The following is a 60,948-nucleotide window of genomic DNA, read 5'->3' as shown; positions in this document are numbered from 1 at the left end:
AATGCAAGCAGTTTTCTTATTTGAGTTCAAAATGGGCTGTAAAGCAGCAGAGACAACTTGCAACATCAAGAATGCATTTGGCCCAGGAACTGCTAGCGAACATACAGTGCAGTGGTGGTTCAGGTTTTCCAAAGGATGGCCAGGCGTGGCAGCTCACACCTGCAATCCCAGCACTTTGGGAGGCCAAGGCATCCAGATCACTTGAGGTCAGGAGTTTGAGACCAGCTAGGCCAACATGGTGAAACCCCTTCTCTACTAAAAATACAAAAATTAGTTGGGCATGGTGGCACGTACCTATAATCCCAGCTACTCAGGAGGCTGAGGTGGGAGAATCGCTTGAACCTGGGAGGCAGAGGTTGCAGTGAGCAGAGATCATGCCACTGTACTCCAGTGACAGAACAAGACTCTGTCTCAATTTAAAAAGAAAGAAAGAAAGTTTTGCAAAGGAAATGAGAGCCTTGAAGATGATGAGCGTAGTGTCTGGCCATCGGAAGTTGACAGTGACTAATTGAGAGCAATCATTGAAGCTGATCCTCTCATAGCTACAGGAGAAGTTACCTAAGAACTCAGTGTTGACCATTCTATGGCCACTTGGCATTTGAAGCAAACTGGAAAGGTGAAAAAGTTCGATAAGTGAGTGCCTCATGAGCCAACCGAAAATCAAAAAATTATCATTTTGAAATGTTGTCTTCTCTTGTTCTACACAACAATGAACCATTTCTCCATTTGGATTGAGACGTGCTATGAAAAGTAGATTTTATACAAAGCTGACAACGTCCAGCTCAGTGGTTGGACCCAGAAGAAGCTCCACAGCACTTCCCAGAGCACCAAAAACAAGTCATGGTCACCGTTTGGTGGTCTGCGGCCAGTCTGATCCACTGTGGCTTTCTGAATCCTGGTGAAACCATTACATCTGAGAAGTATGCTTAGCAAATCAATGAGCCACTGAAAAGTGCAACACCTGCAGCTGACAGTGGTCAACAGAAAGGACCCAGTTCTTCTCCACAACAACAACAATGCATGACTACTTGTCGCACAACCAACCCTTCAAAAGTTGAACAAATTGGTCTATGAAGTTTTGCCTCATCCGCCATATTCATCTGACCTGTGTGGCCAAACCAACTACCACTTCTTCAAGCATCTCAACAACTTTTTGCAGGGAAAACACTTCTACAACCAGCAGGATGCAGAAAATGCTTTTTAAGAGTTCAGCGAATCCCAAAGCACAGCTTCTTACACTACAGGAATAAACGAACTTATTTCTCATTGGCAAAAAGGTATTGATTGTAATGGTTCTATTTTGATTAATAAAAATGTGTTTGAGCCTAGTTATAATCACTTAAAATTCATGGTCCAAGACTGCAATTAGTTTTTTTTTTTTTTTAAATTATACTTCAAGTTCTGGGATACACGTGCAGAACATGCAGGTTTGTTACATAGGTATACACGTGCCACAGCGGTTTGCTGCAACCATCAACCCATCATCAGTCTATTTTGTTAATCTTTTCAAAAAACAAGCTCCTGTATTCATGGATTTTTTGAAGGGTTTTTCGTGTCTCTATCCCCTTCGGTTCGGCTCTGATCTTAGTTATTTCTTGTCTTCTGCTATTTGCTCTTGCTTCTCTAGCTCTTTTCATTGTGATGTTAGGGTGTCGATTTTACATCTTTCCTGCTTTCTCCTGTGGGCATTTAAGTGCTATAAATTTCCCTCTAAACACTGCTTTAGCTGTGTCCCAGAGATTCTGGTACATTGTGTCTTTGTTCTCATTGGTTTCAAATAACTTATTTCTCTCTTAATTTCATTATTTACCCAGTAGTCATTCAGGAGCAGGTTGTTCAGTTTCCATGTAGTTGTGTGGTTTTGAGTGAATTTCTTAATCCTGAGTTCTAATTTGATTGCACTGTGGTCTGAAAGACTGTTATAATGTCTGTTCTTTTGCATTTGCTGAGGAGTGTTTCACTACCAATTATGTGGTCAGTTTTAGAATAAGTGCAATGTGGTGCTAAGAAGAAGGCGTATTCTGTTGATTTGGGGTGGAGAGTTCTGTAGATATCTGTTAAGTGTGCCTGATCCAGAGCTGAGTTAAAGTCCTGAATATCCTTGTTAATTTTCTGTCTCATTGATCTAATATTGATAGTGGAGTGTTAAAGTCTCCCGACTATTATTGTGTGGGAGTCTAAGTCTCTTTGTAGGTCTCTAAGAACTTGCTTTATGAATCTAGGTGCTCCTGTATTGGGTGCATATATATTTAGGATAGTTAGCTCTTTTTGGTGCATTGATCCCTTTACCATTATGTAATACCCTTGTCTCTTTTGATCTTTGTTGGTTTAAAATCTATTTTATCAGAGACTAGGATTGTAACTCCTGCTTTTTTTTTTTTTTTGCTTTACCATTTGCTTGGTAAATATTCTCCTGTTCCTTTATTTTGAGCCTATGTGTGTCTTTGCAAATGAGATGGGTCTCCTTAGTACAGCACACTGATGGGTCTTGACTCTCTATCCAATTTGCCAGTCTGTGTCTTTCAATTGGGGCATTTAGCCCATTTACATTTAAGGTTGATATTGTTATGTGTGAATTTGATCCTGTCATTATGATGCTAGCTGGTTATTTTGCCCGTTAGTTGATGCAGTTTCTTCATAGTGTTTATGGTGTTTACATTTTGGTATGTTTTTGCAGTGGCTGGTACCAAAACCCCAATTACTTTTGCACCAACCTAATACTTGAGAAGGCAACAGAGAGGTTGAATTGCACACCTCCATACACAGACACATACATGCACACCAACACTTGGGAAGAAGTGTTGTTAGGTATCTCCTTGCTTTCTTCAACTCTCCACCTCAAGGTCTGTGCCTCCCACTAGCAACTGGGCCAGTGGTTTCATAATAATCTACATTCTTCTTTTTTGAGACAGAGTTTTGCTCTGTCACCCAGGCTGGAGTGCAGTGGCACGATCTTGGCTCACTGCAACCTCCACCTTCTGAGTTCAAGCGATTCTTCTGCCTCAGCCTCTCCAGTAGCTGGGATTACAGGCACCCGCCACCATGCCCAGCTAATTTTTGTATTTTTAGTAGAGACGGGGTTTCACCACGTTGGCCAGGCTGGTCTTGAACTCCTGACCTCCGGTGATCTGCCTATCTCGGCCTCCCAAAGTGCTGGGATTACAACTGTGAGCCACCACACCCAGTCAATAATCTACATTCTTGGTATGTCCAGAGAATTCACATCTAAGGCCCTGTTCCCCTTTTCTGACCTCTTCAGGAACACTTATATTGTATATAACCAGTGTTGGTTTCTCATCAAGGAAACTGTTTGCTTCGAAATATCTATCTTCCTCAGGAACTTAAAAGGATGCTGCTGGCACCAAAGTGTTGAGGCCCTGCTCCAGAGCACTCCTCATCAGAGTTGGATATAATCCCTTTTCTGTGTCTGGGGGATCCCTGGACATGTCTGCACAAAGCCCCGAGTCATTGGGTCCTTGGCAGCGGTCCACCCCATACAGAACTGATTGTTTCATGAGCATGAGGGAGCAATTTGCATTTTTGGTCACTACTTTCCTATTTGTTGCTGGCTGACCCACACCTGTAACACGTTAGAAAACTTGGTCACGTGTCAGTTCTCAGGGCATAGCCTGAGGAGAACATCTATAGAAGTGAGAAACCTGCCTATCTCTACTCTCAGGGGAACTGGATTTTGGGGAATGAAGCCTCAGGCAGCTGAGTCATGCCCACTTTCAGCCCCTCTCCCAAGTTTCAGCAGGGTGTTCAAGGGCTAACTGATATTCTGAGCCATTTCCTGAAAATGAACCATAGCACTGTCCTTTTTCTTCCTCCTCCTTATTCACCTCTCAAAATAACCTTTTTAACTAGGATAACTAGAGGAGTCCTTCTGCTTGCCTGTGCAGACCAGGTCTCTGCAGTAGCATTTCACTGTAAATGGCACCAATAGCAGATTGCTCCAGTTAAGCCCAGTTTTCTCAACAGCATCTGCTGTATACTTTTTGCAAAAGATTCTCTAATTTTACTACGGATGCAGAAGTCTTTTTCTCTTTACTCTTGGGTGTGTGATTAAAAGAAAATTAACAGGGATTTCAGCATCTCTCTATATTGCCAAATATTCATCTAGGATAGTTGACAGATGCACTATCCAGATCTTCCAAGGAAGGGTTTGTTGGCTGTCTGCTCCCTCTGCGACAGAGCAAGACTCTATCTTAGAAATAAATAAATACATAAATATATAAAGTCCTTCTTTCTATTCCCTGTTGACACTGTTGAGCCTCTGAATTACCTCAATGCTACCCCATCTCTAGTCTTTCTAAATACATGAGCCAATAAAGTTATTTATTATTAATGCCAATTTGCATTAGGTTTTACATGATTCGTAACGTAGACCATAGACGAGCTCTGAGATGAGTCCACTGGTAAATATTGGAGACTAAAAGAGACAAACAGAATGAATCAGAGCTACCTACAAAAACTGGTTCCTGGAGTGGCCTCAAAACTGAGCCCTCCAATTCCAGATCCAGGTCTTATGTATTCATGCAATATGCCCCTCGTCTGATGGTACTTCACTGGGATATCTATTCTTTAAAGCCAAAGAAGCTTGACTAAGGTAGGAGACTTTTCCTTTTTTTGTTTTTTGAGACAAATTCTCTGTCGCCCAGGCTGGAGTGCAGTGATGCAACCTTGACTCACTGCAACCTCTGCCTCCAAGTTCAAGAGATTCTCCTGCCTCAGCCTCCCAAGTAGCTGAGATTACAGGCGTGTGCCACCACACCCAGCTAATTTTTTGTGTTAAGTAGATCAGGGTTTCGCCATGTTGGTCAGGAGAGACTTTTCCTTTGAAGCTAGTTTTAGCCAACATTATTTTATCTATCCTTGTTTACTTACATTATTCACTCTATGCTTGACTTTTTAAAAAAAAAAAATCTCTTGAAGTATAAAAATTCAAATCATTAAAGATACTTTAAAAATAGGTTGCAGGGCCGGGCATGGTGGCTTACGCCTGTAATCCCAGCACTTTGGGAGGTCGAGGCGGGCGGGTCACAAGGTCGGGAGATTGAGATCATCCTGGCTAACATAGTGAAACCCCGTCTCTACTAAAAATACAAAAAATTAGCTGGGCATGGTGGCGGGCGCCTGTAGACCCAGCTACTAGGGAGGCTGAGGCAGGAGAATGGCGTGAACCCGGAGGCGGAGCTTGCAGTGAGCCGAGACTGCGCTACTGCACTCCAGAGTGAGATTCCGTGTCAAAAAAAAAAAATAGCTTGCCAGCTCTAAAAGCAGTTTTTGAAAAGGAATTTTTAAAATGTAACCCCTAAAAGGTGTAAGACATGAGGCCTTAAAAGAGAAAATAAGAGGAAAACGTTCTGGAGAAGATAGTGTGATGGCTGCACAGCAATGTGAAAGTACTAAATCCCACTGAAATGTATACCTTAAAAAGTTAAAATGATAAACTGTATATTTTGTATATTTTACCACAATAAAAATAAATGAAATAGAATTTTATTTTTTAAAAAAAGCAGTAAGGCTCTCTAGATAACTATTTGGAGAAAGCCAAGTTATTCATTTGTGTGTGTTCTGCTGTAATGGTTTAAATTATCTACTATTAAGAGTCACATTTTCTATATCCCAAATCTTTGGGGATAGCATATTACAGTGGGGAAAGGGGTTTTAAAGACAAACTTGGGCTTATGTTCCAGTTCTGCAATTTACTGTCTGTGGTCAAGTCACATTATCTGAGTCTTTATTTCTAGATATGTAACATATTATGTAATAATAATTGACCCTTCAGGGTTTGTTTGTGTTTTGTGAGAAGTAACATTACATATGTAAAATATATCATACATAATAGACTTTCAGTAAATGCTTGCTAATATATCTTTTAGGAAGCAAGATAGAAGTCATAAAACCTTAGAAGATTTTGATTTGTCTTCCCAGCATCTCTTCTCCTACTTTTTCTAGCAATGGCCCCACCTGTGACTGTGGGGTTAAGTACATGGCCCAGCCTGGGATAGTGTTCTAGTCTCCTTGCTACAGTGATTGATCCAGAGCTGTGCATATGACCTAAGCCACAGCCCTTTGCCAAGATTATTTTTTAACTAGCTCCATCAAGAGTCTTCTTCTCCTGCCTGCATGACAAGCTGCACTGTCCAATATGTTAACCACTAGATACGTGTGTTAAGTTTAATTACAATTAAATGAAATTTATAATGTATTTCCTCAGTCCACTAGCCACATGGGCTAATTAATGGCTACTATATTTGGCAGTACAGATACAGCATACTGCCTTATTTCCAATTATTCCTGCTCCCTGAAAAATTTTCTTACATAATGCAAGAAATTCTTCTCTGTTTGTTTCAGATAGCTCCAGTTGAACTTCAGGCACTTACAACCAGATGATCTTGACAAATCACATTCCTTAGTTTGCCGGACAACAAACCAGATGCAGAATCTTGGAGGCCTGACTTTGGCAAGAATCTTTAAACTATACAAAGCCAAATCCTGTAAGTACTGCAACAAGGGGAAAAATTGGGGGCTGTCTTCAAGCCACCTCTGCTAACAACTTAGCTAGGGCCTTCTTTGAAGAAATGTGGTTCCTCCCCATGTTGAATCCTATGTATCACAAATCTATCTTCTTAGTGTCCCTGGCCTAACCAGTGCGGGCTCTGTTTCCCTTGCTAAGCTTTGTTTTTTACAGTCCTGTCACCTGCCTGATCCCTTTTCTCACATCTTGTTTCAGAACTCTCCTTTCCCTACTTACTTTTTACTTCTGGGCCTGGCTGAAGGCAACCTCTTTCAGGGGTACAGCATTATGAACACTAGACAGGAAGCACAGTTAAGTCTAGGCTGTGCCAACTTGTAAAATGTGTGACTTGGAGCAGGTTATTTAACCTCTCTAAGCTTCATGATTCTCCTGGAAAAAATGAAGGAAAAAAAAAATCCCACTGCACAGCGTTGTTAGAAGGTTAAATAAAATAATACTCTAAAAGATAATTTGTAAAGAGCAATGCAAATATTTTATCAATTATACTTGCTTATAGATGTAGGCACAGCCTTCCCAGCTATAATATATTTCAGCTCCTAGACAGGGATCCAGGGATCGTGTCGTCTATTACTTTTGAATGTGCCGCCTTCCTCCTCTTCCATATCCCACCACTCTTACTAATGTTTGGAACATAGAGTGTTCTTCACACAGTAGGCAATTATCAGATGCTAGCCAGCTGATTCCCATTTCTGAGGCCCCCTCTTTGGTAGGAGGGTGAACAACCACAGAGGGTGGCGAATCCTTCCCCTGACACGGTTGGTGGGTCGACACCATCTGAGGATCTCGGAGAAGAGAAACAATGAAGCCTTTCATGAGTTGGGGTGTAATTTGTGGCTTCCCCATGATTTTTCAACCTGTTTGTATTTGAGCACTGAAGTTTTACAAGAACAGAACTCCAGAGACGTTCTCCAGAATGTCCTTGCTGCATCTTAAGTAGGTCAGCAAAAGCTGGATCTTTCCAGCCCTGTAATGCCAATTAATTTCTCCTCTTTGTTCCTCTGGAGAGTGGCTGAATAGAGCACGTTTAGCAACCATGGACACAAGCCTGAGTCCCTCTCAGTTTCTGAGGGGGCCGGAATTCTATTCAAAAATCAAATATTTACTCTCAGTATAAAAGACTTTGATATTCTCCTGTTTTCAGTAGAGAAATGGGAGCATCTCCTTGCTGCCCTTCCAAAATTTACCCAGGACCCCATGCCACCCCCGGGATCATGTATTTCTCCCAACAAACTCCACATCTTGTGGAGACACCATATCTCTGCAGAACCCTTTTCATCTGAGTAACTCTTCGTGTTTACAGAAATCTGCAGCCAGCAAAACCAATGTTCAGGATGAAGGTGCTTTTGACTCCATTTCTACTTTCTATTTGATGTTTTTCAGAGGCCCCCAGAATAGGACCACCTAGGAGAACTTTAGAAAGAAAACGAATAGAAAAAAAAGGTTCTTGGAGGGGGGCCATTCCTCACTGTCCAGGCATACAGAAAGCTTGTTTTGTTCTGAAGGGAGCTGGCTAATCTGTCTCTTATTCAGAGGTTGCTGTAGGAGCTGGGGCCTGCCTCCTCTCAACACAAAGCCTCATACAAACTCGTTGTTTCCCAGGCAATGTGCTGCAGCTCTACAAATTCTCTGACTGGTGTTTGCCTCCTGAGTCTTCTGTCCTTTAGGAGAAATCAAACTTATGGTAGAGACAACACCAGTACCATTTGCAGATAGATTTATACAACAAAAAATAAAAATGAAAATACCTTCATCACTAAGCCAGGTGCGGTGGCTCACACCTGTAATTCCAGCACTTTGGGAGGCCCAGGTGGGTGGATCACGAGGTCAGGAGTTCAAGACCAGCCTGGCCAAGATGGTGAAACCCCATCTCTACTAAAAATATGAAAAAATTGGCCAGGCGTGGTGGTGGGCACCTGTAGTCCCGGCTACTCAGGAGGCTGAGGCAGATAAGTGCTCGAACCCGGGAGGTGGAGGCTGCAGTGAGCAGAGATCATGCCACTGCATCCATTCCAGCCTGGGTGACAGAGCAAGACTCTATCTCAAAAAAAAGAAGAAAAAGAAAAAGAAAATACCTTCACCAATACCAGCAGGTCCAAGGAGTGGGGAGAGAGGGCTGATTCATATCCAGAGCTTAGTCAGGGAGTAGGTCCTGGACGGTAAAAGCTTATACCAGGAGGAGGACTTCCTACTGGTGCATTAGGGGTTGGTCAAAAGCCTAAGCTTTTTTGGTGATCAGTCTGGGATCTAATCCAAATTCTGCCATGTAACAGCTATGTGACCTCAACAAGCTGCTGACCTCTCAGAAGTTTGTTTTCTTGTTTGTAAGATAAGGTTGGAAGAAATAAATAAGCAAATATATATGTGTGTGTGTGTGTGTGTGTGTGTGTATAGTGGTTAACAGTGTCAAATGCAGAGTAGCACTCTCTCTGTCTCTCTCACACACACACACACACACACACACACACAGAGAGAGAGAGAGAAAGAGAAAAAGAGAGAGATAAAAACAGAACAGGGAGGTAAGAAGCCTCAGAAATTAACCTCTCCTTACCCCTCAGAAGCAGCCCCTTAGCTCATATCTGATGGCAGTTGGTGGATAAATACCCCAGCTCCCTATCCCCTAGGAGGCATATTCTTTACTACCACGCAGGGCTCCCAGGAATAAGCTCTAGCTGCCCACAATAGTGATTTGCTTTATATGCAGCCTTTACTGGCTTCCTTTCCTTCCAGTTTCATTCCCCCAATATATTACCTGGTTCTGCTGTAATTACCTTTTGGATAAACTATTTGACTTCTTGACTTAGGATTTGCCTGTGAGGAAACCCAAATTAAGATACCAATATTTCTTCAAATTTTTGAAGGCCTAGGTTTTCAAGACCATCCCTGACTCCATTCTCCTGCTTCACCTGAATTAGTCACTTTAGAACTCATTTCACAGTTCTACATATGCCGTCCTTTTTCCATACCATGTTGTGCCAAACCTAGAACTCAGTCCTCTTTGTCAGTATAAATGCACACATGCTAATTGTATTCATTTTCTATGCTACATAACAAATACTGCACATTTAGCAGCTTAAAACAGCATACATGAATTATTATTATTTGAGACAGGTTCTGGCTCTGTCACCCAGGCTGGAGTATAGTGGTACAATCTCAGCTCACTGGAGCCTCAACCTCCTGGGCTCAAAGGATCCTCTCACCTCAGCCTCCAGAGTCACTGGGCACACACCATCATGCCCAGCTAATTTTTTGTATTTTTTGTGGAGACAGGGTTTTGCACGTTACCCAGGCTGGTCTCCAACTCCTGGGCTCCAGCCATCTACCCGCCTCAGCCTCTCAAAGTGCTGGGATTACAGGCATGAACCACCATGCCTGGCAGAATACATTTATTTTCTTACAGTTTCTCTGGGTCAGGAGTTCATGCACAGCTTAGGTAGGTCTGTTGCTCAGGGTCTCTCACCAGACTTCAATTAGGTGTCAGCTGTCCAAGTTCCTTTCTGAAGCCTGGCAGTGGGGGGCCTCTTCCAAGCTCATATGGCTGTGGAAGAATTCAGTTCCTTGTGGTTGTAGCACTGAGGTTCCTTTTTTTGTTTTGTTTTTTGTTTTTTTCCTTTGCTGGCTGTTGACTGACAGTTGCTCTCAGCTCCTAGAGGAGGCCAGCAGTTCCTTGCCACAGGGGCCTCTCAGCCATGGTAGTACACTAGTCAATCTCTCTCTGTCTATGTCTTCCATGGTTTATGTCTTCCATGTTGTAACCTAATCAAGAGAGTGCCTATCCCATCACCTTTGCCATATTTTATTAGCTAGAAGCACACATACATACTGCATTTGAGTGTAGTAAAGTTTTGAAGAAGAAGTTTTCTTCAAGTTGAAGTTTTGAAGAAGACAAAGGAGAGGAGGTATACCGTGTAACAATGCAAGCTGCTCTTAAATTTTCTTCAATTCCCCACCATCCCCTCTTCCTGTCTTCATCTCTCTTCTCTTTGTACTTTCCTTTCCCCCAAATTCCTCTTTATTTCTGACAAGGAGCAATTTATCTTTGTGTTCCTTGACTCTTAATGCTCAAGGTCTTACCTTCTACTTCATGTGGCATATCAAGGTAACTTTCTCGCTAAAGAAAATTTCCTCACTCACAGGAGTTTTGGTGCCATTAGTTGGAAGGCTTTTTCTCATTCTGCTACCAATAATGATTCAGGATTTAGTGGAGGAGACAGATATGACTCAATTAATAGCAGGAAGTGAATGAAGGGGAGGAGGAGGCATGCTAAACATAAAAGTCACCACTGATGGGATATTATTAGTAAGCATGATTTCTAAACCTCTCTTGTAGTATTACCATTATTCTCTGGAGACAGAGGAACAGGCCAGGTGGGTGGGGACACTCTTACTTCTAATAGTAGAATTACTGAAAATGGTACTTCTTCACATGTCATTCATGTGTGTGTGATTTTTTCTTGCCTTTACTATTAAGGAATTTTTAAATGATTTTTGCTTGTTCATTTGTTTTTAAGTAATATTGGGAGTCCAGGGTCCATCAGTAGATAGCCATTTACCTTTGGGCAAATTACTTAACCCCACTACTCCTTGGTTTCCTCATCTGAAAAAATGGAGAAGTGAGACAAGGTTATCGTTAAGTGTCTCTTGCTGCACAGCGAGTCCGCTGCTCTGTGACTGTTACAAGACCTTCAGTTCTCGGAAGATAGAGTTCAGTTTTACAATTTCTTAGCCTCCTTTTTTGTCTGTTTATTTGGTGTTTTGGCCTCCTCTCACAGAGGTTTGCAACAGATGGTGATTCGGTTAAAATCACTAGCTTCCTCCTTCCTCCCATTCTAGAGACAGATACTTCTGAGTTTCTGCTGGTGGATGCATTTGTGTTGAGGTGCTCCATCTTGAGCTGCAGGGGCTCTGTCTGGGCGCTCAGTGCAGAGGTGTGAGGACCAGCAGCCAGGGCTGCCGCTGTTGCAGGGGAGAGAAGTCCAGATTCCAGAGCCCCAGAGGGGTTTCCAAATAAGGAGTATTCTGAAGCAACTGTGTGCAGCGAAGGGGCCAAGAGAACTGGGCTACGCTGCTCAGAAGAGGACAGTGCCCTCAGAAATGAATCTGTCAGAGTGCTCAGGAAAGGCAGGTCCGTGGGCCTTGGCTGAGCAAGGGATGACTGCCTTCAGTCAAGCAGTTTGTCGACACCATTGTTGGAGCAGCCTCGTTATGCAGAGCTCAGAATTGGGCCCCATGGGGAGACCCAGAGGAATGAAGAATTACGTTCCCTGCTCCAGAAAGACTTGCAGGCTCATGAGGAAATGGCCACAATAACCACACTTTCTGATCCAGAAATTGGACATGTGGACTAACAAATATAAATATATTTTTGACATTAAAGAAATGTGACATTAATAGTCAGAATATCCCTTAAAAAAATAAAACAGCCAGCATCATCAACAATTACATGAGACAGACACACCCAGAGGAAAAACTCAAAGAACACAAGGAAGGATAACATAAGGCGAGCCAAGACAGCTGAGATAAACACTCTGCGTCATGTGTGAGGCTGTTATTTATGTTTCTGTAAGTCAATTGCCTATTGGATCAGTGTCCCCACGCAAAGTGAGCCCCGGTTATTTCTGGGAATTCCCAAGGGGTGCTTCATATGTGTCCACAAACTGTAGCCTCACTCCTTTGCTCATCCCCCCCAACCCCCAGTTGTCCAGCTGCTTGAGAAGCCCCTCTAAAGGAACTAAGGCAAGGGCTTATCCATTCAATATTTGGCAACTGCCTGTTGAGCACCTACTATGTGCCTGCCCTGTATTCGGTACTATGGACAGAGAGACAAATAAGACAGCTCTTAAATCAAAGAACTCTTTGTTAGGAGAGAAAGGCACATAAGTAGATGATTATAAGTTTCTAAAGGCCTACTCATTCACTGGAAGCAAGATTGCAAAATTGCTCCTTGTACATTCAGACGTACAAAGGAAAGGGAATGCCTTTATGTCTTTGTAGTTGCTGTGATCTTCCACATGAGCCTCTCACCCCCCAGAGTAGCAGAGGAAAATATCACTCCATCTCAGTAAGCCCAGTCTGATCCAACCATTTTCACACTGTCTTTAGGTAGCTCAGTCTCTGCTTGGACAGCTCAGGCAATTGTTCAAGCAGTCTTTCCAATGTCCTCTCCCAATACCAGCTCCTCTCTAAAAAGAGTTGGGGTAAATATAGGTGGTGTGGCTGAAGTAACCTTGTGGCAACAGAGGGAGACGGTGTCTATGGACCTGCGTGGTATTCTCAGGTTTCCCACCAGTCTCTACTCGGAGTCAACATTTTTTCCTGGCCTGGTGAGCTACCTGAGGCTCCCACCACAGCAGTAGGTGGCCCCAGCTGTTGCCTCTGGCCTCAGAATCCCCATACATGGCAGTGCCTTTGCTCAGTCTTCTGCTTCCTGCCAGTTCTTTATCCTCTCGGCACTTCTGAGTCTCCTCAAGGGCTTCTGGAAACCTAGAAACCCTTGCAAATTCTGTGCAGGTATAAAGAGCCAACTCTGGGGCAGGGAAGTGGGGATATTGAGAACTTAGATCCTCTTAGTCTCCCTCTAGCACATTTTTCTTTTCACAGTGCTTCAGGATAACAAGGGCAGACTTCAGGCTTTCTATTTTCCAAACACCGCATCCTCCTTTTACTCCCTTCCATAAGCCTCAAGGCCCAACTATCACAGGCAAAGGGGCCATTTATCTATACTCCAGAAGGACTCTGACATCTAGTCCACAGGCTGATCTATGATATGTCAAGGGGTAGATAAAAGAAATTAGAATACTCCTTTGTCACTTACAAAGACTGGCGAAGCCTTTCATCTTACTATGGACTTTGAAATGCTATTTTAAATGTTAGAAGCCGAATATTGACTCTCTCTTTTTATGTACTGCTATAATAACATTAGCTCTTCCAGTGGAAGAAAGGTGCCTTGAGTTGTCTAGGGAAAAGTCATAAACACCGAAATGCAAAAGGAAAAAAGAATCCCCTTTATATATTTCAGAATGTTTTCGGAGAGTTCTGTGAAGTTCAGTGCCTCCCAACTGTTCTCCCTCTGCCGAGGCTCAGAAGGGCTATGTAATAATGCTTCAGTTCTGGAAAGTTGACCTACTCAGGCTTTCTCCAGTATGTAAAAAGAATATTTAGAGAGATAATTGCTGCATTTACAAAACCAAGACCAGGGTTTAGGGATGATCAAGAAGGAAGTTGTGAAGTTTGGTCTCCCAAAAATATAAAGATCCCAGCATGAATGAAAAAAGAAACAAGAAAAGGCGATTTTTAAAAAGTTTAAAATGTCATCTCTGTAACAAAAGATTTGCTAGGTACTCTTCTGTACCAAATCTTTGTCAATCCTCCCAACAATTCCCCTCAAGAAAGCTATTATTTTCCCCATTTTACAGATGAGAAATTGGAGGCTCAAAGAGGTTGCAAGCCCATCCCAAGATCACAGTTACTAGGCATCCATTCCCTTGGCCGCCCTCATGAAAAGGTGTGAACACGTGAATGGGGGTCAGAGTAGAGCTGGGGTGTTTCTCCTCTTCACAGCCTCCAGCCAGGAGCTCACAGCTAGGCTGTTAAGCTGATAACAGAACCCTAAGATGCTGGCTATTAGGACATTACCTTCATTTTGCTCTGACATGTTCTAGAAAATTGGCTGAAAGCAGGGGAATGAACAGAGTGGCTTCTGGAAAGAGGTCTCCAGCATCTATGTGGTTCTATGATAGAAGAGAAAATTCCAAGCCAGAGAAAGACAAGTGTAAAAATAACAGAATTCAAGCTGTTTTCCAGTCTTCTTCCTTTGGGATGGAACAGGGGTTTTCCATTTCTTCAGCAATTCTCTGGAGTCTTTCACTTCCTAGCTTTTTAAAAGCTCTTCTCCCTCCCTTTCAGAGCTTATTGGAGGTCTGTCCTGGCATGTACCCTCCTCCTCAGGGAGAAGGACTGTGAGGTGGAGACAGGGAAGGTTGGGACACAAAGTCCAGTTAAGTGTGTGTCCCAGCTCAGTGCTCTGAGCCCAGATCCTCATCTCCCCAGGTAGTGGGACTCAGCACCGACAAGCAACCAACTGCTGGGCTGCCAGTGCCCCCCATGGTGGAACCTGAGTTGGAGATTATCTCCTAAGCAGATACCCGCTTCCAAACTGGGGATGTAGGGCTAGGAAACTAGAAAATGCCAGGTCTGAGGGAGAGGAAAGAACAAGTCCAGCAATACACAGAGCTCTGTGTATTCAGAGGGAAGTTGGCAGGGTTGTGTTCGGGCAGAGAAACTCCGAGTGGTACAAAGGGGACGTGCCCAGAGTGGAGAAATCATGCTAATTGTCTCCACTAGAGCTGGAGAACGCCATCCAAAATGAAGAGAGAAAGGGGAGCCCTGTCCAGAGCCTCCAGGGCCCTGCACCTCGCTCCTTTTGTCTACCTTCTTCTGATCCAGACAGGTAGGAGGCCAGAGGGTAAGAAAGGGTCTGAAGAAAGGACCCGGGGCTTTTGCAGCAGAGGGAGGAGAGAGTGGAGGGCCTGAATGCCTTTGGGGCGGGAGTGGGGGAGAGCTCAGCTGCCGTGGGAAGCATCTCAGGGAATTCAGGCATTAGTGTTGAACATATTTCTTTATTCCGTGTGCCTCCCGCGCGGCCCCTGCCCCCTTCCCCGAAAAGGCTGCATGACTTTGGAGCTCCCACGGCATTCAGTACATTAGATGGCGGGCACTGGGCCATTTCGTATGGGATGACTTGTTGGCGTGGGCCAGTCCGGCATTCTTTCCAAGGGATTGTGGTGGGGCTTGAGGGGCGGGGGTAGGGGAAATCTTCTTTTTGTACCTCCCCAGTCCCCGACTCTGGCCTCCCCGAGTGTGAAAGAATAAGGCAGATGAAAGAATCTTTGGAGATAATGAGCCTCCTACTGTGGGATAGCCATACCCACCTATCCATAATTCACTCCACTCCATAGCTGCTTACCTCCTCTACCGCCCCCTACCAATCCTTCGAGAAGTGATCTTATTTTGATCTTATTTAAGTATACCTATTTATGAGTACATACACATATGCACGCACACACACACACACACACAGTTACAGAGTGCCGAGGAATTCACAACTTAGTGGGGCAAACAGATGCAGAGATCTTTTTACTAAACTGCAGGAACTATCATAAGTCAATTATGCAGAGAATGCATAGCAATCAGAGAAAGGTCACCTACCCCATCCGGGAAGGTGGTGCTGGTGGAGGAGGGGTTGATAGGGTAGGACACAGGGTGTGGGAATATCAGGGGGAGGTTTTCTGGTAGAAGGAATGTATGCACTGAATTTTAAAAGATGGGGGAAAAAGGTAGGAGTATAAGTCGGTGTTAGGGTTGGGAAATGAGCAAAGGTCAACAGCTTGAAATAACATCAAGTGTTTAGTTGGAGCCTGGCAGTTCATCACTGCTGGAGAGAAAAGCATGAATTGAGTTAGGCAAGAGCTTTGTAAACCAGACTCATAACCTGGGGGTTGAGAGGTGGGGGAGTGAGTGGTTTTTAATTTGGGGACTGTCAGGGTTACACATACCTTTCAGATAGCTTACTCAGTCTGCAGGGGGCCATTGCAGGGGAAACTGGAGGCAAATAAAATAAGAAAGGAAGTTTGCATTCATTTTCTAGGGTTCCTGTAACAAAATACCACAAACCAAGTGGCTTAAACAACAGAAATGCATTATCTCAAAGTCCTGGAAGCCAGAAGTGGGAGATCGAGGTGTCAGCAGGGCCATGCTCTCTCTGAAGCTTCTAGGGAGGGTTCTGCCTTAGGGTTCTCTCCTAGCTTCTGGTAATTCCTTGACTTGTGGCAGTATCACTCCAGTCTTGGTATGGCATTCTCCGTGTTTGCATGTCTGTGTCCACATTTCCCCTTTTTATAAGGACACATACTAGATTAGGTCCACCCTACTCCATTATGATCCCTTCTTATTAGATCTGCAGTAACCCCATTGACAAATAAGATCACATTCTGAAGTACTTGGGGGTTAGGACTTCAACGTATGAATTTGAGGGGAACACAGGTCAAAAAGCTATTGCAATAGATCAGGAGAGAAATAAGAGAAATAACATGGACTGAAATTATAATAAAGATAGAGGGAATGAGGCACGCTGAGAAAATGTTTTAGAGGTAAAGTCAGGAGCTAGTGACCTGTAGGAAGTAGGAGGATTTAGGGAGGGAGGATTGCTGTGTGAAACCTTAAACAAAAAAATGAGTATCATACATATTTAGACTGAAATACCTATGAGGCTTCTGTGTGAAGATGTTATATAGCCTGGAGTTGAGTGGCAGAGAGGTCAGGGTTGGAGAGAGGTATTTGGCAGCTGTCAGCCCATAGGTGAGAGTTAAAACAATAAAAATAGATAATATTACTTAGGAGGGGAAAAACATGGGATGAAAATGAAACATCATGTAACCTCAAGATTTGTAGAGGAAGGCAGAGGAAGAAATGCCTATTAAGGAGACAAAGAGGGAGCAGTCAGAGAGACAGAAGGACTAGAAGCCTGTGGTACTGTCCAGAAAATCAAGGAAGTTGAGAGTTTTCAAGAGTAAATCAACACCATTGAATATGTCAAAGAGATCCAATGTGACAAAGACCTGAAAGAGCCCATTGGATAAGGCAATTAAGAAGTTACTGTTGGCTTTGATGAAATGACAATGAGCTGAAGAAATAACGAGAGCTGAAGGTATGGAGATAGTCGGTTGAGAATAGGAACGACACAAATATACAAAGCAGAGATGACCCTAAACTCTTTCTGGTCATCAAATGGTAAGGAAAAAAATTACAGAAAGATCACGTCAGTCAGTAAGACTGGGACAAAACAAAAGGTGAACAAGGATATTGTATGTGGAAAAATGTAACTTAGTAAATACACCAAAACATTCTAAATCTGGCCAGGAGTGGTGGCTCATGCTTGTAATCTCGGAACTTTGGGAGACCTAGGCAGGTGGATGGCTTGAGCCCAGGAGTTCGAGACCAGCCTGGGCACCATGGCGAAACCCCATCTCTACAAAAATGTAAAAATTAGCCAGACCTAGTGGTGCACGCTTGTAATTCCAGCTACTCAGGAGGCTGAGGTGGGAGGATTGCTTGAACCAGGGAGGTCAAGGCCGCAGTGAGCCATGATCATGTCACTGCACTTCAGCCTGGGTGACAGAGCGAGAACCTTTCTCAAAAAAAAAAAAAAAAAAATTATAATGTAAGTTATGCTAATAGGATATTAGTTAATGACCTATGATAGATAAGAGGTAAGTGCTGGGAAAGGCCATTGTACTGCTGTGGACTAAAGAATAATAAGAGCTGAGATTCTAGAAGGAATCCCTCCCATCCCTAATATATTATTTAGGAAAATGTCTGCTTCTGGGAACAATAAATTCAAAATTTTAAGTTCCCGGCATTAACTATGTGATAGTCCATTGTAGTTTCAGACTAGGCCTGGGAAGAGGAAGGACTCTACTCCATGAAGTTTTTCAGGGACCAAGCCAATCAACTTTGACATGTGCTTCCAAAGATCACCATGAGGTTTATCTTCTTTTCTTCCAGGTAGAGAATTTTGTTTTATTTTTTTGATGGAGAGACATACAAGGAAGACTTTGCTAAACAAGGTCTGTAAGTGATATGTATCACTTGCACTAGTTCTCTTTGCTACAACTCAGTCAAATGGCCATACTTCACAGCAAGGGAAGCTGGCTAGGAAATGTAGTTTTTAAGATTGGCACTAAAAGAGAGACTGGACCATGTGGCCCTGGCTCCCCAAGATTTACCTTAATCTTGTACTATGGCAGACACTACCAAGCTAGCCCTGAGGTGTCACGGAGCACACAGTCTTTAACACTCTGGCCCTGACGTGGACAAATGAAGCTTTTCTAAATTCATCATTTTTATTTCCCAATTTTTAAATTCCAATTTATGAAACGTTCAAATAAGAATTTTCTAGAGACCAGGACATTAACTGACAGACACAGGCACAGCATGCCATAAATCTAGGTAATCTGATTTCCATGGTTTTATTGTCTGGAATACAAGAGATTCCATCCTCTAGGCACCCAATAGAAACAAGTCTCTTACCTGGGTTCCATGCTCTTTAGCCCCAAGTTCACTCCCACATTGCAGGTGCTGTCATTTTTTAAATTGTTTATTAAAAATTACATAGAAGAAAGTACATTTAGCATAAAGATACAGTTTGGTGAGCCTTTAAAAAGTTAACAAACCCATGTAATCAACCCCCAGATCAAGAAACAACATTTTGGCACCTCAGAATCACCCTCATACTATCTCAGTTACTACTGTCTTCCCTCTGGGATTATAGTGGTATCCTAACTTCTAATGCAAATTAATTTTGCATGTCTTTCTATAAGTGGTATCATATGTATACAATCTTCTATGTCTGAACATCAAGTTTGTAGGATTCATCTATGTTGTTGTCTTAGTTTGTTTGGTCTCACTGCTGTATAGTATTCCATTGTATGAATATGCCACAATTTATTTCTCTATTCAACTTTGATAGACACTTTGGTTGTTTCCAAACCAGCCCAACCAACTTAGCCCCGTTGGGGCTTTATGAATAGAGTTGTTACTATTATACATCCTATAATGGTACGTGTCTTTTGGAGAACAGATATGGGCATTTCTTTCGGGGATACACCTAGGAGTAGAATTGCTTAATTATAGGATATTTGTGTGTTTAGCTTTCATAGATATGGCCAAACGGTTTTCAAAAATGAATGTATCAGTTTACGCTCCTATCAACATGTATGAGAGTTTCAGGTGATCCATATCTTCCCAATAATTGTATTTTCTTTTTCTCCTTTTGGCCATCCTAGTGGGTATGAACTAGTATCAAATTCTAGTTTAAGATTGGTATGATGGCTCACATCTGTAATCCCAGCACTTTAAGAGGCCAAAGCATAAAGATTGCTTGAGGCCAGGAGTTCAAGACCAGCCTGGGCAATGTAGTAAGACCTCTTCCCTATAAAATTTTTTTTAATTAGCTGAATGTGGTGGTGTGTTCCTGTAGTCCCAGTTACTTGGGAGGTTGAGACAAGAGAATATCTTGAGCCCAGGAGTTTGAGGCTGCAGTGAGGTATGGTCACGCCACTGCAGTCCAGCCTGGGAAACAGGGTGACACCTTGTTGCTGGAAAAAAAAAATTTTTTTTTAAATTGTATTTCTATTAAAACTAATGTGCCAATTTTCCTATTGTGTTGTTTGAATTTCTTTAAAATTGTGAACTTGTGAGAGTTTAAATTATATATTTTGCTTATGAGCCTTTTTTAGGATATATGTATTGCAAATATCTCCTCCCACTTTATGGTTTGCCTTTCATTTTCACAATAGTATCTTTTGATGAATAGAAGCTCTTAATTTTATTGAGTCTAATGTATCATTTTCTTCTTTGATGGTTACCACTTTTGTGTCCTTTATATGAGATCTGTGTCTGCCCTCAAGTCAAGGACATAGTCTGTTTTCTTTTTCAAACATTGTTGTTTTACCTTTCATATTTAGATCTGCAATCCATCCAAAGGTAATGTTTGTGTAAGGTGTGAGGTAAGGGTCAATTCATTTTTATCCTACATGGCCCAGCACTATTTTGTGAAAAGAACTTTTCTCCGTGCACTGCAGTATCACCTTTGTCATCATTTGAGCAATAATATCTAAGTCTGTTTTCAGACTTTCTGTTGATCTATTTGTCTATCTTTGTGTCAAGATCACAAAGTAAACCTCCTGGGATCTTGATTGGCATTGTATTAAACTATAAATCAGTTTAGGAGAATTGACAGCTTAACAAGAGTGACTGTTCCAGTCCACACACATGGTAAATCTCTGTGTGCCATCTTGATACCTATTAACTAGGTACACATTCCTGAACATCTACACTCCTTAGATTGTAGATAAAAAGCTACCAGCTCCTTTCCTCCTGGATCCCAAAAGCCTTCTCACAGCTTCTGTTTCCTGGTTTTCTCTCACACCCCTGAATAATTGGCGCTTCAAATGACTTGTAGGCCTCAACAGGATAACAATATAAGAATACAACACAGCAGCCCCAACATCCACACAGTAAGTGAGGCACCTATACAGTAACAGCAGAGGAAGGGGGTAGTTTTCTCAGATCCTCATTAATTAGGAATAATATTAAAAACCAAAAGCAGAAACAATATGTTTTCCTTTTAGGAAACCGAGGTGTTCTGCCCTTGGATTATTAGATGCAGTTCTGGCTACCACACCATAAAAGGAAATAATACAGTTGGAGAAAGCCCAAGGAAGGGTATCTATGGCAGCCAAAAGGATGAAGAGACTTCTTTGTGGAGACAGACCCAAACTAAACCAAAAACTTTTCAGATGAAAAGGGACATGGCAGCAGCCTTTGGTGTTAGGAATATGGATAAGGTGTGTATAGACCAAGTCCTAGAACACATATTTGGCACTACCCACATTGGCACTTTTAAAAGGTAAATTTAAGACAAATACTGGCGAAAGGAAACTTTGGCTCAGGAAAGGGAACACATAAAAATGAGTGGATGGTGATTTCTCTAAGGGACTACCCTATTAAGAAAAGCCAAGGCTATTTGCAGATGCATTCTTATACCTTAAAGTTTGACATTCCCCAGCATCACAGCAGCTCAAAATCCTACTTGAGGAGTGCCCACTGACCTACTCCAGTACTGCATTGTTGAGGTTGATAAGGTACAACTTGCTGAGCTCTCATTTCCTTTTCTTCAGCATCTGGTGGGAACAGAAACTTTCTACATTATGATGCCTTGGAGACAATGATTAAGTTAATCGATTCTCAAGGTTGAGCAGTCCTAGTCCTTTTATTTCCACTCTGGACCTCAGTTGTGAGCTATTTCCTCATTTCTGTGTCATGCTTTGGCCCCTGTCCCAGTTCTCTGTGTCCCTTGAAAGTTGTGGAACCCTGAACTTAATACAGAGCATGATTTTGGCTACAGTTTTTGGGAAACAGTGTTTGCTCAGCAAACTGCTCTGTCAGCTTTCAAGAAACACTCCTTCATTCACTTATGAACACATGTGATACATCCTTTTGACCCACGGACATGCCCATGTTCACAGGCATGATGAGGGGACTTATCTAAAGGAGGGTAAGGCCTCAGGCAATCTGTAGGCCATAACTCCTCCAATATTTTTATCCAGAATAAATCAACTTTAAATTGGCAGAAAGGCTTCAGGGAGAAACACATAGTGAAAAGGCTCCTAGGACTTTGGATGGGACAGGAGAGCATGGAAGCCAGGAAAGTTCCAGGAGGCCACAGAAGATAGAAGCGAAAGGGGAAATGCCTTCCACTTGTTTTTGAGGTTGTCGCTGTCCAGACTCTAGAAAAAGGAAATGAGAATCCTCAAAGTTTGGTGCTTGGGGTCATTATACCTGTGAACCCCGAATATCTGAGACAGGTCTCAGTTAATTTACAAAGTTTATTTGCCAAAGTTGAGGACGTACGCCTGTGACACAGCATCAGGGAGTCCTGATGACATGTGCCCAAGGTGGTCAGAGCACAGTTTGGTTTCATGCATTTTAGGAAGACATTAGACATGAATCAACATATGTAAGACGAACGTTGGTTCGGTCCAGAAAGGTGGGACAACTCTTAAGTGGGGAGAGGGCTTCCAGGTCATAGGCAGATAAGAGACAAATGGTTGCATTATTTTGAGTTTCTTTTTTTGATTAGTCTTTCCAAAGGAGGCAATCAGATATGCATTTATCTCAGTGAGCAGAGGGGTGACTTTGAATAGAATGGGAGGCAGGTTTGCTATAAGCAGTTCCCAGCTTGACTTTTCCCTTTAGCTTAGTGATTTTGGAGCCCCAAGATTTATTTTCCTTTCACACACCAATTTACTAAACTCCAGGATGCCTCTGCATATGTAACCCTCAGGTACATAGCATACTACTGCACACTGGGTCCCGAGAAAGGAGGTAGATGTTCCCTAGCTATTTGATCATCACCCCAGTGGCCTTTAATAAAGCTCATGACTTCTTTCAGGACCACCTCTTGTTATACATACCAAAGCCTATTTGCCTACTCAGGGAAATTTGAAAGTTTGCTTTTCTAAATCAAGCCTTGCCTTGGACCTAACTTCTTAATCACAAAAATTAAGAATTGGAAGAAACCTTATGGATCATGTGGTCAAATGGACTTTAGTCTGATGCATAGAGCCAGTAGGGATTCCTAGCTGCTCCTTGGGTTATTGAGGGGGACAGGACTCATCCCCACCCCCTCTTCTACCAAAGCAGGTGAGATGGAACCATATTTCATTTGTCCATTTTTATTTAAGATTTTGTGGGAAGAAAGTATCATTAATTTTTAGAAGTCTGAAAATAGTTTATGTTGTTCATTTTGCTTGCCCCAAATTAAGATTTTCATTCAACAGCAAGCATATGATATTCACACATTCAGCTTTAATCAGTAGAACTGTCTCTTCTGCTTTATTTATTTATTTGTTTGTTTATTTATTTATTTTGAGATGGAGTCTGGCTCTGTCGCCCAGCCTGGAGTGCAGTGGTGCAATCTTAGCTCACTGCAACCTCCACTTCCTGGGTTCAAGTGATTTTCCTGTCTCAGCCTCCCAAGTAGCTAGGATTACAGGCGTGTGCCACCACGTCCAGCCTGTTTCTTCCACTTTTAAGGTTTTATCATTCTAACATTCCTGGCAGGTAGCGGATCATAGACTATCAGAGCTAGGGCCAGATGCGGTGGCCCACGCCTGTAATCCCAGCACTTTGGGAGGCCGACATAGGTGGATTGCCTGAGCTCAGGAGTTCAAGACCAGCCACCTGGGCAACATGGTGAAATCCCATTTCTACAAAACACACACACACACACAGAAAAAATTAGCCAGGCATAGTGGCACATGCCTGTGGTCCCAGCTACTTGGAAGGCTGAGGTGGGAGGTTCACTGGATCCTGGGAGGCAGAGGTTGCAGTGAGCCAAGGTTGTGCCACTGCACTCCAGTCTGGGTGACAGAGTGAGACCTTGTCTCAAAAAAAAAAAAAAAAAAAGTCAGAGCTAAGAAGGTCCCTAGAGATCTTCTGGTCTTGCTACTTCAATGTACAGAGGAGGAAGCTGAGGCCCAGCAAAGTGTAAAAATAGCCAGTTGGGCTTTCCTTGGCCATTTCCAAAGATGAGGAGCTTACTACTTAGCAAAGCACTGTTTCTAAACATTGATCTAATATGTTTAGTAAATAAAATTTGCTTTGATCTTCACCACCAACCTTTTAGCTTAACTGCCTCTTGGTTTGGTCTGGCCCTCTAAGCACAAGGAGAGAAATAAGGAATGAAAAGGTACAGCTCGGTTTTCTCAGCACTGAATGGCAGCAGCAGCAGAGTGAGAAATAAGGGTGAGAAAGCAAGAGGGAGCTTCAGAGGGAATGACCGCCAAAGGAAGCGGCAGCGGTTGCAGAGGACTGAGAATCTGGCATGTATGTGCCTATTCAGCTAAACTCAGCTCAGCTCCCAACTGGCGTCCTCTCCAGAAGACCCTCCTTCGGGTGGTAGGATTGCTCTACAAGGCCAGGTGACATCAAATAGCAGTATCTTTTCAGGTCCCAAAGCTCCTAAGAGGTCTCTGAAATGCCCTCTGGATAGGGCATCCATTGGACAAGTGGTAAAATCCCAGAATTACAGGGCTGGAACAAACCAATGAGACCATACAGCCTACTACTCCTTTTATCTATGGGAAATCTGAGCTCCAAGGAGATGGGACCCTCCTAAGTCATGTATCAATAATAGGGCCCAAAACTCTGCTCAATTTTGTGTGCTATCTGCTATATGACAATGACAAATATGCAGATTGTACTTTCCAATCTTGTGAACTTGATAAGGCAGTTGCTGTTGTTGTTTTTTTTTTGTTTGTTTGTTTGTTTGTTTTTTGAGATGGAGTCCTCCTCTGTCACCCAGGCTTGAATGCAGCAGCACTATCTCAGCTCACTGCAACCTCTGCCTCCCAGGTTCAAGCGATTCTCATGTCTCAGCCTCCCGAGTAGCTGGGATTACAGACATGTGCCACAACGCCCAGTTAATTTTTTGGTATTTTTAGTAGAGACGGGGTTTTGCCATGTTGGCCAGGCTGGTCTCAAACTCCCGACCTCAGGTGATCTTCCTGTCTCGGCCTCCGAAAGTGCTGGGATTACCGGCGTGAGCCACCGTGCCCAGCCTTGTTATTATTATCCTTATTTTACAAATGAGAAGAATGAGGCTTAAAATGATTATGTACCCAAATCCACATAGCCAGTAAGAGGTAGGTAGAGCCCAGCCTGAAAAAGCTTTTCTGAGTCTAAGCTCTTTGTTCTGCCCATCCCAAATCCCTCTTCTAGGGGTACAGATTGGGCTGGAGTTTGGGTGAATTCCCAAAACCACCTTCCTAGTTGGAGGACTGTTCTGCACTGAGTGGGCCTAGTAAGACGCTACATACATCTGCAAAAAAGACGGGGGAGGCTCTTGGTATAACTAGAAAGTGGTCAAGTTGTCTTCAGGCCCCTAAGCTTTCCCTTTACTCCACTGTCTCATGACCTGCTCCTTTCTTTGTGAATCTATGTTCTGTGCTTTCTCCATCTCCTCATCCTCCCAATCCCCAATCGAGAAGATCTGACAAATTCACCCAGAGGTCTAATGACTTACAAGCTTCATGGGGGTAGGGATTTTTGTCGGCTTTGCTCATTGATATATCCTAAAGACAAAGAAAAGTGTCTGGCAGATAGGAGATGTCCAATATTTTTATGAATGGAGCGCATAGGGTGTGGGTGTGCTAGACTCTTCCACAAGAGAAAGGCAATGGACAAACTGCCAGAGAGGCAAAGGGTCAGGTAGAAGAAGGATTGAAGGCCATGAGATGGCTGTGAGAGAGAACAAAGGGGCAGAAGTGCACAGAGCTACTATGGGGGAGGAGATAGCACCCAGGCTTAAGAAGCCAGGAGTGGCAGGGAGTAAAGAGCCAGAGAGATGAGGCTTTGGGAGATCAGAGGACTTAAAGTTGGGAGTGGGCTAAGGAGCCCAGGGTCTGATGCTTCCCTCTTCCTCATGGGCCTCTGTTCACAGACCCCCTGGAGGGGGTGAACATCACCAGCCCTGTGCGCCTGATCCACGGCACCGTGGGGAAGTCGGCTCTGCTTTCTGTGCAGTACAGCAGTACCAGCAGCGACAGGCCTGTAGTGAAGTGGCAGCTGAAGCGGGACAAGCCAGTGACCGTGGTGCAGTCCATTGGCACGGAGGTCATTGGCACCCTGCGGCCTGACTATCGAGATCGTATCCGGCTCTTTGAAAATGGCTCCCTGCTTCTCAGCGACCTGCAGCTGGCTGATGAGGGCACCTATGAGGTTGAGATCTCCATCACCGACGACACCTTCACTGGGGAAAAGACCATCAACCTTACTGTAGATGGTAAAGTGCTCTGGCAGGGAAAGAGGCAAGACTGGCAGGTGGGACTGGGGAAGGGTCTGCCCAGCGCACCAGCTAGACCAAGGGAAAACCAACCCAAAAGGCACTTGGGAGCTGAGAATGAGGCAAGTGGACGTTAGAAGTTGGCAGACTGGCACAGCACAGCTAACACGTAGAGTGATTGCCATGTGCCAGAAACTATTCTAAGTGCTTTGCATATGTTGACTCACTTAATGCTTACAATAATCTGGGGATAGTTAATATCATCATCCCCATTTTGCAGATGAGGAAAGTGAGCCACTGAAAAGTGGAATAACTTGCCCAAGGTCACACAGCTAGAAGTGATAGAGCCAAGATTTGAACCTAAACAGTAGGACCCAGGCTGAGCCCAACTAAAATATCTTCCTGGCTGGGTCAGTTTAAGACATTAAAGCCCAGGGTTCATGGGAAGGCATTTGGAAAGAGGGAATGAAGGCAACACCATGTCTGCATTGTTCAGCATTGTACCCACTATGCCTAGTTGGTGCTCCATAAATAATCAGTGAAACAAATGAATAAGTGATGGGAAAGGACTGGACTTAGGATGTCTGAAGTCCTCTCAGCCCACAGATTGAGTTGGAAGGTAGTGTTAAAGGTGTGTTGGAAGGCAAGGAGCTAAAAAGGGGAAGGGAGACACTTCTTAGCCAATGACTCACAGGCTCCCCCATTCCTGTGGCTCAGTGCCCATTTCGAGGCCACAGGTATTGGTGGCTTCAACCACTGTGCTGGAACTCAGCGAGGCCTTCACCTTGAACTGCTCACACGAGAATGGCACCAAGCCCAGCTACACCTGGCTGAAGGACGGCAAGCCCCTCCTCAATGACTCGAGAATACTGCTGTCCCCGGACCAAAAGGTGCTCACCATCACCCGCGTGCTTATGGAGGACGACGATCTGTACAGCTGCGTGGTAGAGAACCCCATCAGCCAGGGCCGCAGCCTGCCTGTCAAGATCACCGTATACAGTGAGTTTCCCTGCAGGCTTTCCTTTAGGACTCAAAGCCCCAAGAGGCAGGTGACCATGAGGGACTGAGGACATCCCAGAGAATGTCACTGGGGGGAGGGGGACAGCGATAGGCCAACTATCCATGGAGGACACCAACAGGTGGGCAGTGGGTTCTGTGCAAGCTCCACCACCAGCATCAGCAAGGCATGCAGCCTGGGGCTCCCCCTCTCTTGCTTCCATGGCAGAAGTTCTGCTTACCACACCTTGCCCCTTTGAAGTCCCTCCTGACTCTCTGCTTCTCTCTCTCCCTAGGAAGAAGTTCCCTTTATATCATCTTGTCTACAGGAGGCATCTTCCTCCTTGTGACCTTGGTGACAGTCTGTGCCTGCTGGAAACCTTCCAAAAGGTCTGGGTAACTCTCCTGAGCACCTGAGTCCTTCAATCCATCCCAAACCTATGCCTTTCATCCCAGGGCTCTGCATCTCTTCCCAAGAGGTCCATTCTTCCATTGTGTATGCAACAGCGTCTTGTGCTCCCAAGCCCCCACAACCACAGCACCACTAACAGTAGGTTTTTCGCTTGCCAACCACCTTTTCTGGGGCCAGGCACTGTGGCTGTGATTAGCCTGCTACCTTTTAAGTATGATTATCTGCAGTTTAACGATAATGACACTGAGACTAGGATTGGTTAAATGACTTGCCCACAGTCACAACGCTAGTGACAGACTCAAGGTGCACAGCTAGATGTGATTCATTCCAAAGCTCATGAACTGTACCCAGCCCATGTTCCTGTCACAAGGCCTCTTTTATGGCCATCAGATCCCTCCCTGTGTCCCTGCTAGGTCTTCTGCTCATGTTCAATAGTTCGGCTCATGGTGGGGCTGGATTGATTCACAGGAAACAGAAGAAGCTAGAGAAGCAAAACTCCCTGGAATACATGGATCAGAATGATGACCGCATGAAACCAGAAGGTGAGCTCCCAGCCACCCATTCACCCATCCCATCAACACTCAGATCAGTGGGCTGCTGGGAAAAGGCAGAACTGGGCGACAAGGAAAACAGCTCTGCAGGGACCCTTCCCCCACCAACTGCACGAAGACTGCAGAGGAGGGAGAGGTTTGGCCAAGGTAGGAGCCAGGATATTCAGATATGTTGGTGGAGGTTGTGGCGGGCCATTTGGGAAGCACAGAGAGTAGGTGCCGGCTGGTGGGGAGAATTTGTACCTGGTCCAGCCACCCACTTCTCTCCCCTGTGCAGCAGACACCCTCCCTCGAAGTGGTGATCAGGAACGGAAAAACCCCATGGCACTCTATATCCTGAAGGACAAGGTGAGCAGCTCTGGGCTGGGTGCCCAGAAACATGCAGTGAGCCCCTCCTATATGCCTGGTTCTAGGGAGCCATACTATATTCCTATCCCTTTATAGCAGCAGTCCCCAATCTTTTTGGCACCAGGGACTGACTTCATGGAAGAAAATTTTTCCATGGATGGTGGTGGGGGTGGTTTCAGGATGAAACTGTTCCACCTGAGATCATCAGGCATTGGATTATCATAAGGACCGTGCAACCTAGATCCCTCGCATATGCAATTCACAATAGCGTTTGTGCTCCTATGAGAATTGAATGCAGCCACTAATCTGACAGGAGGCGGAGCTCAGGTGATAATACAAGCCATGGGGAGTGGCTGTGAATACATATGAAGCTTTGCTCTCTGGCCTACCGCTCACCTCCTGCTCTGTCGTTCTGTTCCTAACAGGCCAGAGACCAGTACCAGTCCTCGGCCTGGGGGTGGGGACCCCTGCTTTACAGTACTCAGAATAACCCTGTGAAATATTTGTGTCATGCACATTTTAGGGATTAGAAAAAACAAGGCTGTGAGATTAAATGACTTGCTCAGAATTAAACAAGTCAATGAGTGGCAGATCTAGGTGTCAAACCTAGGTCTTTGGACACCAGTTCTGGTGATTTCCCCAGAACTCCACAACTAACTCTGTCCCAGGCTCTCCACGATGGGTAGAAAGAGGAGAGTAAAGGGGAAAAGCACTCAAATCATCGCATTTCAACATTTACTGAACACCTATTACGTGCTAGGAGGCCCCATGCTCAGTGTGGCATATCGCCAGGAAAACCAGACCTGCCTGCAGCCTTCCAGGAGGTGGGCGTGCAGAGGGAAACTGGGTCCCTCCCCTCAGAATTCGAGCAAGCTCTAACACCAGGCGCGCTCCCAGGCTGGGGTGACTGTCCCCTGACCCCTGCGGCGCGTGTCCTTGCAGGACTCCCCGGAGCCCGAGGAGAACCCGTCCCCGGAGCCTCGAAGCGCGACGGAGCCCGGCCCGCCCGGCTACTCCGTGTCGCCTGCAGTGCCCGGCCGCTCGCCAGGGCTGCCCATCCGCTCCGCCCGCCGCTACCCGCGCTCCCCAGCGCGCTCCCCAGCCACCGGCCGGACGCACACGTCGCCGCCCCGGGCCCCGAGCTCGCCCGGCCGCTCGCGCAGCGCCTCGCGCACACTGCGGACTGCGGGCGTGCACATAATCCGCGAGCAAGACGAGGCCGGCCCGGTGGAGATCAGCGCCTGAGCCGCCTCGGGACCCCCTAAGAGGCGCCCGCGGTCTGCGGCCAGCGGCCCCGGGGAGGGCTGGGGCTGGGAAGCCGGGGCGCGGCGCGCTAGGGGCTAGGGGAAGTCCAGGAGGGGCGCTGGTGTCTCGGGTGTGGACGTGTATGAGCATGCGCAGACGGAGGCGGGTGCGCGGAGGCCGCAGTGTTGAGGTGGTGAAACCGGTGAGCACTTCCTTCCGGTTTACAGGCTGTGTTCTCACTTGGTATAGGTTGTGCCCTCTTAGGACCACATAGATTATTAAATTTCTGGCCCAACACCCAAAAGGGTTTTATGGAAACTAACATCAGTAACCTAACCCGCCCGTGACTATCCTGTGCTCTTCCCAGGGAGCTGTGTTGTTTCCCACCCGCCACCCTTCCCACTGAACAAATGCCTGAGCGCAAATGTCTGAGCACTGGGGCACTTTTTTTTTTTTTTTGGCAAGCGCAGATTAGAGGCCACTTTCCCAAAATCCACAGCTGCACGAAGCTAAGGAGAAGCCAGATGCCGGTTACTGGGTGTGCAGGGGCTGTTCTGAGCTGGGGGATCATTGTGAAGGCCTTCTTCCCTGGGCACCTGGTACCTGGGGACCTACGAGGTGGTGAGGGAAGGGTGCAAGTACATTTCTTTTCCCTCTGACCTAGGCCCTAGCAAAGGCAAAGAACCCAAACCTGCCAGCTTGGCCTCTTCCCAGAGCCTCCCTCAGAGGCATGTCATGCCGAGCATTCTTTCTGTCTCTGTTCATGAACAGAAGAGATGGATGGGCTTATTCATATAGAGAAGTGAATTCCACTTACTCCCCTGGCCCAGAAAAGTAGACCAAGTGAGGAACTGTTTTAGCTCATCTAACTCATACATTCGTCCTGGCTTCCTTACAAAACAAGCCTTTCAAACAATCATTGTCCTCAGGAAAGTTGCTGAGCTTCCTCCAGCTGTGAGAATAAGTCCTAATCTCCAGAAAAATGGTGGGGGGGAGAGGGAGGAGGCTTATTGCTTCCCAGCATTTCAGGGGAACATGATCCAACCCCTGGCCTCCTGCCACCCATCTGCCCTGCTCCCACATGCTTGGGTCCCAGGGCACAGAACAAGGGCAGACTCCCTAATCACACTAACATCAAAATAAAGAGACTGGGCCGCTGTGTAGCCAGGACATGCCCATGCCACCACCTATTGAACAGTTCATAGGAGTGGCAGTAATCTACTGTGTCAGGAGAGAGGGCAATTACAAATCTGAAAGAGAAGGAGGCCCTCTGTGTGTTCCATCCCCTCCTCCTTAATGCCTCCAAGGGTCCTTGCATCCCTGGCCCATTCCCAATCTCCTAAACTCCAGCTCTGATTCTCCATCATCCCATGGAGCTATTCCAAGGCCCCCATTACCCATCACCTACACACCAGGTCAAGTTTTGTCTCAGCCCCAAAGGCACTGACATTTCTAGTTTGCCCCTTCTGCCGTTACCCCAACAGCATGCCTGTCTCAGCTCCCTGTCCCTCGGCACTTCCCCAGGCTCATTTGAGCAGGTGTGCCTTCGCAGTGTCCGTAAACTTCCCAGGTGCCTCATCCATAATGAGATAATGAATGTAGGGGAAAGTTTCTCAGGAAGGTGGAAGAGGCAGCAGGACTTGGAGAAGGAGTACCTGCTGGTCAGCCTTGAGATGCACAGGTGAAGGTTAGGGTGAGATGAGAGCATGCCATACCTGGTGCTGAATCCCTGAGGGGCCAGCTTCCCAGGCTTAAGCCAAATCTGCCTTAAATTGGGGGTGGGGAGGGGTTAGTAAGGAATTGGGGTTTGTTTGTTTTTGTGTTGTTTTCATCTTCATCTTTGTATTACTAGCATCCAGCAGAGTGCCTAGCACATACTGGATGCTCAATAAACTTTTGATGAAATGAAATGACAACTTTATTCCACATAAACAAGGGTAACAAAACAAGCTGCTTAAATATACCAGTCATTTCCCGTTTTTTCTTCTGCTTTTCTTTCACATCCTTTACCCTCTTTCCAAACCCCAAATTGTCTATTCCAGAATCACTTACCCATTCATTCATTTGCTTATTCAGGTGTTCTTTTATTTATTCAACAGACATTTGTTTATCTACTATGGACTAGGCCCTGTGCTAGATACTGCTGATACAGCATAACTATGTCAGGAAGACAAATCAGTAAACAGATGATTACAATATAGTGTGTAAAATGCAATGGCAGAGGTAGATACAAGGTGCTCTGGGAGCATGTAGATTAGATGTCAGCAAAGGCATCTTGGAGAAGAAGAGGCCTGAGTTGAGTCTTTCTTAGAAAGACCTGTTAATCTGGTTTTCAAAAGTATGAGAGGACACACTCCAAGCAGAGGGAGAAGCATGTATAAAAGCTTGGAAATGCAAGACATGATGGGGGGGAATTCAGCGTACTGAGCCTAGCAGTTGATGAAATTATTTCAGGAAAGTATACAAAGTAGAAGGTGAAGAAAGCTGCAGATAGATTTCTGAGGACATCAGTATGTGTAGAAAGATTAAAAGGACCTCCCCAAGAAGGCTAAAAAGGCACAGCCAGTAAGATAGGAGAATATATAGGAGATAACTATATCACACAATCAAAAGAACAAAAGAGTTTCAAGAAGAAGGGAGCATTCGGGACTGCATGGGCAGGGGGCTTACATATAAAAATAAAAGTGCATGTTAAATTTGGCAACAATTAAAACATTGAGTGACTTGGCGTAAGTAGTTTCAGACATGTAGCGGGGGTTAAAGCCAGATTGCAATAGGTAAAAAGTGATATGTGGAACTTCTCTGCTAAATACTTGAGACTAGATGTTTGAGAGGTCTTCCTGTTTCAAAAAAACTGGGTCCTGCTTAAATGATATTTGTTTTGCATTGCTGGCTTCAAGAGATGGGGGAATTTTTTTTTTTTTTTTTTTTTTTTTTTTTTTTTTTTTTTTTTTTTTTCAGATGGAGTCTCACTCTTGTCACCCAGGCTGGAGTGCAATGGCGCAGTCTAGGCTCACTACAACCTCTGCCTTCCGGTTCAAGTGATTCTCCTGCCTCAGCCTCCCAAGTAGCTGGGACTACAAGCACGTGCCACCATGTCCGGCTAATTTTTGTATTTTTGGTAGAGACAGGATTTCACTATGTTGGCCCGGCTGATCTCAAACTCCTGACCTCATGATCCGCCCACCTCAGCCTTCCAAAGTGCTGGGATTACAGGCGTGAGTCACGGCACCCAGCCAGAGATGGGGGAAATTTTTAAGCAGCCAGAAGTAAAACAAAATTTAAAAGCACAGTGAGCTCAAAGTACTTAGCACTCATTAAATGTGAGATTACCAAGGGAGGTGAAGCAAGATGGCTGAATAGAAGCCTCCACTGATTGTCTTCCCTGCAAAAACACCAGATTGAACAACTATCTGCACAAAAAAAGCACCCTCATAACAACCAAAAATCCAATGAGTGATCACAGTGCCTGGTTTTAACTTCATATCACTGAAAGAGGTGATAAAGGTAAGAAAAGCAGTCTTGAATTGCTGCCACCACCCCTCCCTCATCACCCAGCAGCTGCCACATGGAACAGAGAAAGAATCTCTGCACTTGCGGGAGGAATAGTGCAGTCATTGTGGGGCTTTGCTTTGGAACCCAGTGCTGCTCTGTCACAGCAAGATACAACACCAGGCAGAACTCAGCCAGCACCCACGGAGGGAGCATTTAGACCAGCCCTTGCCAGAGAGGAATTACACATCCCAGTGGTTGGAACCTGAGTTCCAAAAAGATTCATGACCATAGGTTGAAGTGCTCTGGGGTCCTAAAGAAACTTTTAAAAGTCTGTCTAGGTCACAAGGACTGCAGTTCTAGGGGGAACTCCTGATGTTGTGCTGGGCTTGAAGCCAGTGGACTTGGGGGGCATATGATCTAGTGAGACACCAGCTGGTGCAGCCAAGGGAGTGCTTGCATCATCCCTCTGCCAACACCAGGCATCACAGCTTATAGCTTTGAAAGAGACTCCTTTCTGTGGCTTGAGGAGAGGAGCAGGAAGAGTAAACAGGACTGTGTATTACAACTTGGACATCAGCTGAGCCACAGTGGGATAGGACAAAAGACAGTCCTGAGTCCCCCATTTCAGGCCCTAGCTCCCAGACAACATTTCTAGACACTCTGAGCCAGAAGAAAACCCATTGCTTTGAAGGGAATGACCCAGTCCTGGCAGCACTCATCACCTGCTCACTCTAGAGGCCAGGGACCCTCAATAATTTGCAGGAAATACTTGCCATTGGCCTTGGGTGAGACTAAGAGACATGTTGACTTCAGATGTCACCAAACACCTTTCCAGCTGCAGTGGCTATGGGAAGGGGATCCTTCTGCTTGAGAAAAATAGAAGGAAGGATAAAGGGGACTTTGTCTTGCAGCTTAGGTACCAGTGTGGCCTCAGTGGAATAGAGAACCAAGTGGGCTCTTGGGGTCCCCAATTCCAGGGTTTGGCTCTTGGATGGCATTTCTGGACCTGCCCTAGTGGCCATAGTGGAGTCCACTGCCTTGAAAGGAGAGTCCTGTGCTTGGCAGCATTCATAAGCTGACTCAAGAGCCCTTGATCCTTGAATGAACATCAGCAGTAGCCAGGCAGTATTCACCGTGGGCCTGGGGCAGTGGTGGCCAAGGGGAGAGACAACACTGCTTGAGGAAAGGAGAGGGAAGAATGAGAAAGACATTGCCTTGGGCTTGGGTACCAGCTCAGCTGCAGTAGAATAGAGCACCAGATAGATTCCTAAAGTTTCTCACCCCAGGCCCTGGCTCCCAGATGGCATCCCTGGACCTGCCCAGGACTGTTGGAAACTTGGCACTCTGAAGTAATGGATACAAGCCTGGCTGGCGTTGCCACCTGCTGACTCTAGAGCCTTAGGGCCTTGAGCAAACATAGCTGGTAGCCAGACAGTGGTCACCAGGTCTTTGGTGACACCTGGTGCTGTGCTGGCTTCGGGTCTGACCCAGCACAGTCTCAGTTGTGGTGGCCACAGGGGTACATGTGTCACCCTTCTTCTAGCTCCAGGCAGCTCAGCACTCACAAAGAGAGAGAGAGAAGAGGGGCAGAGAGAGAAAGAGAGGAGAAAGAGAGTGACTCTGTTTTGGAGAAAGAAAAGGAAGAGAATAAGAGTCTATGTCTGATAATCCAGAGAATTCTTCTAGATCTTATCTAAGACCATAGGGTGGTATCTCTTCAAGTCTGCAGGAGCCACAGTGTTACTGGACTTGGGGTGCCTCCTAATGCAGATACAGCTGCAGTCATCAAAAACTAAATCACAGCACCCAAGTTCCTTTGAATACCTGGAAAGCCTTCCCAGGAAGGAAGGGTGCAAACAAACCCAGACACCAATGAACATCCACAAGCATCAAGACCATTCAGGAAATATGACCTCATCAAATGACTAAATAAGTCACCAATGACTAATCCCAGAGAGAGAGAGACGTGTGACCTTTCAGACAGATAATTCAAAATGGCTTTTTTGAGGAAACTCAAGAAATTTCAAGAGAACACAGAGAGGAATTCAGAATCCTATCAGATAAATTTAACAAATGTCTAATAATTAAATAACTTGGGCAAAAGATCTGACTAGACATTTCTCAAAGGAAGACATACAAGTGGCAAACAGGCATATGAAAAAGTAATTACCATCACTGATCATCAGAGAAGTGCAAATCAAAACTACAATGTGATATCATCTCACCACAGTTAAAATGGCTTTTTATCCAAAAGACAGGTAACAACAAATGTGGGCAAGGATGTAAAGAAAAGGAAGCCCTTGTACACTGTTGGTGGGAGTGTAAATTAGTACAACCACTGTAAAGAACAGTTTAGAGTTTCCTCAAAAAACTAAAAATAGAACTACCATAGGATCCAGCAATCCCACTGCTAGATGTATCTTTCCTTTCCGAAAGAAAGGAAATCAGTATATCAAAGGAATATCTGCACTCCCATGTTTACTGCATCACTATTAACCACAGCCAAGATTTGGAAGCAACCTAAGTGTCCATCAATAGATACATGGATAAAGAAAATGTAGTACATATACTATATATACACAAGGGAATACTACTCAGTCATAAAAAAGAATGAGATTCAGTCATTTGAAACGACATGGATAGAAGTATAGAGGTGATTATGTTAAGTAAAATAAGTCAGGCACAGAAAAATAAACTTCATGCATTCTCACTTATTTGTGGGAGCTAAAAATGAAAACAATTGAACTCATGGAGATAGAGAGTAGAATGATGGTTACCAGAGGCTAAGAAGGGTAGTGTAGGGTAAAGGTGGGGAAGTGGAGATGGTTAAGTGGTACAAAAATATAATCAAGCGGAATGAATAACATCCAATATTTGATAACACAACAGGGTGACTACAGTCAACAACAATTTATTGTACATTTTAAAATGACTAAAAGGGTATAACTGGATTATTTGGATAAAGGATAAAAACTTTTATGGGTAAAAGGTAAATACCCATTAACCTGATGTGATTATTGCACATTGTTTGCCTGTATCAAAATATCTCATGTACCCCATAAATATGTACACCTACTAGGTACCTACAAAAATTAAAATGAGGCTGGGCGCAGTGGCTCATGCCTGTAATCCCAGCACTTTGGGAGGCCGAGGTGAGCGAATCATGAGGTCAGGAGATCAAGACCATCCTTGCTAACACGGTGAAACCCTGTCTCTACTAAAAAACACAAAAAATTAGCCAGGCATGGTGGTGGGCGCCTGTAGTCCCAGCTACGCAGGAAGCTGAGGCAGGAGAATGGCGTGAACCCAGGAGGAGGAGCTTGCAGTGAGCCAAGAACATGCCACTGCACTCCAGCCTGGATGACAGAACGAGACATTGTCTCAAAAAAAAAAAAAAAAAAAAAACTAAACTAAACTAAACTAAAATGAAAGAAAATGTGAGATAACCCAGGGGCAAATATTTGGCCAATGGCAAAGTGGAGTGTGTTAGGCCATTCTTGCATTGCTATAAAGAAATACCTGAGGCTGGGTAATTTATAAAGAAAAGAGGTTTAATTGGCTCACAGTTCTGCAGGATGTACAAGAAACATGGCATAGAAATCTGCTTCTGGTGAGGGCCTCAGGAAGCATACAACCATGATGGAAGGTGCAGGAGGAGCCAGCACATCACATGGCAAGAGCAGAAGCAAGAGAAAGAGGGAAAGAGGTGCCACACACTTCGCAAAAACTAGATCTTGAGAGAATTCATGAGGACAGCACCCACCCATTTGTAAGGGATCCACCCCTATGACCCAAACACCTCCCACCAGGCCCCATCTCCCACACTGGGGATTACATTTTGATATGTTTAGGTTTTGTTCCCCACCCAAATCTCATCTTGAATTGTAATCCCCACAATCCCCATGCATCAAGGGAGAGAACTGGTGGGAGGTAATTGGATCATGGGGACGTGTCCCCCATGCTGTTCTCATGATAGTGACTGAGTTCTCATGACATCTGACGGTTTCATAAGTATCTGACTGTTCCTTTTTCACACACTTGCTCTCTCTCACCCGCTGCCATGTGAGATGTGCCTCTTCCCTTTCTGCCATGATTTCCTGAGGCTTCCCCAGCCATGCAGAACTGTGAGTCAACTAAACCTCTTTTCTTTATAAATTATCTAGTCTTGGGCAATTCTTTATAGCAGTGTGAGAACTGACTAATACATACTTCAACATGAGATTTGGAGTGGATGAACATCCAAACTATATCATGAGAGAACAAAATTAGTTTGAAAACTTAGTCTTGAAAGTTCTGTGGTATCACTTCTACTATATTCTGTGGGCCAAAACAATTCACAAGGCTAGCCCAGCTTCAGGGGGCTGGAAATAAATTTTATTCTTCATGAGATAGGAAAAAAGCATTGTAAATGGATATGCATCAGGATGGTAGGGATTATTGCAGCTATCTTTATGGATAATCTGCAACACAATGTTTAACAAGTAAGCTAAGAATACGTATAGCAAAATATGTGTAAAATCTATATACTGTGATTTATAAAACTTTATTATAATACATTGTAGAAGACCTAAATTTAAAAAGAGGTACACATGTTCCTGAATATGAAGACTTAAATGTTAGTTCTTTTTATAGATTCCAAACAATTCCAATAAAAATTTCACAATATTTTCAAAGAACTTAACAAGCAGAAGACTCAAGAATAGCCAAGATACTCCTGAAAAAGAAAGAGGGAGGAGAAACACCCTACCAGATAACAAAACTTATTACATCTCTAGTAATAGACAAAGTGTGGTATTCATGCAGGAATAGACAATAGGCTAATGAAACAAGCTATGTATACATGAACATTTGATGTATGAATGAATCATAGCAGGTCACTGGGATTAAGCAATGAATAAAGCTGGGATAATAGGTTACCATCTGAAAAAATAGATCCCTACCTCAAGCCATATAAAATAATCAATTAGCAATAGTTCAAAAATCGTAATGTAAAATGTTTACACTTTTAGAAGAAAATATGGAATAATGTATTTACTTTAGTGTAGATGAAGTTTCCTTTAAAAATAGAAAGAATACACTAAACATAAAAATAAATATTAATAAATTTATCTACAGTAAAATTAACAATTTCTGTTATATCATAAAGAAATAAAATATGAGATCAAACTTGTTTTTAAAACATCTTTACTCCACAGAGAATTATTACCCAGAATACATAAAAACTCCTAAGAGTTATTGAGAAAAAGACAAATAAGCAATAGAAAAGTGGGCACAAGGTAGAAGTAGATATTTCCCAGAAGATAAAACCTAAACTGTGAGTAAACCCTTGAAAAGATGCTCAACCTCATTATTTTTTAACCAGGCAATGCAAATTAGACAACTATAAAATACCATTTCTTCTAGTAGACTTGCAAAAATTAAGAAGTCCACCAACTGCTCTGAGGACGTGGCTCAAGGACGTTGTTACAATTGACTTGGAAAACAATCTGCTAATTTCATCTGAAGTGGAATATTTGTACTCCTCAAGACCCAGATATTTCTACTCCTAGGTTTATTTTCTAGAGAAACTCTTAAATAGTTATACTAGGGGACATACAAAATAAAGATTCAGAGCAGCACTGTTTATAATAGAAAAAGAAGAAAAAGAACCATTTGATATACCACATATACAAGAAAAAGAACCACTTGGTATACTACAAAGACACTCCTCTGCAAAGAATCATTGCATGTCCTTTCTACCCAACAGCACCCAATTTTGAGTGAAGCCTCACTTCCCTGGACTTTCCTTGAAATCACTCAGTCAAAGCCCAAATCCTAGAATAGGTTCTTTCTAACAGCATTCTTACTGAGACATTCCATAGTTCTCCATGGCATGCACTCTCTCAAGCTACAAGGAGTAAATCAACTTGTTCAACAATAGGTATGTTCCTGATGGTCTTTGACTGGAGGGCATTGACAGGGTGAACACAAAGAACAGTAACTGATCTCCCCTTCTTCCTGGACATGTGAGAAAATGGTTAAATATTGATGTCAGCACTCCTTGAAATCTCCAACTGGGCAATGTTTAAGCTAGGTGTGACCCATGGTCATTGGTGTCGAGAAAGTTGAGAAAATGTAGTATGAGCCATAGTCACTGGTGTTGAGAAAGTTGTGAAAATGTAGGGTTGAGAGTATTCAATGTGATTTTAGATTCCAGGCACCTAAAATTACCCATGATGTTGATGGGACCAGAAACTAGGGAATAGAAGTTGTAGAGTGAAGTGGCCTTAGGGTGAGTTTTCCAGCCAGCTAAGAGGAAGTCATTACTGTCTTCTCTCTTGACTCAATTTCCCTCCAGCTGTTGGCATCTTGGAACAAATATGAGAATTTATAGATTGAGACCAAGCAGACTCAAGCAAAGAAGGGGAAAAAACAAGAAGGCAAAAAGTGTGAGTCTCAAATCCACAAAGAGTATCAAGGGGTAGCTGGTATTGGCTATGGCTGTGTTGGTCAGGCATGCTGATCCCAGAACACTCAAAGGACAACTAACACCTATCTAGTGTTTTCAAAGAACTTCCATGTCCACTGTCTGTAAACCTCATGCAGACATTTTACAGATGAGGGAAGTGGGACTCAGAGAGGTTATGTGATGTACTCAAGATCTCTCTGCCAATAAGAGGTGGAAGCAGGATCTCAACCTCAGTGTAACTGACTCCAAATTCCACCTGAGTTTATCCCTTTTTCTCCACCAGCTTGGCCAGCAGGAGTCTCAGATTGCATCTTCGGAGATCACAGAGCAGAAAGCCAAAGAAGCCAGGAGCCGGAGATTGAAGAGAAATTTCCTCTGAAGGTTTGCTCAGAAGAGCACCTGGTACTTCTCCTCTCTTCTCCCTCTTACAAGCAATGCAGGGGGAGTTAGAAAACACAAAACACTAGAACTAGGGGTGAAGGAAGGCACTGCTTAAACTGGTTACCGGGACTGCACATCACCAGAGCCCCAGAACAGAGCTTCCCTGAAATAGCAATTGGAGGCGGCTCCCACCAAACCACATCATCCCCATGACTCATGCAGTCGGCTCTTCCTTAGTTTGTGGAAATGAGACAATGAGGATGCGGATGCGCTGGGTTGCTGGAAATGAGCCCTGCAGTCTCTGGGAGCCATCCAGACATACCCTACTGTTGGGAAGTCCCCTCGGCCACCACCGCATGTCACTCTGAGTGCCCTGGAGAAAAAGTTCTAGTGTCCTGCAGGAACAACTGAGGAATCTGCCCCTCCAATCACCTTCAGGTGTTAGCATCTAGCTCTCCAGAACCTGGGAGTAGGGCGAGGCTGTGCTGAAGGTGATCTCCAGGCACCGGGCGTGTGTCCGTGGGGGCAGGGGCCATTCCTCAGGCTGCGGGAGCCTCTGGGGCTCTGTCCCTGCAGTGCACACAGGCCGTCTCAACTCTCCTTTCTCACCCTGCTGAGGACAGGGCTAGTGATGGATTGGAATTCCTTTGAGACTTGCCTTATTTTCCCCTGAGGGAAACCTACCATCTTTCTGCATTGTGGAGATTGGAGTAAAATCTAGTTGGCATTAAAACGTTAGCGAGCACTTAATTAGTCTCCCCAGGTCCAATGTAGAAGCAGAGGAGTCTAAAGGCAGACCGCTGACAGTGATATTCTTGGAGAGCTGGCAGTCACGGAGTCAGACAGTCTTGGAGACTCTGTACCTGGGAAATCCCAAATTGGCCTTCTGTGCAGTAAATCCTCCAGTCGCACCACATCCTTTCCTGTCTCATCCTCAGCTGACTTCAGTGTCCATATGAATCTCCCCTTCATCACTCTGGCCTCACAGATCCTGGACCCCATAAACTCGACTCCATTCTGCCTGCCCCAAAATAAATACACAATGTTGACTCAGCTTTGTGGATCACTCTTAATGCGTCAGCCACTGGATGCTAGTGGTTCTGTGCTTTATGTGTTTCATTACTTTATTCCTCAAGGTAGGAACTACTATTATTATTTCTGTTTTACAGAGAAGGAAACTGACTTGGCCAAGGTCTCCACAGAAGCTTATTTCATCCATCTCTGAGCTGACTATGGACACATCCTGTGGGAATCTCCCAGCTTGTCCCAGATGCTCTGAGTCCTTCCTGTCTCCAACTCTACCCCAACTTCTGGTCCATCTGCTCCTGGGGAAATGGACAATCCACCCCTGCTCCACTTCACTCAGCCTCCCCAGCCTGCAACCCCACTGCCCTCTGTCCTCAGCTTCTTGCTGTGTCCTGAGACTCCTGGGGTTTTCATTCCTCTCTAGCAGGTGGCAAATGGATAAGGATTGGGATCCAGGGATAAGATTTAAATAGAGGATTAAGGCTCTGATTGGAGTTATGGTTAGTGTAAGGACACACTCACAGAATTTGGGGTAGGAATTGGGTCCAGAGAACAAAAACTAGGATTTCAGAATTAGAGGTGCTAAGGGTAGTGACATTCCGTTCCCTGGCCCCAATTCCTATCCTTCCAGCTCTGCCACTCTATGACTTTCACTCTGCCTATTCTTTAGCCTCTGCAAACTCCCCAGTTTGTAGAGACCATGGTGTTTCCTTGCTCCGATTCTGTCTTTGTCAGTCTTGGTCTGAGTTTGAGAGGAAAGAGGAGGAGTGAAGGAGCCTTCTACTTGACAGGCTGTTAGGCTGTGGCTGGCACTGAAGCCAGGATGGGAACGGGGAGGAAGGGAGGGCGTCAGCTGGGTTAGGGGCCCTGCAGAGAAGCCAGCCAGGAACAATTGGGAACAAAGGCTGGATACTCTTCCGCTGAGCCCCAGAGCCTGGCCTTGGCCTTCCGGGAACAGCTCCAGGAAATGGCTGAGATTCCAGATTTGGAAGGAAGAGACCGGTAAACACGAGCTGGGATCTGAGAGGGGAGTGTGGCCTCTGTCTAGGTTGTGGGTGAAAGGGGGCAGTGGGCAAGAGCCAACATTGTAGGCTCAAAAGCTGCAAGGCCTGCCTGCTACAGACATGGACACAGGCTCTTGGGACTGGAAAGACTCTTGAAAGGTCTTTTACTCCGACCGCCTTTCTGGGGCCTGAAAAATACTCCTGCCAAGGATCCTCCAATAGTTTTAGTGATAAGATGGGCCTAAAAACAAATACACAATGTTGGCTCAGCTTTATGGATCATTCTTAATGCGTCAGGCACCAGATCCCGGTGGTTTTATCCTTTATGTGTTTCATCATTACTTTATCCCACAAAGTAGGAACTACTATTATTATTTCCATTTTACAGAGAAGGAAACGGACTTGCCCAAGGTCTCCACAGAAGCTTATTTCATCCATCTCTGAGCTGACTATGGACACATCCTGTGGGAATCTTCCAGCTTGTCCCAGAGGCTCTGAGTCCTTCCTGTCTCCCACTCTACCCCACCCCCTGGCTCATCTGCCCCTGGGGAAATGGACCAGGGTGTTACAATCCACCCCTGCTCCACTTCACTCAGCCTCCCCAGCCTGCAGCCCCACTGCCCTCTGTCCTCAGCTTCTTGCTGTGTCCTGAGACTCCTGGGGTTTTCATTCCTCTCTAGCAGGTGGCAAAAGGATAAGGATTGGGATCCAGGGATAAGATTTAAGTAAAGGATTAAGGCTCTGATTGGAGTTATGGTTAGTGTAAGGATACCCTGTAAGAAATTCCCGACTAGATCATGAGATAAAGCTTGGCGCTGAAGTTAGGGTCGGGGGTTACAGCTAAAGGGTCGAGGTCAGAGAGTTTCTCGCCTCTGGTCTCCTCCCAGTTCTCCAAGGCACTGAGGGCCAGGCAGGAAGCATCGGTTTCCTCAAAGCCGCTTCCCTCCTGGGGCAGAGTCTCGGTCACAAACAACCACCACCAGCCCACCCCGCCCCTCCTTCCCTCTTCGCTGTGAGCTCAGAGCAGTAGGACAAAGTGCTCAGGACAAGGACAGAAGGCTGAGAGTAGCCATGGGCTCTGGAGGAGAGAGCCTCCGGGGGGGCCAGGCTTCCCGGCCTCTGCTGCTCCTGCTCATCATGGGTGAGTTGCTCTCCCTCTCCTGGCCCATGCTCCCTCCATCCAAGGCCTGCTCAGGGCAGAAGAGGCCTGCTGACTGCTTGCTTCCCTTTTGCAGTGGGGGGACCAGAGATGAGAATGACGATGATGATGATGATGATGATGATGATGATGATGATGATGATGATTAGTGTCTGTAAGTGTATGTGTGTTTGTGCCTGTGCGCACACGCCAGAGAGAGAGAGAGAGAACACACTATGCAAGCCCTGGCCTGGACGCTGTGCATGCTGGCCCTCTCTCCTACCAGCTAGCTCGTTCTTTGAGGGGCAGCCTTCAGTAGTTTAGAGTACAGGTCATCTGGCAAACGCGCACACAAGAGAAGACAGATGAGGGGGGTGCCAGGAATTTGGGGTGTTGCTGGTGATCAGACTAGGCTCTGCTCCCTTTCCCTCCCAGGAGGCATGGCTCAGGACTCCCCGCCCCAGATCCTAGTCCACCCCCAGGACCAGCTGTTCCAGGGCCCTGGCCCTGCCAGGATGAGCTGCCGAGCCTCGGGCCAGCCACCTCCCACCATCCGCTGGCTGCTGAATGGGCAGCCCCTGAGCATGGTGCCCCCAGACCCACACCACCTCCTGCCTGATGGGACCCTTCTGCTGCTGCAGCCCCCTGCCCGGGGACATGCCCACGATGGCCAGGCCCTGTCCACAGACCTTGGTGTCTACACATGCGAAGCCAGCAACCGGCTGGGCACGGCAGTCAGCAGAGGCGCTCGGCTCTCTGTGGCTGGTGAGGTCTGGGAGGGGAGCTTCAGGGCGGGGCAAACCTGGGTGGAGACATATGAGTTGAATGTTCAAGGGAACATCTGAGAGCAGAGGCCTGGGCTGCAAGGCTTGGGAGGGCAAGCTGGGGTGGGGCTGGCCCAAAATGGGAGGCCAGGAAGGTGGGCAAAGCAGAAGGGGGCAAGAGTGATAAGGGAGGGAGAGGAGGCCTGGGCCCTGCTCCCCGTCACCTTCCATCCTCTCCACAGTCCTCCGGGAGGATTTCCAGATCCAGCCTCGGGACATGGTAGCTGTGGTGGGTGAGCAGTTAACTCTGGAATGTGGGCCGCCCTGGGGCCACCCAGAGCCCACAGTCTCATGGTGGAAAGATGGGAAACCCCTGGTCCTCCAGCCCGGAAGGCACACGGTAAGTGTGGCCTCCTCTCCCACACTTCATCCTGGCCTGGGCAGACCCGAGCACACCCTGAGGGACTGACCTGCCCTCCAGCCCCGCATCCTCAGGTAGAATTTGAGGAGGGGAGAGCACGGGGATCTCAAACTTCCCCCCAGCTCAGAGCCCCTCCCCACGTAGGAGACTTCACAGTGAACCTGGCCCTGACAGGTGTCCGGGGGGTCCCTGCTGATGGCAAGAGCAGAGAAGAGTGACGCAGGGGCCTACATGTGTGTGGCCACCAACAGCGCAGGACACAGGGAGAGCCGCGCAGCCCGGGTGTCCATCCAGGGTAAGGACAGGGGTCGGCTAAAATCAGGGCCAGGCTGCGGGCTCCAGTTAGGGTGGTATGTTCTGGTTTGGGCTGGGGTTAAGATATGTGGGGTCAGGGTCAAAGTGCTGGGGGTCTCATGTAGTGGGAGGTTCCCCCCTGCTAGAGTAGAAATCGGAATGCTGAAGACCTGGAGATTCTGGGAGTTCGGGTTCCCTGGGGTTCCTCCCTGGCTGAGGGATGTTCCACGCCTCAGTTCTGTCACTCCGGCCTGTAGGCCCCAGCCCAACCCCATCCTCCCCTCAGAGCCCCAGGACTACACAGAGCCTGTGGAGCTTTTGGCTGTGCGAATTCAGCTGGAAAATGTGACACTGCTGAACCCGGGCCCCGCAAAGGGCCCCAAGCCTGGACCGGCTGTGTGGCTCAGCTGGAAGGTAAGGGCCAGGTGCTAAGGGTGAAAGCCAGTCCAGAGCTCAAGAAAGGGCTGTTCCTGAGTTCTCTGACCCCTCACCCTTCCTCGCAACTCCTTCCCAGGTGAGCGGCCCTGCTGCACCTGCCCAATCTTACACGGCCTTGTTCAGGACCCAGACTGCCCCGGGAGACCAAGGAGCTCCGTGGGCAGAGGAGCTGCTGGCCGGCTGGCAGAGCGCAGAGCTTGGAGGCCTCCACTGGGGCCAAGACTATGAGTTCAAAGTGAGACCATCCTCCGGCCGGGCTCGAGGCCCTGACAGCAACGTGCTGCTCCTGAGGCTGCCGGAAAAAGGTCAGGGCCTGATCCCTTCGGAAGCCAACAATATGCCCTCTGGCTCCTTCTTATTTGGGGGCCCCTGGACTGTTCTACTTCAGTCTTGGGGGGAGACTATGGGTCCTACTCTGGAACTCCCTTCTGCCCTGGCCAGTCCAGCAGAGCTTCGAGAGGCTTCTTGTCTCCTTGGTGGGGTTCTGACTCTGTGTCCCCCATCCCAGCTCATTTCCCTAGCGTCTTCTCCCTCAGAGCCCCTCATAGCCTCTCTTCCACCCCTCCAGTGCCCAGTGCCCCACCCCAGGAGGTGACCCTAAAACCTGGCAATGGCAGTGTCCTTGTGAGCTGGGTCCCACCACCTGCTGAAAACCACAATGGCATCATCCGTGGCTACCAGGTACCCCCACAAATTGACATAGCCCTTCCTAGTGCTGCCAGGACATCTCTTTTCTCTAGAGTTCTGCATACCCTTGCTCTGCACACTGAGAAAGGTACCTGGGCAGAGAAGCAAAGAAAACCTTCTTTTGCTGAGCAAGGACTCACTGGCTGCCAGACTCTGCCAAGCACTTGACCTCCCTGATCCCGTTTCACCTCACAGTCCACCCTGGGGTATTATCCCCAATGTACAGACATGGAAAGTGGGGCTAAGGCCACAGGAATAAGAAACAGAGTAGATCAAACCAGGCTGTGAATAAGGGAGTGGTGCTCAAAGTGTGACTTCTAGAGCAGCAACATCAGCCTCACCCAGGAACTTGTTAGGAACACAAACCCTCAGATCCTTTCTCAGGACTAATAAATCAGAAACTCAGAGATGGGCCTGGCAAACTATACTTTAGCAGGCCCTCCAGGTGACTTGGAAGGGTGCTGTTGTTTGAGAACTACTATGTTACATGTATTGTAGCAGATTGCTTTTGCCCTTCTTCTGTTGACCTAGAGAGAGGTATCTCTCACTTGGTTGGGAGAATAGGAGGAGAATAGGAAATTGGGTGCATTCCCCAAGTGGGTGGCAGGGCAGAATAACCACATCCCTGGAGTCTGATCTGCAGACAAAGGGCTGAGCTTCTGGGATGGTGCCTGGGGCAGCTGTTCACCTCTTCTTGTGCCTCAGGTCTGGAGCCTGGGCAACACGTCACTGCCCCCAGCCAACTGGACTGTAGTTGGTGAGCAGACCCAGCTGGAAATCGCCACCCGCATGCCAGGCCCCTACTGTGTGCAAGTGGCTGCAGTCACTGGTGCTGGAGCGGGGGAACCCAGTAGCCCTGTCTGCCTCCTTTTAGGTGAGGGCAGGGCCCACAGGCCCACCCTACCCTTCAGTCTGCCTCCCGCCTTCCTCTCTCCCTGCTCCTGCCTCACACTTCCAGCTCTTCCCCCTTGCCTGCTAGGCCCTCACTGCCTCGACTCCCCCTCCCCCTGAGCTCTGCATCCCATACAGAGCAGGCCATGGAACGAGCCACCCGAGAACCCACTGAGCATGGTCCCTGGACCCTGGAGCAGCTGAGGGCCGCCTTGAAGCGGCCTGAGGTCATTGCCACCTGTGGTGTTGTGCTGTGGCTGCTGCTTCTGGGCACCGCTGTGTGTATCCACCGCCGGCGCCGAGCTGGGGTGCACCTGGGCCCAGGTGAGATTCTGAGGGGGACCCACACATATACAGGCCTCCTCAGCATCCAGTCAGAATGGTGCAGGGGCTTTGGATCTCTGGCCAGGTGATCCAGCCTCTGGATTTAGCCTTCCTCCTGCCTTCTCCCAGGTCTGTACAGATATACCAGTAAGGACGCCATCCTAAAACACAGGTGAGAGGTGAAGGGGGAGGTCTGTAGTAAGGGAGGGTGGCAAGGGACAGTGGAGCTGCAACAGAGAAGAGTGGAGTACTAGGCGACCTGCCAGGCAGTTTGGGACTCTCGTACTTGAATCTCTCCTGTAACTCCAACTGAGAGTCCATTTCTCTGTCATTAACATTCCTATCACACCACTTGACAGACTAGTAAACTGAAACTCATAGAACTTGAGTGACTTTGCTCAAGACTGGCCAACTAGAGACTGGCCTTCTGAATCCCCAATCCAGGGCTCTTGTCACCCCACCTCTCCTGCTGCCTAACCCTGCTAGGTGGAGAATAATCAGCATGAGACGACCAGCTCGAATGTCTCATCTTATGTGTGCACTCATGGTCTACCAAGTAGTGCCTTTGCACTCAGTAATTCTCTCACTGAGCCATTGTGCCTGCATCATAATCCATCCGCAGCTACAGCAGAGAGTGTTCAGTGCCTACATCATAGATTCTTCCGCACTGTTCTCAAAAACAGGATCTGCTCATAGGCCCTTCTGCTTCCGGTATATTTGGCTGCCAGAACAAGTCTGCAGTTTGGGGACATCATGCTGATAGAGAACACATCCTTCTTGCTCCCGTTCTCTGAGTTTTGTACTAAGTAACCGCTTCATCTCTCTGTCTGCTTTCTTGGCTCTTTATTTCATTAGATCTCTTCTGGGAGGCTTCCCACTCCAGGTCTGCATCTATCCACAGAAGTTATTGAGCACCTACTGTGTGCCAGCACATCCAGGCCTAGAGCTGCCATTTCACTGTCAGGTCCTCAGCCCAGAGCAGGGGTCCAAGCCGGCTGGTGTTGTGTTCTGACCTTTTCTGAGTTCACTGTCTTCTTTCTTTCAGCTACCTCCTGGCTTTGTCTGCTCTGCCTTAAGCTTTCTCTGGCTTCCCTGGGAACTCCTGCTCTGTCCTGGAGGGAGATTCCATTCTGATCTTTGGTTCATTCATTCCTTTGGAATAGCCTCCACCTGCCAGGATCTCTCAGTGTAGGCAGAGACAGGCATGAGGGGATATGAGTGCAATCCTGTATTGGCCACGCAGAAGTGGGTACAAGACACATGGAGGGGGTCAATGTGGAAAAACATAGGAGAAAGAAGATTCCACATTACCCTGACAGTAAGAAGAGGGTGGAGGGAAAAGCAATGAAGCAGCAAGTAATAGCCTGCTACGTCCACAGGGAAAGACAAACCGTTTGTTCTAGCTCGGGTATAGGGTGAGAGATGGGTCAGAGCAAACGATATAGTTAGGGAGTTGGAAACCAGACCAAGGAGAGTCCTGTTAGCCATGCTAGGTACCTGGGCTCTACCGTAGTAAATGAGGGGCCATTGAAGGTCTTATGCAGAGAAACTCCTTGCTCAGATCCCTGTTCTTGAAGGATCACTCAGGCAGCCAGAGGCCAACATCCATGGAGCAAGCTCCTGCTCTGCCAGCTGAGTGGTCTCAGATTTCCTCATTTAAACTCAGACCATCAGCCTTGAGTGTAGAAAGTCTTATTGTTACCATTTTACAGATGAGAAAACTGGGGCTTAGAGAGGATGTATTTACCCAAGTACAACAGATGTACATACCCAAGCCAAGCTGGATTGTCAAACCAGATTTGTCTTCAGGTCTTCTTTTCACCTCAGCAAACATAGCTGTCTGTCATTACTACCTCCCAGCTCTGGGTGACTTGGATTTCCCCTCATCCAGGAATAGAAAGGCGTGCTGAGTTTGGGGGATGGGTCAGAGATCTTAAGGAGTCTGTGAAAAGCTGAGAAGCAGTAGTAAGGATAAAGCAGATACCACCACCAACTCCTTGCCCTCTTCTCTGCCCTCTGAACAGGAGGTCTTGGCCAATCAGGTTCTCACTTCTCCCTGTCTCTCCCGGCCTCACCCCCTCCCTCCACTGCCCCAGGATGGATCACAGTGACTCCCAGTGGTTGGCAGACACTTGGCGTTCCACCTCTGGCTCTCGGGACTTGAGCAGCAGCAGCAGCCTCAGCAGTAGGCTGGGGGCGGACCCCCGGGACCCACTAGACTGTCGTCGCTCCTGTGAGCATGCTCAGTGGGGGCAAGGGCCTAGCTGGGGGCAGTGATCCCAGGGATGGAGAGTGGGACATGCTCACCATAATTCCTCCTGTCATTTATATCACAGTGCTCTCCTGGGACTCCCGAAGCCCCGGCGTGCCCCTGCTTCCAGACACCAGCACTTTTTATGGCTCCCTCATCGCTGAGCTGCCCTCCAGTCCCCCAGCCAGGCCAAGTCCCCAGGTCCCAGCTGTCAGGCGCCTACCACCCCAGCTGGCCCGGCTCTCCAGCACCTGTTCCAGCTCAGACAGCCTCTGCAGCCGCAGGGGACTCTCTTCTCCACGCTTGTCTCTGGCCCCTACAGAGGCTTGGAAGGCCAAAAAGAAGCAGGGTAAGGAGAGGGAGAAGAGACATAGCCTGAGCTGGTGGTAGAGGGTCCCAGGAGTGGGAGTGTGATGGGAATGAGACCTCAAAGCCTGGAATGAGGTGAATCTCCACACCCTCCTTCCAGTCTCCTCTCCAGGTGGACATAAGACCTCTTTCTCCTACCACCAGAGCACTCAGCTAGGGGTGCAATAGCCTCAGCTTTTTGTACTGTCCTCTTGTTTCAGTTTGGCTACACCAGCAGTGAGCCCTAATTCTGCAGTCAATTCAACTCAGCAAACATTTAATAAGCACCACTGCATGCCAGACACGGGGAACACAAGAGATACCAGATACAGCCCTTGACTTCTAAGGGTTCAGGGCCTAACGAAAGTGCTGACTAGCATACGAGTAATGCTAGAGCCTAGAGGAATGTAACCGTGCTGCCACGAAGCCTCAAGCTCCCATGAGTTCATCACCTGGTGTACTCTGTACAGGTGTGCTTGGGCACCGACTCCCAACTCACTTCTCGGAGAGGAATGGGCATTTCCTTTCTGGAGAGGTTTCTCTCCTGACTCCCAGCTGCCTTCTTTGACTTTCCAGACAAAAATAATTATAGCCTCCATTTCTTTTTTTTTTTTTTTTTTTTTTTTTTTTTATTTTGAGATGGAGTCTCGCTCTGTCGCCCGGGCTGGAGTGCAGTGGCCGGATCTCAGCTCACTGCAAGCTCCGCCTCCCGGGTTTACGCCATTCTCCTGCCTCAGCCTCCCAGGTAGCTGGGACTACAGGCGCCCGCCACCTCGCCCGGCTAGTTTTTTGTATTTTTTAGTAGAGATGGGGTTTCACCGTGTTAGCCAGGATGGTCTCGATCTCCTGACCTCGTGATCCGCCCGTCTCGGCCTCCCAAAGTGCTGGGATTACAGGCTTGAGCCACTGCGCCTGGCCTATAGCCTCCATTTCTTGATCAATTACTATATACCGGATGCTTTACTTATATTTGTTACTTCATTTAATCCTCACAATAGATTGGCTAGCTACTATTTCTCTAATTTTACAGACAGGAAGAGGGTCAGAATAATTGAGTTACTAGTTCAAACTTCTGCAAGTAATTAGCTACAGGACTCAAACCTGAAGGCAGGATAGTCTGCCTCTGAAGGCGATTCTGAGTCTCTCTGGAGCTCCCTCAGGAAATCTCATTCTCTCTTTGAGTATTTTTTCCTACTTCTGGCCTGCAGAACATTGGCCTGCACTCTACCTGCTGTCTTCTTGAGTCTTCTGTACTGATAAGTAAGACCTAACAAATGTTCTACAGCCAAGTCTTTTTTTAAGTGAATTTAATCCAACTTTTAATAAGACAAAGATAGATTAAGACAATTAAGAGCTTGTTCAATATCCAGAATTTTATGACTTTAAATATCAGTGAAGCTGGCATTCTTACCAGATTTGCCTCAGAGCTATTGGATTACAAATCCTTGGTGGTAATGAAACACCAGATAAAAAGACGTTGAATAGTCTCATTTGAAAAACAGCCTTCCCATGGAGAACTACACCGACTTTAATGGAATGGATAGCCCCTCATAGAACAGTAATGCTACTGGAAAGAGGTGAGTGGTTTTCTACAGTCAGTTCTTAAGAAAGGTTCCAATTTGGAGATGAAGCTTCCTAGCCTGTGGTTTACTTCACTCCCTGTTTCTCCTCACTCCAGCCCCATCTCACCACTGTCCCCAGGATAGGTCAACTACAGCGACTGCTTGGCTGGTGGACACTAGATATTCTACCTCTACCTCCCAGGACCTCAGCAGCAGCAAGATCATGCTATGGTCTTCTGCAGAGCTATGGAGCTGATTCTACTAATGTTTCTTCCTCTTCTAAAACTGGCAGGCTCTCCCATTGCCCCCCATCCCTAAATTTACCTGCTTGTTCCTTTTTCTTATTATTTGGCCTTAGTTGGGGTTTCTTCTCTAGTGCTGATATCCTCACAATTGCAGCCTCCTGTCTCTCATCCATCAAAACAGGTTCTTAGTTCTGCTCACTTTGCCAGATGTATGCACTGAATAACCTCATTCATTCATTACTTTATTCAAACAAATATTTATTGCAATTTGGCCAATGAGTTTCAACCTTTCACCTTGATAACATTTTTCTTGTATAGTTTATTCAATTAGAATTGAAACTAAAGTCCAAGTAACTCCAAGCAATGTAGGAGGACAGCTTTTGTTACCAGGGTCCCTTAGAGGAAGTGAAACAGGCTAGGATAAAAGTGGCCGTTTCCAGGCCTGGCTGTTTTCTTTCCCTTTCCACTCAAACCAGCCAACCAACTTGTGCTCACATTTCTGAGCTTAGTCAAGAAGCCAGGCACTAGACAAGACAAAGCTGATGATAGCAGAGTTGGCGCACCAACCCAGAAGTTGGCTCCCAGGACTACCTGGGTCATATGAAAGCTATAGAAAATCAACAAAAACCAAACAGCCAAAGTACCAAAGGAAACTTTGATGGAGGGAGTCTAGTCATTGATGAGTTTCCATCCCAAAGGATTAGAAGGTCTGGCCACTAGTACATAAATGGGGTCTTGGTCAGTGCCAAAGCCTGGCTCACTTCCTTGCTCTGAAGCTGCCCGTAGTGGCCTCCAGATCTCTGATACGAGACTGACTAGATAGCTCTACCCTGAGGGTCCTGCCTAGTCCCTGGTCCACCAAGAAGGGAAACCCTTTCCTAGTTGGGCTTCTGGTCATGGGACACTAATCTAAAGGCTGTTTCTTTTCTCCTTTGATGGTCTTCAGGTTCCTGGTCCTGGAAAAATCTCTTTCCTCTATTACCCTATTCCTCTCTGGCTTAAACTTAGATCCCTTTTGCATTCTGGCCTGACCAAGAAGCATGATCACAGGTCACTGCACACAATTGGGGCTGTCTCTTTAGTTTCCAGCTTCTCCGTTGTGAAAGTTCACTCAGAGCCCTGTCTCTCCACTGCCCATGTGGGCCAGATGACAGCTTCCATCTTGGTGACTCTTCTCACTGTGTTTACATCCACATTTCTGGTATCACCCATGCATTCGTTCTTCCATTCAACAAAAAGTATTGAATAGCTATGGGCAGAGCATTGCCTCCCTGGGATAGACCAATACCTTTTCCCACTCTGAAGTTCCTCTCCCTACTATCTGACTGTCTCCTGTCACAGCCAACATTGTGTGTCAATCCATGTTTTTGTCTTACTCACTCAGCTCAACCTGACAGTCTATCCCACCTTTCAAGTGAGAGACAGTCGAGTTTCCCAGAGCAGGGCTATCCAGAGCCGTGTGAGATATTTGCAATGTGAGAAATGGAAATTCATAGATTCTCTCCAAGAAAAGAAGGAGTATTTTTCTTACTGAGCCAAAATTCATGAGAGTAGCAATGTGAGGGTATAGAGATCAGGAAGACTGGAATGAATACAGTCAAGGAAAAGAAAGTTGTTTTTTAAAATATCTATCAAGGCCAAGAACTTGCGCAATCTGTTTTTACTTAATTGTCAAGACTGTCATTCAAAGTGGTTGTTTACACATGAAACTGGGACTTAGAAAGGTACATGGACTGCCCTGAGGTCACACAGCTGAGCTGGGCAGGTCTTTTGACTCCAAGCCTAGTGCTCCTTCTACCCTATCACAGCTGCTGGATGAAGATGGGGCTGTGGAAGGGACTCAGGGGGGTTTACCCCTCTTTTCTCTGGGTTCCGGGTCCTGCAGGCTGAATTGAATAAGACTGAAGATGGAGACAGCAGCTGGGGTCTGAAAGGTCCATCCTGGGCCCTGCAACCACCAACCCTTTCTTTGCAGAGCTGCAGCAGGTCAACAGTTCCCCACTGCTCCGGGGCAGCCAAGCCCTGGAGCTCCGGGCCTGTGAGTTGGGAAATAGAGGTTCCAAGAACCTTTCCCAAAGCCCAGGTGAGAGAAGGTCCCTGAAAGGGAAGTGAAGGGGTGAGATAGGGTGTAGGGGTGCAGGGGTTCACCAGCTCAGGCCCCTCCCACAGGCTCATCCTCCTTGCCCTGAGGAGGCTGATGAGTGTTGGATGGAGTAGGGGACAGGTAGCTAAGGGGGCTGGTGGCGGGGTCGGCAGGCTGAGCTCCAGAGCAGATGGAGATGCCAGTTCTCACACCAGGCTTCTATTCCCCAGGAGCTGTGCCCCAAGCTCTGGTTGCTTGGCGGGCCCTGGGACCGAAACTCCTCAGCTCCTCAAATGAGCTGGTTACTCGTCCTCTCCCTCCAGCACCCCTCTTTCCTCATGAAACTCCCCCCACTCAGAGTCAACAGACCCAGTAAGAGGGTATGGGGTCCGGAAGCAGGGCTGGGAGAGAGGGGCTGTGGGGAGTGTGTACTGGGATTAGACAGGCTGGGGAAGGGGAGAAAGGACTTGAAGAGCTGTACTAACCACCGTGCCGTCACTCTCTCACCCTGATCAGGCCTCCGGTGGCACCACAGGCTCCCTCCTCCATCCTGCTGCCAACAGCCCCCATTCCCATCCTTAGCCCCTGCAGTCCCCCTAGCCCTCAGGCCTCTTCCCTCTCTGGCCCCAGCCCAGCTTCCAGTCACCTGTCCAGCTCTTCACTGTCATCCCTGGGGGAGGATCAAGACAGCGTGCTGACCCCTGAGGAGGTAGCCCTGTGTTTGGAACTCAGTGAGGGTGAGGAGACTCCCAGGTGAGTGGCTTGAGAGATAGCCAAAGAACTACAGAAAAGCTATGGGAGCATGCGCCTCTCCACCCATTCCGCCCTCCCTCAACTGGGGCTTTTTTGCTACCACAACCCCCATTCCACCCAAACCATTGCTGTCTCCCCTTTTGCCTCTCCCTAGGAACAGCGTCTCTCCTATGCCAAGAGCTCCTTCGCCCCCCACGACCTATGGGTATATCAGCACCCCAACAGCCTCAGAGTTCACGGGCATGGGCAGGACTGGAGGAGGGGTGGGGCCTGAGGAGGGAGTCTTGCTGTGCCCACCTCGGCCCTGCCTCACCCCCACCCCCAGTGAGGGCTCCTTAGCCAACGGTTGGGGCTCAGCCTCTGAGGACAATGCTGCCAGCGCCAGAGCCAGCCTTGTCAGCTCCTCCGATGGCTCCTTCCTCGCTGATGCCCACTTTGCCCAGGCCCTGGCAGTGGCAGTGGATAGCTTTGGTTTTGGTCTACAGCCCAGGGAGGCAGACTGCGTCTTCACAGGTAGGTGAGGTCTCCGCATCTTACTCCTCACTCATGCCCCTCGCCTTTCTAACAACCATCATAATGCCATCGTTGTTAAAACAACTAGTTTTATTGAACGATTACTGTATCTCAGGTACTATGATAAGTGCTTTGCATACATTTAATATTGAAAGTCTATGTGGAATATTCTTTATCCCTCTTATCCCAATGAGGAAACGTTAAGTCAGATAGTTTTATTAGCTTGCCCAAGGTCACCCACAGAACAAGGACAAATGGTCCAATTCGTTTGTTTGTTTGTTTTTGTTTTGTTTGTTTGTTTGTTTGTTTTGCCCAGGCAGTGGCATGATCTGAGTTCACTGTAACCTCTGCCTCCCAGGTTCAAGAGATTCTCCTGCCTCAGCCTCCCAAGTAGCTGGGATTACAGGCACCTGCCATGCCCAGCTAATTTTTTTTGTACTTTCAGTAGAGACGGGGTTTCATGTTGGCCAGGCTGGTTTTGAACTCCTGACCTCAAGTGATCTGCCTGCCTCAGCTTCCCGAAGTGTTGGGATTATAGGCATGAGCCGCTGAGCCTGGCCTAAATTGTCCAATTCTAAAGGCAGCCAACTGTAGGTCCATTTTCCTGCCTCTAGGACTCCCCTCTTACCCTGACTTGAGTCTCCAGGAAAGGTTGCTCCATCCTCTTCCAATCCCATCCTCCTGCCCTGTCCGTGGCTGGGGCTGAGGAGCCACTGGGCTCACCCCTGACATTCCCAGCACAGTGGGACCTTTATCTCCATGTCAGTAGAAGATAGTGCAGGGTCCTGGCTGCTTTGGTGTCCCTTCCCCACATGCACCATCAGATCCCCCGTCCCCATTTTAAAAACAACCAGGATTGTGGTAAATGGGAGGGCAAGGATTATCCAGGACAGAGGTGCCCATGATGGCAGAAGAAGAATGCCCAGGGAATGGGGATGTGCAAGGCGAGTGCAGATAGAAGGCCCAGAGCTGGGCTGGGAAGAAACAGTTCAATCACTTCTCCCTCAAGAAGCAAATGGATCAGGCCCCTGGGGATGTGGCCTCTGGGACTGATGGGCTGAGTTGTGGCTAGGTTATGTTTAGGGCTGGGTACATGCCCTGAGCTGGTCCTAAGCTTCCTGTACTAAACTGGCCCCTAGGGGCTGAAGGTCAACCCCCCACAGACACCTCTACCCTCCCTGACAGATGCCTCATCACCTCCCTCCCCAAGGGATGACATCTTCCTGACCCCCAGCCTCTCCCTGCCCCTGTGGGAGTGGAGGCCAGACTGGTTGGAAGACATGGAGGTCAACCACACCCAGCGGCTGGGAAGGGGGATGCCTCCCTGGCCCCCTGACTCTCGGATCTCTTCCCAGCGAAGTCAGCTCCACTGTCCTGTGCCCAAGGCTGGTGGTGAGTGTCTGTCTTCCTGGCTAATGTGTCCATCTTGACCAGAGGGCCTCTGGGAAGAAGCCAGGAGGAAGCCTGTCATTGGGGAAGGGAGATAAGGAGCAGGGGAGATAACTCCACTGTCCTTCAGCTTCTCCTGTAGATTACTCCTGAACAGTGTCCCTGAGACTGCCCACACGGGAATCAGAACCACTTCTCCTGTCCACCCACAAGACCTGGGCTGTGGTGTGTGGGTCTTGGCCTGTGTTTCTCCACAGCTGGGGTCCACCTTCCCAAGCCTCTGGACACTTCTCCCTCCAGGATTGTGAAAACAAATGAAAACAAAATTAGAGCAAAGCTGACCTGGAGCCCTCAGGGGGCAAAACATCATCTCCACCTGACTCCTAGCCACTGCTTTCTCCTCTGTGCCATCCACTCCCACTACCAGGTCGCTTTGGCCTGAAGAACAGCCCAGTCTCCTGCTCTCCCCACCCATTTGGATCACAGGAAGTAGAGGAGCCAGAGGTGCCTTCGTGGAGAACAACAGTGGCTGCTGGGAGAGGACTGTGGAGGAAGGAGCTTCTCGGAGCCCCCTCTCAGCCTTACCTGGGCCCCTCCTCTAGAAAAGAGCTCAAATGTCTGCCAACTTCACCATGTAAAGAGAATAATTATGAATGCCACTTGGCACCTCATGCCAAGCAACGGGTTCAAGGCTGGGTCTAGGGAGGATGCTGAAGGAAGGGAGGTGTGAGACTGTAGGTCAAAAGCACCATCCTTATACCGTTGTCACTATGAGCTTAAGAAATTTGACACGATAAAATGGTCAAGACTTGAGTCTGTGAGATCATTCCTCGGAGCACCATTTTTAGGGGAGCACCTGGAGAGATAGCAAGAGTTTCCTGCGTTAGGTAGGGATCAGGCATTCATTGACACTCAGGGAGTATCACACATTTCTGTTCTGCAATTAAAGGAAGAATGAGGGCCAGGCACGGTAGCTCAAGCCTGTAATCCCAGCACTTTGGGAGGCCGAGACGGGTGGATCACGAGATCAGGAGATCGAGACCATCCTGGCTAACACGGTGAAACCTTGTCTCTACTAAAAAATACAAAAAACTAGCTGGGTGAGGTGGCAGGCGCCTGTAGTCCCAGCTGCTCAGGAGGCTGAGGCAGGAGAATGGCGTAAACCCGGGAGGCGGAGCTTGCAGTGAGCTGAGATCCGGCCACTGCACTCCAGCCTGGACAACAGAGCAAGACTCCGTCTCAAAAAAAAAAAAAAAAAAAAAAGGAAGAATGAGGTTCATCCACCAAATTTTAAGCAGAATATAGGAAGGGCGGGGTGGGCAGTTTCAGGATCTGCTGGTCCTGGCAACTTACATTACCACCAGGTCCAGGGCCCGTCTGCCTGTGCACAGTAAATCAATCACTGTGACAGAAGTTTTGCAAAAGAGGAAAGATTTATGTGCAAGACTGCTGAGTGAGGACATGGGAGAACAGCTCTCAAATCCACCTCCCCAAGATAAGCCTTAGGGATATTTATGGCTGAGGGAAGTGGGATGGTTTAAGGCATGGGGAAGGGTGATTGGGAGTGGGGAAAATTAAGTAATAGGTTCGTTCTGCCCAAGTGTAGTTGGGGTTCATGGCATTTCATAAGGACATATGTGTAGAAAATTGTTGTGCTGGCTGGGCACGGTGGCTCACGCCTGTAATCCCAGCACTTTGGGAGGCGCAGGTAGGCAGATCACGAGGTCAGGAGATCGAGACCATCCTGGCTAACATAGGTGGTCCCCGTGTTAGTAGAAACCCCATCTCTACTAAAAAAAAAAATACAAAAAATTATCCGGGCGTGGTGGCAAGCACCTGTAGTCCCAGCTACTCAGGAAGCTGAGGCAGGAGAATGGCATGAACCTACCTGGCAGGTGGAGCTTGCAGCGAGCGGAGATCACGCCACTGCACTCCAGCCTGGGTGACAGAGAGAGACTCGGTCTCAAGAAAAAAAAAAGAAAGAAAGAAAGAAAAGAAAATGGTTGTTATGAAAATGTTATGATCTGAGGGTGGAGTTTTTGGCCCTCTGATGTCAAAGCACTTGCAGAGCACTTGCAGAGGCCTAGTTGAAAGGTCGGTGGTCTCGATCGGTTTGAGCTGGACAAGAGCTGTCCCAAGTTCCTGAAAAATGACTGTGGCGCCATTCTCATGGCGACCTATGAATGTTATCCACAAAGTAGCCAGGGAAGGTTGTTTCCACGTTCAACAGCGAGGCCTTCAGCTACCAAAGCCTTGTGCTTCATGGAGAAAGGAAAAAAACAAAAAGCAAGCAGGGCAGGCCGACTTGATCAAATTAACCCCTTGATTTCACCCATCCTGAGGAGACAACTGCTTTCAGCAGTCCCAGATGGTTTCTTAAAATAGGCAAAGTTGCTTAACTCCACAAAAGCTAGAAGCACCTGTCACAGTTGGCTTGGGAACACACTTCAAAGGAAAAAACAGAACAGAGAGACGAACCTCGAAGCAGGACTTCAGGGCCTGAGCCACAGGAGGCGCTGGAGGGCAGGCAGGCCTGCATCTTCCTCCCTTGGCGGGAAAGGTCAGGGGCAGAATCCACAAGTTGGTGGAGGGGATGCTACAGAGCATGACAGGCCACAGGAAGCAGAGCTTAAAAGGGGGTACTCATCCCTCAAACCCAGCAGCTCTACTTGGAGGCCACTGGGAGTTGAGAGGCTGAGTGAGGCAGGACCATGGGGACTGGGGGCTTCCTGGATCACATTCATCAGGACAGTCTGGGCCGGATTTTTGTGATCTCAGGAGGAAGAATCAGTGTTCCACATACACATCCGTTCCTCTGTATTTGCTTTTCCTTTTCTGGATTTTGTGGGGGGGGGGGGGGTTGTTTTGGGTTTTTGTGTTTTTTTTTAGCTTCCTGGTAAAATTCCTTTTGAAAACATTCCAACCCTGTTTGCCAGACTGAAAGGGACAGAGAGATTTGTACACTCATAGGTCAAAGGGGCAGACGAGGTCAGGGCCTGGGCCTGGAGGGCAGCCGCCAAGCCCAGAGAGTCCAGGGAAGTCACTGAGTCAAGGGTAGAGCAAGCGAGAAGGAACAAAACCTCAGGTCACCAGTGAGTACACGGGATGCGGGGCAGGAGGTGACGAGGACCGTGGCATTCACCACAAAAAAGTCTCAACAGTTCTGTGCCTGTCAACCCAATCACATGTGGGCCCAGCAAGAGGTGCCCGTTTGTACATACCCTCTGTGACGGAGTCAGAGGGTTTGAAAAAGCATGCTCTTCCTTCTTGCCTGGGGTTTCTCCCATAAGCTCCCAAAAACTCCTTTGAGTTTTTCAAGATAATTTTTTGTGAGGGGTGTATTTTCTTGTGGGAAAGTAGACAGACCCCAGAGGAGGGCACTAAAGAAGGGCCTGGCTTGACCGTCCAAAGGTGGAACGTGTGTCTTATTACTGGGCATTTGGAAAGTCTATGGCTGTAACTCGGGGACAGTGAGCTTCTTACTCCATTAAGAAGTGGGACAGTACAGTCCCCACCTAGTGTTTTTTCGGTTTTTTGTGTTTGTTTTTGAGATAGGGTCTCACTCTGTCACCCAGGATGAAGTCCAGTGGCACAATCATAGCTCCCTATAACCTCTAACACCTGGGTTCAGGCGATACTACTGCCTCAGCTTCCCAAGCAGATAGAATGACAGGTGCACACAACCGTACCTGGCTGATTTCTTTATGTATTTAGTTAGTTAGTGTGTGTGTAGACACAAGGTCTTGCTAGGTTGCCCAGGCTGGTCTCAAACTCCTGGGCTCAAGTGATCCTCCTGCCTCAGCCTCCTAAAGTGCTGGGATTACAGGTGTGAGCCATTGTGCCTAACTTAGTACTTTGGACAGAGGGGAAAGGGAAGCAGAAGCTACCAGTGTGTGCTGATATATAGGACCCTGCAGTCGCCTTCTTTCCAGCCTTCTGCACAGAACCAGACAGACAAGGCCCTGGGCTCTGATCAGACTCTTTTTATTGTTTTGTTTTTTATAAACAAGTCTCAGGTAGAAAGAGAAAGAAAGGGAGGAGCTAGCTCTCTGCCTTCTCAGTCAATTGAAATCGTGGAAACCAATGGGCTTCAGTTAGCCCTACTCATCACTGCTGGGAGGGAAAAGACATCCATACTACCCTTCCCTGTGGCACTCCTGATATTCTCAATGCCCCAACAAGGTCATCTTGGTTCCTAGGGAGAGAGAGAGATGCTGTTTTGTGAAACCCTGGCCCAGGGCAAACAAGTCCAAGAGGGGTTCGGGCTTTCTCCCTCCTAACCCAGTTCTCCTATGGTGAGCCCAGACTCCTCGATTATGTATCATCTTGTCCTTACCCCTTGTCATTTCTTCTGTTTGGTGTTGTTTTGTTTGAGACAGAGTCTCACTCTGTCACCTAGCTGGAGTGCAGTGGTGTGATCATGGCTCACTGCAGCCTTGACCGCCCAGGCTTAAGCTATCCTCCCACCTCAAGCCTCCGGAGTAGCTGGGACTACAGGAGCACAACACCGCGCCCAGCTAATTTTGTATTTTTTTTTTGTAGAGATGGGATTTCACCATATTGCCCAGGCTAATCTCGAACTCCTGAGCTCAAGGGATCCGCCCGCCTCAGTCTCCCAAAGTGCTAGGATTACAGGCATGACCCACCACACTCAGTCCCCTTGTCACTTCTACAGGATTCCTCCCTCCCCCTTACTCTCTCGATCCCCTCCTTTTGACACTCCTCTACAAGCCCTTGCCTACCTTCCTGTTTTCCATTACACCTTGGTCCACCCTTCCCTAGTCCTCTCCCCTCATTTTTCTGCAATCTATAGCCCCTACCTCTCGGCGTTTCTGTCCCGGCCTTTGGCTCTGGCTCCGGCTCCGACTCCGGCTCCGGCCAGGGCCCCGGGATCCCCTAGAGCTGCTGGAGCCCCTGGAAGAGTTGCTGCCAGCCGTGGAACAGGTGCTGGTGCCCTGGCCCCGGGATAGGAAGCTTGGTCTGCTGTACGGGAGC

General features: G+C 47.0%; 4 protein-coding genes across 9 annotated transcripts in view; 2 read left to right on the top strand and 2 right to left on the bottom strand.

The window, feature by feature from the left end:
- The first annotated feature begins 356 nt into the window (after window positions 1-356).
- On the top strand, window positions 357-31,403 carry HEPACAM (hepatic and glial cell adhesion molecule). Its single transcript, XM_023208546.3, has 8 exons — window positions 357-1,277; window positions 6,361-6,503; window positions 25,605-25,946; window positions 26,664-26,945; window positions 27,239-27,332; window positions 27,823-27,896; window positions 28,183-28,253; window positions 29,196-31,403. Exons 2-8 carry the CDS (start codon window positions 6,443-6,445, stop codon window positions 29,496-29,498), a joined length of 1,227 nt encoding a protein of 408 aa, XP_023064314.1. The 5' UTR covers window positions 357-1,277; window positions 6,361-6,442; the 3' UTR covers window positions 29,499-31,403.
- On the bottom strand, window positions 30,591-30,899 carry HEPN1 (hepatocellular carcinoma, down-regulated 1). The gene is given in 2 exon segments (XM_023208547.3): window positions 30,591-30,828; window positions 30,831-30,899. Coding segments are annotated over 2 exon segments (276 nt in total). The 3' UTR covers window positions 30,591-30,621.
- Window positions 31,404-42,883: 11,480 nt separating the features above from the next.
- ROBO4 (roundabout guidance receptor 4) lies at window positions 42,884-56,766 on the top strand. Of its 2 annotated transcripts, none has more exons than XM_023208544.2 (18): window positions 42,884-42,993; window positions 43,426-43,755; window positions 43,997-44,154; window positions 44,350-44,470; window positions 44,756-44,883; window positions 44,984-45,212; window positions 45,476-45,588; window positions 46,300-46,468; window positions 46,624-46,809; window positions 46,939-46,981; window positions 48,906-49,042; window positions 49,146-49,409; window positions 53,191-53,298; window positions 53,529-53,670; window positions 53,815-54,051; window positions 54,206-54,564; window positions 55,750-55,956; window positions 56,084-56,766. In XM_023208544.2, the coding sequence occupies exons 1-18, from the start codon at window positions 42,924-42,926 to the stop codon at window positions 56,104-56,106; spliced, it is 3,024 nt and encodes a 1,007-aa protein (XP_023064312.1). In that variant the 5' UTR covers window positions 42,884-42,923; the 3' UTR covers window positions 56,107-56,766. The 2 variants fall into 2 exon arrangements, with proteins under 2 accessions (XP_023064312.1, XP_023064313.1); XM_023208545.2 differs by having other exon boundaries at window positions 42,914-42,993; window positions 43,632-43,755.
- A 3,150-nt stretch (window positions 56,767-59,916) lies between these two features.
- Window positions 59,917-60,948, bottom strand: part of ROBO3 (roundabout guidance receptor 3) — a 16,168-nt gene continuing 15,136 nt past the window's right edge. For all 5 annotated transcript variants that reach the window (XM_023208543.1, XM_031933867.1, XM_031933866.1 and 2 more), the window contains 2 exons: window positions 60,774-60,948; window positions 59,917-60,148 (listed from right to left, as the gene is read on the bottom strand). The exon at window positions 60,774-60,948 is cut by the window's right edge and continues 10 nt beyond it. In XM_023208543.1, the coding sequence (XP_023064311.1) occupies window positions 60,137-60,148; window positions 60,774-60,948 (187 nt within the window). In that variant the 3' untranslated portion in view covers window positions 59,917-60,136. The remainder of the gene's footprint in view (window positions 60,149-60,773) is intronic.

This window comes from Piliocolobus tephrosceles, chromosome 13 (genome assembly GCF_002776525.5).
Source record: "Piliocolobus tephrosceles isolate RC106 chromosome 13, ASM277652v3, whole genome shotgun sequence".
Classification (NCBI taxonomy): domain Eukaryota; kingdom Metazoa; phylum Chordata; class Mammalia; order Primates; family Cercopithecidae; genus Piliocolobus; species Piliocolobus tephrosceles.
This window is presented reverse-complemented; position numbering and strand designations above follow the sequence as displayed.

What these genes read in the sequence shown, in the direction of transcription:
- ROBO4 (XM_023208544.2), top strand. Translation starts at nt 42,924, where the DNA reads ATGGGCTCTGGAGGAGAGAGCCTCCGGGGGGGCCAGGCTTCCCGGCCT. An exon ending in GAAGGCCAAAAAGAAGCAGG is followed by an intron (nt 49,410 to 53,190) that starts GTAAGGAGAGGG and finishes CTTTCTTTGCAG; the next exon opens with AGCTGCAGCAGGTCAACAGT. An exon ending in GAGGGTGAGGAGACTCCCAG is followed by an intron (nt 54,052 to 54,205) that starts GTGAGTGGCTTG and finishes GCCTCTCCCTAG; the next exon opens with GAACAGCGTCTCTCCTATGC.
- HEPACAM (XM_023208546.3), top strand. Translation starts at nt 6,443, where the DNA reads ATGCAGAATCTTGGAGGCCTGACTTTGGCAAGAATCTTTAAACTATAC. An exon ending in TGTCAAGATCACCGTATACA is followed by an intron (nt 26,946 to 27,238) that starts GTGAGTTTCCCT and finishes CTCTCTCCCTAG; the next exon opens with GAAGAAGTTCCCTTTATATC. An exon ending in TCTATATCCTGAAGGACAAG is followed by an intron (nt 28,254 to 29,195) that starts GTGAGCAGCTCT and finishes GTGTCCTTGCAG; the next exon opens with GACTCCCCGGAGCCCGAGGA.